At 40.8% G+C, this 72,089-nt stretch overlaps 3 protein-coding genes and 1 long non-coding RNA gene across 5 annotated transcripts in view; 3 read left to right on the top strand and 1 right to left on the bottom strand.

The window, feature by feature from the left end:
* The first annotated feature begins 497 nt into the window (after window positions 1-497).
* LOC144045083 (transmembrane emp24 domain-containing protein 1-like) lies at window positions 498-11,855 on the top strand. Its single transcript, XM_077559888.1, has 4 exons — window positions 498-841; window positions 4,520-4,617; window positions 8,975-9,158; window positions 9,480-11,855. Exons 1-4 carry the CDS (start codon window positions 668-670, stop codon window positions 9,681-9,683), a joined length of 660 nt encoding a protein of 219 aa, XP_077416014.1. The 5' UTR covers window positions 498-667; the 3' UTR covers window positions 9,684-11,855.
* A 2,479-nt stretch (window positions 11,856-14,334) lies between these two features.
* LOC144043813 (uncharacterized) lies at window positions 14,335-20,186 on the bottom strand. Of its 2 annotated transcripts, XM_077557804.1 has the most exons (7): window positions 19,885-20,186; window positions 19,665-19,782; window positions 19,424-19,566; window positions 18,419-18,472; window positions 18,187-18,322; window positions 18,040-18,103; window positions 14,335-16,358 (listed from the first exon to the last, which is right to left on the bottom strand). In XM_077557804.1, the coding sequence occupies exons 2-6, from the start codon at window positions 19,684-19,686 to the stop codon at window positions 18,072-18,074; spliced, it is 387 nt and encodes a 128-aa protein (XP_077413930.1). In that variant the 5' UTR covers window positions 19,687-19,782; window positions 19,885-20,186; the 3' UTR covers window positions 14,335-16,358; window positions 18,040-18,071. The 2 variants fall into 2 exon arrangements, with proteins under 2 accessions (XP_077413930.1, XP_077413928.1); XM_077557802.1 differs by lacking the exon at window positions 19,885-20,186 and having other exon boundaries at window positions 19,424-19,804.
* An 8,755-nt stretch (window positions 20,187-28,941) lies between these two features.
* ppap2d (phosphatidic acid phosphatase type 2D) lies at window positions 28,942-52,359 on the top strand. The gene is made up of 6 exons (XM_077557801.1): window positions 28,942-29,468; window positions 43,868-44,025; window positions 45,709-45,995; window positions 46,081-46,138; window positions 48,346-48,522; window positions 50,776-52,359. The coding sequence occupies exons 1-6, from the start codon at window positions 29,279-29,281 to the stop codon at window positions 50,878-50,880; spliced, it is 975 nt and encodes a 324-aa protein (XP_077413927.1). The 5' UTR covers window positions 28,942-29,278; the 3' UTR covers window positions 50,881-52,359.
* An 18,686-nt stretch (window positions 52,360-71,045) lies between these two features.
* LOC144042652 (uncharacterized) overlaps window positions 71,046-72,089 on the top strand; it is a 3,664-nt gene continuing 2,620 nt past the window's right edge. The window contains exon 1 of the long non-coding RNA XR_013290940.1: window positions 71,046-71,318. This is a non-coding gene — a long non-coding RNA (uncharacterized LOC144042652). The remainder of the gene's footprint in view (window positions 71,319-72,089) is intronic.

Below are 72,089 nucleotides of genomic sequence, written 5' to 3' on the forward strand. Positions count from 1 at the left end.
AAAAAAATTCTAGGTATTCATACTCTTGTTAACAAAAGTGGAAAAAAAGTTATAGAAATAGATCAAATTAATTTTTGACGTCTATTGCTGTCAATGGCAGTAAATGAGTTAATCAGAGGCACTTAAACGGTGGCAGGGGTAGCTGACTATGACTCCCATTTAAAATGTGTTTGAACGTGAACGTGAACATGGACACATCCCAAGGGTGTGCAGACTTGTGCAACTATATTATCTCATTTGCTTGAAAAGTGTTCATTTTCATATCAAGTGATTTTTAAATTATTATTATGTTTTGTTTTTTTTACAGATTTTGGATGGATCACATTAAAGGTGGAAAAAGTTTTTGAAACCGACTCATTTTTTTATATTACAAAAAAAATCTGGCTTTTAAACAGGGGTGTGTAGACTTTTTCTATCCGCCATACCTACCTTCACCTTCCTATCTAGCGAAATGTCACAGCGTAATATTCAGGTGAACGTTTCCAAGCTTGCCAGTTTCCCCCTAACACTAGCCTAGCACGACCATCCAGACAATCTGGTGCTGCCGGATGGCAGACGCTCGCTCGGCAATTAGCTGCAGGCAAACGAACAAGAATGATTCGAGCTGGGCAGGCTGAGCAGGTTTTGACGGGAGCGTCTCGTCCCTGCGCTCACTGCGATTTGGACAATGGCGCGAACGTGTTGGCTGGCTTTTGTGGCCTTTCTGGCCGTGAACGTGGCCCCGGATTTGTCGTCAGCGGCCAGTGAAGACATAGAGTTCACCTTCTTGTTACCGGCCGGAAGCAAAGAGTGCTTCTTCCAAACCCTAGACAAGGACAACAGGCTGGAGTTTGAATACCAAGTACAGTACTTTGTCTCACTTGTAGTAGCTTTGTGTGTGTTTTAGCTCCATATGTGAAAGAAGATTTGGAATCTGAAAAGTGTGGCGTTGGTCTTTGCTCATAGCTTGTGTTGAACCGCTGTGATTTCAGTGTCATATCAAGATTTATTACTGCTATAAAAACAAACAAAAAACAGTAACCGAAAGAAGTCTTATTAAAAGCAGGACATTTTTCAAAAGTTTAAACATAACACAAACAGAATTTTTAATGCTACCAACAATACAGACGGCAGCCTGCAATAGTTTGTGAAGATGAAGGTGACATCTACAGCCCTTTTGTGCTGATGCTGTATGTTGAGGTTCGGGAGCAAAAATTACATTACCAAGGTAAAATTAATATTATAACTGGCGCCTATTGTGAAAATATACAGTATGTTTCTCATTGCTAAGTCAAATAGTCCTTTTTAGTCAAGTCGACAGCTGACTGCGTGTTCGGCAGCAACTTTATTATCGTTAACGAAGGCCAACCACGTAGCAAGCTAAAATAGAAAAAAACATTTCCATTAATGAAATAGGAAAAAAAAGAAGACATTTATTTTCAAAGAAAGTGAAAACTAACTGAAACTACATTCTACATTTAGAAACTAAAACAAACTATACTTACAGCAAAAATGCCCTTGGTTTTCATATTTTTAAATTAATATTATATCTGCTCTTATGGGGTTTATTTTTTTAAATGTATTTATTACACTATTAGCTACTTGTAGGGCCATGCGGGAGTAGGAAAGTCATTTGGGAATTGCAGTTTACTTGATATTTATTATTACACAATACATAGGGACTTTTTATTTATTTTTATTTTTTTATCTTGCAATTGACAAAATGCTCCGTATAGAGAAGAAAATGAAAACTAATACGAAAACTTTTTTTTTTAAACTAAGCCAAAACTAACACTAAAACAAATTAAAAGGAAACATTATTTAAAAAAAATTATTTGTGGCTCCTGGTGTTTTCTTTTTCACTTAAAAAGATTTCTAGGGTATTTGAGGTTGCTGATCTTTGGTTCAGTGCAATAATGGCCTACATCCAAACATCAAATTTATCAGTATTTCACAAAAGATAACATTCACTTGTGATGACATGCAGATGTTCTGGCTTCTAAGATGAAAAGAAGTGCTGAGTGCAACAATTTCCCTTATAGTGTTTGTCAAAATTGGATTCAGACCAGTTTCGGTATTTTCCAAATTGAAGTTAGCCCACTCGATTCCTCAGTGGTTCCGGTCTAGTTCATCCCAAATGTACTTGACTTTTGAGACTTTGTGTTCTTTCACAGCAAACACATCATGGAGTTAGTTCGATTGAGTTTGGGCCAAGTAAGCGCCTTGTTAAAATATTCAAGTGACCATAATGCAAAGAATAAAATCCAACCAAGATAATATATTCCAAATCAGAGTAAACTATACAGAAAGATTTCTTTCTCCTATAGCCAGTTTGTGTGTTGGAGCATTTCTTCAAGCATTTTTGTCTTTAATCAAAAAAATATATATATAGGACATCATTACGTATCAATCGATATTGATTTTTAATTATTACTGGTTATGAGAAAATACGTTGTGCCATCATTCTATAGTTGTAGGTATTATAAATACGCTAGTTTTAAGGCATCTGTGTGTTTTTTAACTTAGCTATCTTGCCAAGTCAAAATGTTCTGTTCTACTGACATAATTTGCCTCAATTATGTAATACAGTCGAACGTCCTCCACCGCAGCCTATAGATTGCTTTCTGTAGGCGTAAAAAGCAGGATGGCAGAGGATTGAGACATTCCATAATCTCTTCTACAAAAATTAGGCTGGGCTTGAAAGACTTGACTTTTCTTCTTTTTCTTCTTTCAAATTTATAGTTTTAAACAAAATAGTGTGCTGCAACCTAGTGGCCAAAGTGGATTTACACCCCAAAATAAAGAACAACATTGAGATTCAACTGAATAATTTAATATCTTCTTGCTAAGATAACAAAAGAAGGGATGGAGATGTACAATTGTGAAACGTTTTCTATTTGTTCGTCAAGTTGCATTGTTACTGTGGGAAGGTGCGGCTGTTGACAGCACTTTCGTCAGATTCTGTCACTTTTAATTACCACATGATTTTAACACGCTGAGTTTGAGAGTGACATTCTCGACAGGAAGTGTGGGTGCTGGGTGATTTGCATGCGTTCTGCTTGGAACTGAGCCAAGCCACGTCATACACTTCGGCAGTGATGCTTTTGGACGGTTAAACGAGTTGTGCTACACTTGGTCACTTGAGACTTAGCCACCATAATTAAGCATCACAAAGGTAGCAGGACTGTCATCTCCAAATTCAACATTATATCAGAAAACTAGAAAATTCCCGCGGAAATTTTGAATGGGACTGCTGACTCTTGCAAGGTGGAAAGACGCATGTAGTACTTGTAGCAATAGTAGTAGTAGTAGGACTTTTAGTAGTAGCACTTGTAATAGCTAAAAAAGCAGTATTTAAATAGCAGTCCATTCCATTTAATTAAAAAAATAATAAGAATAATGTTGTGTTTTTTTTAGAAAATGTATTTAAAAAAATGTAAATGAGCTGAACAGTTTAAAATTTAAACGACTGGAATCGGTCAAGAAATGTGGAAGTTAACCATAATCAACATAAACTAAAAGTATCTTACTGTCCCTTTAAGAAACATGCACATTCACGCACACACATTGGAACTTTAACATACTGGAGACATCACGCACACACATTCCATTGATATTGTATGAGAGACACACACCTCTAACAAAAGCCTCTCACGACTTACCGGTTGAAGATGCAGATTCCAGAAATGAATGAAATGATTCTTGATAGAACGGCAAGGGTTTGGGGAACGAGAGCATGTTCTCATTTTTTTAATCGGATGAAAAATGACCAAATGAGAGCAGGTTGAAAACTTATGATTTATCCAAAATGAAGAGAAAAAGGCGGCGAAATTAACATGGAAAAGATAGGCGAGTAAGTCCGACTTCTCCTCGCTTAAAGTGTAAATAAAGGTACTAAATGACACCTTAGCCAAATAAAAGTAGGTTTGTCTGAAAGCAGACACTTGTAACTGCAAAATGTGAGAATTTGATGTCTAGTAAGCAAAGATTGTGGCCATGGTGACGAGTTGAAGTGAAACTTTTGGAAATAGATTTTTTGGTTCCCGCCACTCAAAGGTTAATTGCGCCACTGAAGCCGACCCAATACACACCAATGTTAAAAGCCTATTTGTCTCCCTTTCGCTCACTGTCTTTGAACCCACACAGGGGGGGGAGAGCTTTCATTCCTTACATTTTTTTTGACACTGAGCTAAAGATGGGAAAAATTGCAACAAAATGAGCTAAAATTCATATCGGTCGGTTAACGTATGCGGGCGCAGTCTGTCTTGGAAAAAGGTGCTTGATCTGATTTGATCACTTTGGGTTTCCTATTCATTCCAATGGGACTTTTTTTGGGAGTTTTTGGGGAATTGCGTCGCCATGGTAACTCGGAATTCCTAGAAAAATAATGCCGCACCGAGTCAGACCGAGCCGCATCGTTTGATACCTCATTTGTGCCGGTGCAAAAATAAACCCATTTCTTAGGATAGTAATATGTGCCTGCTTGCTCAGCAGTCCCATAATAATATTTTTGAGGAAAATAACTGCGTGTGTGTTTCAGGTGATTGGCCAGCCGAATCAGGATGTGAGCTTCACCATGATTTCACCCAAAGGCCGCCGAGAGTTTGAGGACCGCAGGAAAAGTGCCGCCATCCACACGTAATTTCAAACCCCTCACCTCAAACACACAAAAAAATGATTCTTCTCCCATAAGAAAGAAATCATGGAAATCAAATTGTGATCATCATTAGTTAATGTAATGTTAATGTTGATCATGTCCCGTGAATAATATGTTCCCCTAAAATTACCCTTAAAGTTTTTTTTATTTTTTACTCTCTATCTTTCTGTACTTGTGCATAGTACATACAGTCCCCTTATTTGCTGGTATCCTTTATTATCAGAGTGACTCATTGGTCAACAACAAATTTTGATGTGCTGAATCCAAAAATTACATTGTTTTGCTCAGTCAGGTCAACTTTCTGAACTGATACATTGTCATGGTTGCCGTGGATGCAGGGAGGCAGGAAAACCACGGCAGGGATGCAAGGAATACGGAACACAATTTATTTAACAGAAACACTAACAGGGGTACTGGGCAAACCTCTAAATAAACACAACCAACAAAGTTCTGAAAAGACCAAAAATCAAAGTAACAACAAAACACAAGAGTGGTGACAATGACAATGATTCATCAAAGACTGAACGCAAACCAGGAAATGAATGCCCCGTCCAGACGGAAGCAAAACCGGCTTCGTTCCTCAAACAAATCTTGTACACACAGAAGCATTTCAAGACTTGCGTGTGTCCAAAAGAAGACGTTTAACGGCTGCAATGTATATGCCAAGCCTGGACTGGCGCTGTAGCGCAGCCACAGGGAGTTAACAGAAAGCGTAGAAGAAGAATCAGCAAAGAAGACGAACACTTTTTTTTTTACTTTAATGCAATCTACAGAGCAAACATGTCTTTCCATGTATCAAAACATGAAAAACAAAACGGGAAAAGTGTCAATAGCAGGTGATTCAAGTACAACACCGCTTGTCGAACGTGGGAATAAAGAAGCAAAATATTTTGCTGCAAAAGCATAAGCAAGCTAAGGAGACCGTGCAAAACAACTACGACAAGGCTATCCGCCATTGTTGTTGACAGACTGATGGTTTGCGAGAATTGACGCATACGTCATCAATGTGCGACCATGACGTCATCGCTGGAGGAGTATCCTGCATATGGTGTCCAGACGGACACGTACGGGGCGCGTATTGAAATCTTTCCACTCTGGAACCTGGTTTAAAAAAATGATCAGTTTCAAGCTCCGAAACTGCGCCATCGTGTGGACGAACTGCCTAAAAGGTAAGAAACTTGTGACAATACATTGAAACTGGCGGTCGTGTGGACGGGCTTAAATACGAGCCAACTGACAAGACAACGAGAGACACCTGGACAAGACACAAGTGGCTGGGGGAGATGATTGGATGACACAAGGGAACAGGTTGACGAGCACAGGTGCAAACAAAACCTAACGAGCAAGACAGGACACAGCCAAAACAACAAACCTAAGCATGATACACAAATCATAGCATACATTTTTGATCACATGTACGGTATTTTCTAGAGATGGGACGTTTGACACTGAGACTCCGGAGCATGTGTCAGCCGAGTGAGACAGACTGCTCGAAACAATGTATCAAAAGCCCCGATGAAACCTCCGTGATCACGTGCTGATGACATATGCGGCTTTATGCGCGCTAATGAGATACCGGAAATGACGTAACTGATTCAAACCTTTTGGCGCGGTGTCAGCTGTGTGTTGAGTAACAGGACATCACATTGAACCATAGTACTGGTACAGTGTCAAAATATTGCAACAATTCCATGTGTACCTGATGATCATTAGACAGACACAAATGTAAGACTGAATGTACTGGTGTTATGTTGGAATATAAATCAATCAGGCGAATCACTTTGAAGATTATAGCTGCTATGACTCCAGCTGACCACCAGATGTCACCGGTACTATCTATCTTATGGGGCTTTGAAACTTCGACTCTTTTTCCAAATCAATCAGCCGAAAGCCTCAAAAGCTTCACAAGGCTTCATTGTCCCATCTCTAGTATTTTCACATCATATGATGTAAAATTCTTATATATTTCTTAGAGCAAACAAATTCTGAAGATTTTAACCAGATCTTGCAAAAATAAACCTGACATAATAGGGACACTGCTCAGCATTAGACAAAGAAGGACTGGCCTGTCATCAACAATCCTTTGGTAGGAAGAGACAAGATAGGTAGATAGCATATTTGATGGTCCTCAAATCTGTCAGCTCATCAGAGATCCTGAATGTGAAAACTCAAAAGAGCGAAGTGGAACTGGAAGCATGGAAGGCAACAAGGCCAGGATTGCCTAGCATTGACAGCCTTGGTGGGATTTTACTTTGAAGTCTTCCTACATGGCGGCACGCTTGATTTTCCATTAACATGTCGGCTTGCATTATCGATGTTTTTTATTGAAATTACATATTTGCTACCACCATTATCTTAATGCCAACCTGAAAGTATAAGGACACAAAGAAAGCACAAGTTAATTACGCCGTCATTGTATGATACGGTACAAGTCTCCGGCGTTCGTGACTAGCAGCTAGCGTTAGCATCGGCTGCCTGGCTTGCAACATTCATTTGACAGCTGTTGCTTGGCTTGCTTTTCTTTATTTTGGTTTCAATATTGTGGACCTTTGCCACTTTGTAATTCACTCTTCATGTTTCAACAAAGGGGATGTGCCTTAAATTGCACGTAGAAGTATTTTTCATTATTTAAAGAAAAGAAAAGATGAATAGAACTTCATTTATAATTATTTTTTAAAACACTATCTTAAAAAAACAAACACAACATTCAACTCAATATGGCCAATATTATATGGCAATATAACGTAAGGTAGGATACCTTGTTATTTTATGCATGGACTATGTAAAAAATAATTATATACTGTATCTTGCCTTATATTGCACTTACTGTTACTAAAGCCTAACAGCCAAATTGGACATTTTGAGTTTATATATATATATATAATTTAATGGGGAAAAGCAAGCAAGCAAATGAAGACAAAGTTTTATTTATCTGCTTTCATTTTATTTTTTTACTGATCAGAAAAACAATCCGATCCGTGACTTTTGTGATCCGTTGCACCACTAGTTGTTTGGGTATATAAAAACTATGAGGTGGTCAACAAAAAATGAATTGAAGTGTGTCCAAGATTAGAGCATTGACGGAGAGGCAACAACTTCAAACCTCGTTCTACATCTGAAGTTGTACAAATGTCAATTTATCGGCTAATTATCGTTGCTAGCTGCATAGTTAATGAGACTGTAAGCTCACTGGTAACACATTGCAAACACGGTAATCTGCTGCATCCCCACCGGGTTCACTCCCTGACTCCTACTTTGATGGTCAACCGAAATAATACAATCTACGATGTTGTTAAAATGACTCGAAAGGACTTGAAACTCAAAAGTGTAGGACTTGTGAATCAACTCAGGACTTATCAATCTTGACTCGGGACTTGAGGGCAAAGACTTGATACTTACTTGTGACTTGCAAAACAATGACTGCTATACAGTATAGTGATAAGCCCTTCCTTCTCGGTCTAGCTAAAGACACCGCTCACATGTGATTAGCGAATGTCTCAAAAAAAGAGGAAGCCCTTGAAGGTCAGTTGTTTTGTTTTTCATTAATCATGAATCACTTTCATTTAAACTGGTGATGTTTTTCACATTTCAACATCTTGTACTAGTAAGCACTTTTATTGTAAGACAACCTTGATGTTTTTCTGTCTAAACTTCTGTCTGAGGTCTTTAAGAGGAGAAAAGGTCATTAATAGTTCAATTCAGTAATATGATGACACATGTTCATTCAGGATCTAAATGAGCAACATTAACAATTACTGTATATAATAGGGGTGGGAATCTTTGAATGTCTCACGATTCGACTCGATTCCGATTTTTGGGTGTGCGATTCGATTCAGAATCGATTTTCGCCTAAGAATGATTTTTGATTCAAAATGATTTGATTGACAATGATTTTTGCTTCAATTTATAGATGTTCAAGGAATCGTAATGATTTACTCCAGTCTGACTCGCTAATGCTAATTAGTGCTCTACTCGCAGCACTTTTATAACTCAAAAGAACGGCTCCACGATGCAAAAAAACAACTTTTATTGGAATAACTTGATCGTGACTTTTTCCTTCTACTCTCTAATGTGGCTACAACTTAACAGTGTATTAGACTGCGTGGAACCACACTGCCCCTAAGTGGCCAAATCGAGTACAACATGAACAGCGCTCCCAATAAAGGCACACACAAACAAAGGGAAGACAGTATAAAAGAATTTCAATAAAATCGATTTTGAATCGATTCTGAATCGTGCTAAATGAGAATCGCAATTCTTATGAGAATCGATTTTTTTTTGGCACACCCCTAGTATATAACCTGAGCATATATATGATCAATTTCTCACACTTTGCAGGCTGGAGTCCACCGATCAAGGCGATTACCAGCTGTGCTTCGACAACAGTTTCAGTAAGATGAAAGAGAAGATGTTGTTCTTCACGCTGCTCATCAGCAGTCCCAACAACGCGGCTGAAGACAAGGGCTTTGTGGCTGACGTGGTCACAAATGAAACCTTGGAGGACAAGCTGCAGGACTTCAAGGTTAGATACACGTCAAAATCGTAGAGTTTATAACAGAGCATATAAAGGACCCAGCCTGCAAAAATTGGAAAAATAATACTACCATGGGAAAAAAAACAAGGTTTCATATTATTATTATTGCTTGACATTTTGTATTTTTGTCCACATTATTTAAAGTTGTTACAGGGAGAGAAAGTTCAAATTGGTGGGGCTGTGCTATGGATGTGCCTCTGATGCAAATGTCTTGGAATTTTTATATTCAATTCAACTACCTAATAAATGCATTCCAAAAAATTGACACCACTCATTCAGTGCATCTTTCGTTTTGGTGGCGTCCCGCAGGACCGCCTGGGCGTGTTGCACCAGAAAATCCAGAGGGGCCGCGTGATCCAGCTCATGCTGAGGACCTTCGACACCAAGGACCAGCACCTGCAGGACAATAACCTATGGAGGGTCACCTTCTGGTCGTGCTTAAGCATGGTGCTGGTCCTGACCGTGGCCGTCTCTCAGGTTCGCATTCTAGAGTCGCTCTTCCCTGAGAGCTAGAATGCCCTGAGCCATGTCGCCTTAGCCGCTGTCCGGCCAATCAAAAGCTTGTATGCATACCCTCACCTATGAGGTGAATTTGTTCCCTGAACTGCTTGTATCTCAAATCGACTTTTTTTGTGTTACAAATAGTAAAAAATACATATTAAATAAGTTGTCATTTTATTGGATGAAATATATTTTTATGTCCACATTATATAAGATCATTATGAGGAAAAAGTCAAAATTATAAGAGAATTATTGTCTGGGGGAAAAAAACTAAAGTTGTAATTAAAAGACTAAAATGTATTAAATAATTATAGTCTATAAAATAATAATTAAATAATAATAATAATAATAATAATAATATAAAGTCAATATGGTGGGAAAACAACATTCTGCTACAGTAAAATCATAACATTTTGAAGAAAAAAAATGTAATAAAAGAATTTAAGTACCGGTAGTAATAATGAGATGGGGAAAAAAACACACAAAATTGCAAGAGAAATAAATGTTGTCAGAAAAAAAAGTCAAAATTATAAGATATTAAAGTTATTTAATGAGTCAAGGAGACAGTGTGTATTATTTAGCGCCATCTAGTAAACAAATAATTCATTCATTAAAAAAAAAAATATTTCAATGATATGCAAAAAAAAAGTTCTATCACATCAACATACATTGTTTTATAGAATGGTAGGTCTAGTAATTGCTAATTGACCTTTCACGAAAGCCACGCTCCTCAGTTGACTGTCAAACATTTTTCTGGACAATTACAATGGAAATGAACTACCAGAGCATGATGTCACTGAGTGTTTTGGGAGCAATACAAGCACAATACCTTCCAGATTGAGGCAAAAGTGATAAGAAAAGCTGATGTCTGTGGATCTCACTCTGCTTCATCTATCCTTCTTTCCTTTCTTTAATCTTTCTTTTGGTCTCTTGAGGTCTCCCTAATTTGTTGGAATTTAGATGTTTCTGGGGTTGCTGAAAGACTCTGGTTGGTAACCCGGTGAGTAGTAGGTGATGTCTGGTCGGTGCTGGATTTCACTTTTCTTTCTTTTCTTTGATCCTTCCTCGGGTCTCCTGACAACTTCACGACTCTCGCGGGATTCTGTAGTATTCGTCTTAGGTGAACGGTATGGGATTTTTAATAGGTTTTAGGTGAATTAATGAGCACACACTCACACGTGCGTACATATACACACACATACTCACGCACATAAAAAAAAAGAAGAAGATAGCGCAATGATGATGACATATCAAATCGGTAAGATTACCAAATGAACAATGCTGAGCTCTCTCTCTCTCAAAAAAAGGAAATAATTGGAGTCCTCCTGACAAACTCTTGGGCAGGGTTTGTAGGGTTACTTTTAAAATGTATTCTGTTACAGTTACAAGTTACCTGCTGAAAATTTTTGTTAATAACGTACACCAAGCACCATAATATTAAAGTAATGTAACTGGATTACTCCAATACCGAGTACGCTCATGAAGACAAAATAATAAGAAATATCACCACAATATATATTCTATACAATGTGCCGCTGCTATTTGCGGGTGATGGGGACCCGGGCAGCCTACAAATAGAAAAAATCCTTGTGTAATTAAAAAGCATGTATGCGATTGATTGATTGATTGATTGATTGATTGAAGGCCATATGCTGTTTTCGAACTGTCACTGAGAGCAACCACACCTCACAGTTTAGACAGACAGACAGACAGACAGACAGACAGACAGATAGATAGATAGATAGATAGATAGATAGTGTTGACATTGTTAACATTTTTACTGTTTTATTTTACATTTTACCTGTTTTAGATTTCATTATAGATGTGTTGATGTAGGTGTAATTATGTTGACCTAATATAACCTGATGAGTAATGCTTTTGACATTCTTGCTATCTTTTCTACTGTTTTCCCAGACATGAGAAAGTTAATATGTTTCGTATGTTTATCTAAGAAGTCTAGTTCCTTTTCGTCAGAAATCCGTTTTTCAAAAGTTCAAGGACGATCTAGTATACTGGGAGAATGTAATCTGATTCTGTACCTCACGGGAGGACAGAGGGGTTTCCTGTTGTTTTGAATAAAAAGGCTGTGTGGGCAAAAGAGCACACACACATCTTGGATGACACTGCTTGGGTGATATGCAATTGTATGACCAGAGATCTCTGTAATAAATCAACCTTGCAAGGGCCCTCTTCACAAGAATCTCATCTTTGATTTATTTGAACACGCACAAGATTACAAAGATAAAGGTAATCTTTCAATAGATAGATAGATAGATAGATAGATAGATGGATGGATGGATGGATGGATAGATGGATAGTCATCCGATGAGGATGACGATGTGTGACATCAACTGCAAAATGAACTTTTATCCCATTCACAAGTTAAGCCGTGTATATGTTGTGTATGATGTTTAAATAGTGAATTGGTGAGAGGAAGATTTGTTTGGAAGGTGTAACTCACATTATGGTTGTAGGCTAGCGGGCTAGCAAGCAAGAAGCTACAGCGCGTAGCATGCCGGGGACTCTCAGCTCAAACTTTCGCTCCTTCAGCAAGACAAGTAAGTTCCGGTGAATACCGGTCGCCATTTCCTCCTCCCATCCGTGAAGCTTTTTCAAACTGCCCGCGTGTGGAGGGCGCGACTAGTCAGTTTGTTCGTTTCCACTTCCTCGACATGTAGCAACGGTCCCACTCGTGCGCGCTCTCTTTCGCTCTGTCCTCTCTGTCTGTCCGCACTCTCTCTCATCGTAGAAATTGTAATCCCTCGAAGTTGTTGTAATGAAGGATTCTTACCATTTGCGTGTTCATGCATGTGTTCATAAATATACCTGTAATCTGATTACATGTTTTTTCCTGTAACTGTAACGGAATACAGTTACATTTTTTTTGTAATCTGTATACGTAGCGGCGGTAAATCTATTCTGTTACTCCCCAAGCCTCTCTTGGGATACCTCGTGTCCAATTTACATAATCTATAGGCACATTGCTTCACCATTTTACTTGTTGGAGGTCCACAGCTTGTTGGAACTTTTTGGGCTACTCGTTGGACTGCTCACTCACTCACTCACTCACTCACTCACTCACTCACTCACTCACTCACTCACTCACTCACTCGCTGGGCTTTCTATTAGTTCAACACTAGATGGCATTAAATGATACACAAAATCTTATACAAGAATAAATATTATGGAAGAAAAAAGCTCATCTTTACGGCAATTGATAATTCCGAAATTACGGCACAAGTCAAAATGACGGTTTTATGCTGCATTCGAGGAGGGTTTGAGGTCGGATTTATCCCACTCGGAGTTCCACCCGCAAAGTGTTTGAGGAAAATGTAAACAACAAAGATGGCCGATTCGGATACATTCTTTGTTGTTCTGGTTAACGCAGTCATTCCATATCACATTGTGTCACGTGAACATATGTCTTGTATTTACATTTGCCTCTAATGCTTTGAGGGCATAACTGACACAATCCGGGTGGAAAAAAAAATCAAATTTCCCACTTTCCTCGAATGCAGCATATTTCTCCTCAGTGTAACGAAGCTCTCCGCTGATTTAAAAGCATTGGACTTACTTTGGATCGTTGCAATTTGATTTATGAGGATTATTTTGATTGAAAATGTGATAAAAAAAATATTGTTTGACTACTAGATGACTGGTTTGTATGCTAGTCACAGGAAAAAGCAATACAATACGCCATTGAAATGAAACATTGCATTGTGGAAGGATATATGTAACTATAAGAAAAGTGGTGATGTGTGTGTGTGTGTGTGTATGTGTGTGTCCCTACGACATAGTTGAACATTTTCAGGAAGTAAAAAAAAAATTAATTAAAAAAAAAAAAAACATAGCAAGCAAATTGTTTTTTTTTATTGAATTGTTAACTAGAAATGACATTGTCAATTATGCTAATAGTTTAATGTAGGCTACATGATTATTTAACGGAATAGCTTCCTTTGCTTATTTGCTTAGAGCTGAGTAAGCGATTCTCATGAAGCCTATTGTTGGAAAAGTCTTTAATTTGACAGTTGAGGTTTGATGCTCGGCAAGATTCAGCCAGAGTGGAAAGTATGCGTCTTGGGCAGGAATGATGACTAATGAGCTCCGATGAGGCCGCCATGCGGTGGGTGGGAGGAAGGAGCGCTTTCATTGTTATTGGTATTGAGTTGCCATTAGGTGCACTGAAGGGGGTTATTCCTCGACTACGGAAGGGGCTTTAATGACAAACTTTCATTTCACACCTCCTGTCTGTGCGTAAATGACACATGATTCTCATTGTAGGCAGCTAATGTGCATGTAATCCACTCACGTGCAACAACCTTCGGTACACTTGCGTAGTCAGGCTAATGAATAGCATGTTCATCACAGTAATAATACAGTGAATGTTTGAAAACAAATGATGCATCAACACATGCAGACAGACAAACTAACAATACTTCGACGTATATGTGTTCTCCTCTGAGACAGCAAATATTACTGCAGCTTCATGAAACACAGTAGACAATTTTTTTTTAAATAAATTGATTTAATCAAAACAAAATTTTATCTGAAAAAATATGTTAAAGATTGCCTCTTAGTGGGCATTTCAATAAACATCATCAAAAATCAGTAATAGCAGACCGTGGCACGGAAACTGCGATATAGTGGGAAATCACTGTGACTAAACGCACGTATCTACGTATATACAGTACTATGAAGAAGCATATGCGCTCTTCTCAAAATCATACTTTTTTGCCGTTTCCCTACTTCAGTGCTTAGGATCATCAAACAAATGTAAATATCAGACATGGTGATTTAGTGAGGACAAAAATTGCCCCGTGTGAAAAGTATTTTCACACAGGGCTAAATATGTGGTTTTCACTGACAACATCCAAGCATGATTACCACCTGTTCAATCAAGAGACCGCCTAAGTCGAACCTGTCCACCAAAATAAAGCCATCCAAAAGATCTCATGATCCACAGAAATAGATTTTTTATCAGTTCCTGAAAGTGAAACAAAGCAATTCCTAAGCTTTTGGACTCCAACGAATCATGTTGAGATCCATTATCAACAAATTGAGAAAGCATGCAACACCTGTGGTGAACCTACACAGGAGTGGCCGGCTGACACAAATGACCCCAAGAGCACAGCAACAACTCGCCAGGTCACAAAGGAACCCAGGATAACATGTAACAAAATGCTGGCCTCAACTCTGTTCAGGTCAGCGTCAAGTTCCAAGGCAAAAGCCACGACTGACCAAGCAGAACATAAAGGCTTGCCTTACTCTTGCAAGACTTTTTGGAGAATATTCTGCAGACTGACAAAGTCAAAATGGAACTTTTTGGAAGGTAGGTGTAACACAGCATTTCAGAAAAACTAGATCATAGCAACAGTCAATCATGGTAGTGCTAGTGTGATGGTCTGGGGCTACTTTGCTACTTCAGGACCCGGACGACTTGCTGTGAATGATGCAACTATGAATTCTGCTTTTTCCCATAGAATCCTGAGGGCGGATGTTCAGCCATCAGTTCATGACCTCAAGCTGAAGCGCACTTGAAATCCGCAGCAGGTCAACGATCCAAAAGACACCAGCAAGTCAACTTCTGGGTGACTTAAAAAAGAAGAAGAAGAAGACTGTTTTGGAGTTGTCAAAGTTGGAGTCCAGGACATTCATGCTCAAAAAGCCTCCAGTATTGTTGAATTAAAGCCATTCTTGAATGAGTGGACCAAATTATAGCTTTGAATATATATATTTTCCTCCCTTAATAAAGCCATCATTTAAAAATATAATTTTGTATTTACCTGGGTTCTCTTTGTCTGATATGAACATTTGTTTAATGATCTTAAACATTAAAGTGGGTAAACTATGCAAAAAAAAGTAAGAATTTGAGAAGAGGGCAAATCATTTTTCACTGCAATGTAACAAAATAATAAATAAATACAATATAAATATCTGAGGTCAATCAGCAATTAAACAATAAACACCATAATATTCTGACTCATTATTATAACACATTTTCTGTATACTAAATAAAGAAATCAAATGTCAAGTATAACCAAAAGCTGCTGGGTTTTTTGTTCCATCACAAACAGGAGCGTACAAGAAAAAAAAAAATCCCTGCATAAAGAAAATAAGAATTGTAGTGATGGTGGAAAAACTTCTTGTATTTGTTTCTTATATATATAAACCATTAGAAATAAATTACATTTTTGTTCAATTAAAAATCTGTTGCTTTGGGACAATTGGATCAGCAATGTAAGAAGGCAGTAACAGATTGAAATTTATACAATCAAGATTTTTATCGTACTTTTAGGGTGAATGTTACCATTTGGCGCAGCAGTTCCTGTGACACTTAAGGCCTGAACATGTAAATGACATCCAGGTGAGTGACAGCTTCTGCGCAGTCGACATTCACACCGGATGAGCTGATGGTGACCTGCAGCTTCTCTTCCCCGGCAGACAGCTCCTCCACCTTGGCCAGGACGCCCGTGCTGCAGGTGTCGGCGTGGACGCTGCTCTGCAGGAGGACTCGGGCGCCGCGCTTCAGGCTCACGGTTGCTTGCTGTGCGGCTTCTCTGCATGAGGACAGGGTCACCCGGAGGCTAAGGAAGTAATAGCCGTCCTTCATGACGGCCAGAGTTTCCCCCGACTCGGACATCAGGTCTGCGTTCGGACGCTTTGCCAGCCATTCAATTGCTTTGCCCGCTGCGGGAGACATGAGCGCTCTTTTAATTGTACTTCAGCAGTTACAAAATTGCCATGGCAACCATAGATCACAACATCATGATTTAGGATAACCTTTGTTAGTAGAAATAAAGGTAGAAATAACTTGAATCTGACAAAAGTATAATGAATTAAAAAATAATAATAATGAAAATAAACCAAAGAAAATCAGCCATTGCTTTCGAATTGTGGCTCAAGAGAATTATTTAAAAAAAAAAAACTCAAACAACACAGGCCTGGATAAAAATGATAGTATCCCTACAAAAGATTGAAAATAATTGGACCAGAGGGACATGTACAACCAAGGGGCACCTCCAATTAGCATTACAGCTGTCTTCAAACTTGAAATCAGTCGTTTTTTCAGATACAATCGTGGTCACGGAACAGAGCAGCACTTTACAATGCAAGCAATATACAAGGCTATGCTATGGCTAGCACTTCAACACTTCATAAGTCTTCGTGGTTTTAAGTGTGATGCTACTGCCAGGCTTGGGGAGTAACGGAATACATGTACCGGCGTTACGTAATCAGATTGCATTTTTTTTTTTAACTGTATTCCATTACAGTTACAGGAAAAAACATGTAATCAGATTATAGGTACATTTATTAAAAATGGGGATTACTTAGGGGGATTACAGTTTCTACGATGACAGAGTGCGAAAGAGGAACAGAGAGAGAGAGAGAAGGACAGAGCGAGAGAGAGCGTGTGCACGCCCACGCGAGCGGGACCGTTGCTACATGTCGGGAAGGTGGGAACGAACAAACTGACTAGTCGCGTCCGCCACACACGGGCAGTTTGAAAAAGCTTCACGGCCGGGAGGAGGAAATGGCGACCGATATTCACTGGAACTTACTCGGAGTGAAAGTTTGAGCTGAGAGTCCAGCGGCATGCTACGTGCTGTAGCTTCTTGCTAGCTAGCCCGCTAGCCTACAACCATAATGTGAGTTACACCTTCCAAACAAATCTTCCTACCATCAATTCGCTATTTAAACATCATGCATAACATATACACGGCTAAACTTGTGAATGGGATAAAAGTTCATTTTGCAGTTGATGTCACGCATCTTCATCTTCATTGGATCTATCCATCCATCCATCCATCTATCTATCTATCTATCTATCTATCTATCTATCTATCTATCTATCTATCTAACTGTGAGGTGTGATTGCTTTCAGTGACAGTTCGAAAACAGCATATGGCCTTCAATCAATAGCCTACATGCTTTTTAATTACACTAGGATTTTTGCTATTTGTCCATTTTACCCGCAAATAGCAGCGGCACATATTTATTTTTATTTTGTTTTCATGAGCATACTCAATATTGGAGTAATCCAGCTACATTACTTTAATATTAAGGTATTTGGATTACGTTACTAACTACATTTTTTAAGCAGGTAACTTGTAACTGTAATGGATTACATTTTAAAAGTAACCCTCCCAACCCTGGCTACTGCAAATGTTATACTAATATCTACATCTAAGGAGAGCCAAAGAGCAAATATGCAGTATTGTAGTAGTTGTTATTGAAGATATCAACTTTTTGTCAAACAAGTATCAGTGAAAAATGCAGAGATGATAACGACAAAAGTGGATGTCTGTGAAGGTGTTGGTACAAATTGAAATGGTTCAGGCTTTAACATTGAATTTACTTTTTCTGTTACCTCTGACAGCTGTATAGGTGAGCATTCTGCCTTCACCCCACTGAGGCGCTGCTTCCAGAGGAGACTGTCAAAAGAAGATCACATCTATTACGACCTGACACGTCTTTAAAAAAAAAAAGTGAGGCTGAGAGAGTCAAACACTTCAACCAGACAGTGAGAGCGTAGCGCTGTCATTTCCCCGAAGAAGGCGATGACGTGAGAGTTGAGCAGGGAGGGGGTTAGGCTCTTTGACATGACATAAGCACAGACAGGAAGCAGTTGAGGCGGTGCCGGGCTGCCAAAATTCAAGACAGATGGTGTGTGGGTATACATTATGTTACATCTTCAAGTTTGACATCAGCAAAATGAAAGCTGAAATAGGAGCCAACGATTATCTTACCGAATGATTACTCTTGAACGGCATCAGGTCATGTGATGCTTCATTCAGCTGCTTCTGCGAAAGCACAGAAAATCTGAATAATCAAAGCGCCTTGATTGAAACAGCAAACAGTCATGTTGATATAATAAAGCGCAAGACAATGTGGTGGCATTAATTCCACTGCGGTTTTAGGAAGTTTTCCTTTTCGTTTTTCTAGATTTCTAGTTGTGCTGGACTAGAATTACTTGGCATTGCAAATCATGCAGTTAGGACACTGACACCCATCACAACTCAACTCTTTATTTATAGAGCCCTTTGAAACAACTACCGCTGTTTTCTTAAGATGGAACCCAGGGGCAGCAGATACAATAAAAACAGCAATGGCCCCATAGTTGAACCCTGTGGAACACCATATGTTACATTATACGAATTATATCCAAATTCATGTTGCACATATTCGTCCGTTCACCTTCTTTTTTTGCTCGATATAGTTAGTATGACAGAATTCAAATAATAACGAAATCACAAATTGACTACTAAGTGCACTAAATTAGCGTAGCATTATCACCAGAAGCTAATGATGGCCAAGCGGGGCGTCATCATCAGTCAAATGAGTCGGGTGTGTGACTTCACCTCCGCAAAACTCTGAGACTGACTCACCAAACCCCTCGGGTTCGATTGAACCTAGGTTAAAAAACACTGCTTCAGAATGAATACATTTTATGATGGAGCGGATTATTTCTCTTTTCTTTATATGTGCCCTGTGATTAGCTGGTGACCAGTCCAGGGTCTATCCCACCCAAAACCCGCTGGGAGAGGCTCCATCTGACCCACAAAGCCTAATTAGGCCAAGTGCCACAGAAAATAGACTCTAAACGCCTATGCTGTACTGAAAAAAAATCTGAGCATTAGTAAAATATTCGTATCTAGACTTTTGTACAGTAGCAAATAATTCACAATCCAACCAAGGGCAGTTTTTGACATAGCAAGCTACCAGACCACAAAAAGACTGCCTGACTGTCTCACCGTGCTGTTGTGCCCCGCGGCTGAGAAGTACAAGATGATCCACGTCACCTGGCTGATGGAGAGGACGGTGGTCCACAGTAGAAGGATGTAGATGAGGGCTTGCTGGGTAGGAGGAGGCATGATGACAAGCCTCAGCCTGGGAACTAAAAGGCACAAAACTTCAACAACAAAGAAGTGCACGCAATTGCTTCCTGAGCTCACAAAGTGTGTGTTCAGGCTGTCAGCGCACAATGGAATTTACAGTAATGGTACTTTCCCTGCATTTAGTCAAAGTCGTGTCTTGGACCACAAATCTTCACTCAATAACCAGCGAAAGTCACAACTCAAAAATGAATCATCCACTTCCTTATGATGAGTGCCTAGCAAAAAACAAAACAACAATTAAAAAGAAAAAGACAACGCTGGATAGGATTTAAAATCAATTGGGTTCCCTTGAAGTTTCTTTGACAGTTGTGACCCACCTTAATCATTGAACGAAAGATGCCAAAGGCATTTTGATATCTTTTCAAATCAATAGAATTCTTACTTTGATTTGAAGATATTTGCGTGTGTGTGTGTTTTAATGCCATTCTGAGCATAACCATTATCAATACGTTGGCTAGAGAATCTGGATGTAATTCAAAATTTAGAGGATTCTTGCTCTGGATATTCATAACTAGTTGTTTGAAGACATTTGTGGGGGATTTTAGAAAAAAAGATGTACTAGCTTAAATCGAAAGAACCTAATTTTACTTCATGTCATGGACTAGCCATATGATATACTAACGACTTAGCCTAGCCGTTTACCCTGATTCCAATCAGCAGGATTGTTATCAGGCTTATGCACAGCTTGCTGATGAGCTGATCATATATCAGCTGTGTTGGAGAACGGAAACATCCAAAACCTGCAGGACTGCGGCCCTCCAGGACCGGAGTTTGACACCTATGCTTAGTGGTAGTAGGCAAAAAAAAAAAAATCTGTCTTAGCACAGTACAGTTATATTTAACTGTATAGTACAACCTTCAATCTTAAGAACAGATTTGTATTTTATTTGTTTTAATTTTGGCTACAAACTTTGAGCGCAAGAACGCCTTCCAGCTTTTCAGGAGAGGAAAGAGGAGAGCGCGGCAGCACGCCCTCCTCGAACTTCCCTTCACCACGAACTCCTAAACCGCCTGTAAATGTGTGTGTTTTTCTACATATAACCTTGTGGCGTCAGTCTTAATGTTTCTGTAGTAAACCAGTTAGCACGTTAGCTAAATTAGCATGACATGATGCATACAGTAATTTCAAACATGGTGGTTTTAATACCACAAGTAACATATATAACCACATATAACCTTGTGGTTTACAGGCGGTTTAGGAGTTCCTGGTGAACTTGTATCCATGAGTATTGCCTTTAGCCAGCAGAGGGCGTGCGCTCCTCTCTCCTCTCTTGAAAAGCTGGAAGCCCCCCACGTTAAAACACTACCAATGGAATAGATGCCACGGACTTCAGACTTCCGGGTTTTACACATCAGCGCCGTTTGCGGCCCCTGCTGGCTGCGTTCCAACACTCGCACCCCTACCCCTGCGCCCCCGAACCGCGCTCTACTGCTCATTGACGGGAGGGCGTCTCGGCTATCTGAAATGCTTCAGACACTGAGACAGACACTACACACTCGCAGCCTCGTACCCGTCGACGGGAACGCGCAACCGAGGGGCACAAAGGCGGAAGCGCAAGTACTGGGACGCAGCCCACACGTCGCAAACCGGAAACGGAAACAAAGTTGATGGGTAAAAACCCGGAAGTCGGAAGTCCCGCCTCCTCCATGGCATAAAGTCCTTAAATTGAAACTGAAAAAAGAGAAGTGAAACTGAAAACCAGGGAGTTGAAACTGAAAACCTGTGACACTCGAAAAAAAGAGTGTAAACAAAATCTGCAGATTGGCATTGAAAAAGACATCATAATACAAGAAAATTATTATTTTTTTTTTATGTCTGTATTTTATTTTTTAATACAACCTTTTACAATGCCAATGCTTGTTTCAATGTCAATGCAGCTTTTTCCAGAATGACATTTTTTTTTCAGTACCAAATCTTATTGCCAGTCTTGTGGCTCCATGACTACGGTGGTACTTGGCGTTGGTCTACTCCAGACATGTCCAAAGTCCGGCCCCCGGGCCAATTGCGGCCCGTGGACAAATTTTTACCGGCCCGCGGCCTCTATCATGAAATCAATAATATGCGGCCCGCCAGCACTGTTGACCACAGTATAAAATACATGTGTACAAAAAGCTATTTTTCATATTTTTCATTTCACCAGAAGATGGCAGTAGCCCTGTGGCCGCACTCTGGCCGCCGTGACCCTTGACCTTGCGTGATCGTTTCAGCCCAGCCCATTTCTAACATGGCGTCTGTAAACAAAAAAAGGAAAGTTGACCGCGAGGGCCGCCGCTCCCAGGACAAGTGGAAATTTGAGTATTTTTTCACTGAAATACGAAACAACTGTGTCTGCCTAATTTGCCAAGAGACTGTGGCTGTTTTCAAGGAATTCAACATCAAGAGGCACTACCAGACGAAACATGCTAGCTACGACAAGCTAACTGGGAACAAACGCGGTGAAAAAGTGAAGCAACTGGAAGCTGTTTTAACGGCACAGCAAAGCTTTTTCACAAGAGTCCGTGAGTCAAATGAAAATGCCACAAAGGCAAGCTACGAAGTGGCAACGCTGATTGCAAAGCACTGCAAACCTTTCACTGAGGGTGAATTTATTAAAGACTGTGTAATGAAAATGGTTGAGAAAATTTGTCCCGCGAAGAAGCAAGAGTTTGCCAATATTTGCCTGGCTCGTAATACTGTGGTACGGAGAATTGAAGACGTTTCATTAGATATTAAGAGACAGTTAGAGGCAAAAGGAACTGAGTTTGACTTTTTCTCGTTAGCGTGCGATGAAAGCACGGATGCGTCCGACACCGCTCAGTTACTGATCTTTTTAAGAGGAGTGGACAATGACATGAACGTGAGTGAAGAGCTTCTGGACCTCCAGAGTCTGAAGGGCCAAACAAGAGGAACGGATTTATTTGTTTCTGTTTGTTCCACCGTAGATGACATGAAACTACAGTGGAATAAAGTCACCGGGATTATTACGGACGGCGCACCTGCCATGGCTGGCGAGCGGAGTGGATTATCAAGCCTTGTCTGTAACAAAGTCAGCGAAGAAGGAGGCAGCGCTATTAAACTCCACTGTATTATTCATCAAGAAGTTCTCTGTGCCAAATATATGAAATATGATAATGTTATGAAACCGGTGATAAAGACTATTAATTATATTCGCTCCAAAGCGCTGTGCCACCGCCAGTTTCAACAGTTTCTTCTCGACATCCAGGCTGAATACGGAGATGTTTTGTATCACACCGACGTAAGGTGGCTCAGTCGGGGGTCTGCGCTGCAGCGCTTCTTCTCTCTCAGGGAGGAAATTGGACAATTCTTGACTAAAAAGGGACAACCCATGCCACAATTAAATGATCCTGTTTGGCTGGCTGATTTGGGATTTTTAGTTGACATAACGCGACATCTGAATGCGCTGAACACAAGCCTTCAAGGGCAAAATGCAGTGGTAAGCCAACTGTATTCACACATCAAAGCCTTTCGGACCAAGCTGCTACTTTTCCAAAGACACCTGTCACAGGCGCAGCCCAATACCGCACATTTCCCGTCGCTGCAGGAAATTGTGACCAGTTTCCCACAGATCAATATCAGTGCGCAAATGACAAAGTATGCAGCAGACATCTCATCTCTGGTTGAGGAGTTTCAGCAGCGCTTTCGGGACTTTGCAGCTATTGAAAAGGAGATCACGCTTTTTTCCTCTCCTTTCTCCGTGGACCCTGATGACGCTCCAGACCACCTGCAACTGGAGCTCATTGAGCTGCAGTGTGACGCCGAGCATCGCAGTCGGCACCAACAGCTCCCTCTTGTCAACTTCTACCGCCAGCTGGATGAAGGCAGGTTCCAAGCAATTCGGACATTTGCTAAGAAAATGCTGAGCTTGTTTGGCTCCACATACATGTGCGAGAAGACATTCTCCGTTATGAACATTAACAAGAGCCGCATGAGGACGAGACTGAGTGACTCTCACCTGCGTGACGTCTTGCGCATCAAAACCACTGCTCTTGAGCCAGACATGGACTACATACTGCAGTCAAGATCCCAGTATCACCCTTCACATTAGTGCAGGCAAGACCTTTGTTAAGTCCTCTGAGTTGAATAAATTCTTAAATCTCAGTTAATTAATTTTTTTGTGATGGTCAAAATCACAGTTTGAATATGCAGTGATCATTGTTTTGTTTTCAGCACTTTTCCTACAGTGAGCATATAATAGTGAATAATATGTAATGTTTCACATGAACTTAGATATCCTTTATAGTTTTCTTAATTTTTTGTGGTTTGTGATTTCGGTAAAAACCTAAATGTAAAAAAAAATGTAAAAGTAAAAGTATGCCATTTGTAATTAAAAAAAATCCCAAAAAGTTAATTTGTATTTAATGTTAATGGTTCAAAGAATGTCAGGCTAAATAGTCGGCCCCCACACATTTTCACCTTACCAAATCTGGCCCTCTTTGCAAAAAGTTTGGACACCCCTGGTCTACTCTAAAAGGGTTGGGAATCGTTGAATAAGGGATTTGGATTGCTGTATTTACCACTCTGTAACACATGACGGTGCTGCAGGACCAATAAACATCCTCAACATGAGCGGGAGAGATTTCTGCTTTTTTTTTTTTTTCCCAGAGCTCACATCAAACCACAGCTAATAAGCAGACACATATTGTCAAATGGTGTTAAAAAGTAACTCAACAAAGATTTGATGAGTTTACACCTGAGTTTACTTCAAAGGTGGATTAATTAATTAACTACTTGTCGACTAGAATTTGATATGGAGTAATTTACTGAATATCTTCCTTAACAATACTGTAACATTCCACCCTTGTATGAAGGACGACGCAGTTGATGCTCTTCAGTCACTTTACAACCACTAGCGGTAACTGAACACATATTCATTGAAGAGCTGCTATCGGACACAGCTCACGTCCAGGCACTTCGCACTCTTGACTGCCTCACTTTTAAGTCAACCTGTCAATATACAGTAGACAAAAACAAACAAACAAAAAACATGCAATTTATTTAGTCTCTTCGATGTACGTGACATGCATATTTTCAGAATTTGTGTGTGATATAGTACATGTAAAAAGTTTGGAAACAATTTCAATTGTTTTTTATTTATTTTTCCTACATTTTAATTACTACTGAAATCATCCAGACTATACAGAAACACATATGAAATCATTTACCAAACTTAAAAAAGTGTGTTGTACAGATTCCAGTTTTGCGGTATCGGCGTACCGATACCAAGTTTTGTTGTTGTTTTTTTCAACATGAAAAAGCTGCCCTGCCATTGGTTCAGAGCATTCAAGGTCCAATAGGATATCTTGGCTCGGCAAGCAGTGAGCACGTCACACATAAGTGAATGTCGTGCACAAGCGAGACACAAGATGCTGCATTCAAAGTCCTATATTAGCGTCGGAAATAATGGTATCGGCATGCTACTTTTTAGTACTTGCCGATGCCAATACTACTGATTTAACGCAACACTATTAAAAAATGCATTTAAATAAATCTAGGTTTTAGATGAGATTTCAATTGGGTTTAGATCAGGTGATTGTAGAGGCCACGTCATCTGCCGTAGCACTCCAATAGGCTACCCTCTTTGTTGGTCAAATTGACCTCACACAGAGGTGTGTTTAAGGTCATTGCCATGATGTCATGGGAGCAGAACATGCAAACCAGATGGGATGGCATGTAGTTGCAGACTGCTGCGGTAGCCATGTGGGTTAAAAGGGAAGTCACCCCAATTTTTTTTATTATTATTTTTTACAATATTTTGTATGTGCTACCACTAGTCTAAATACGGTATTCTGATAAATAGGGATGTTTGATACCACTTTTTTTTTTTAGACCAACACCGATACGATACTCAATACTTCAGTACTCACCAATACCGATACCAATTGCCTATATATTAGTATTTCCATCCATTTTTTTAACAGCTTGTCCCCAACAAGGGTCGCGTGGGGCACTGGAGCCTATCCCAGCCAGTTTCGGGCAGTAGGCGGGGTACAACCTGAACTGGTTGCCAGCCAATTGCAGGGCACACAGAAACAACCATCCACACTCACAATCACACCTATGGACATTTTGGAGTGTTCAATTAACCTGCCATGCATGTCTTTGGGATGTGTGAGGAAACCTGGAGTACTTGGATAAAACCCACGCAAGCACGGGGAGAACATGCAAACTCTACCCAGGAAGGCCGAAGCCCGGACTCGATCTCACGTCCTCTGTACTGGGAGGCGGGCATGCCACCCCTATTAGTACTTATGATACATAAAATTTCCACCAAAAAACAATCACAGATATTTTTTTAACTTACCGATACAGGTGCTCGTCAAAAAATTTGAATATTCTCAAAAAGTTTCTGTAATTTCATTCAAAAAGTCAAACTTTCATAGATTATAGATTCAAGGCCCACAATTTAACTGATTTCAAGTATTTATTTGTTTATTTTTACATTATTTTGTCATCCAGCTCATAAAACCCATGAAAACAGGATGTCAAAAAATTTGAATGTGAAGAAATCACCATGCATACTTCCCAGTCTTTTGCATGAAAAAAAAGATGTATGGATGATATTTTCAAAACGATATGTCAATCTTCAATAGTTGGTTGGATTCCCTTTGCCTTAACCACTGCCTCGATGCGGCGTGGCATTGCCTGGGGGTCCTGGAAGCCCAGGCTTTCTTGATGCTTGCTGTCAGCTCTTTGTTTTTGGGTCTGGGGGCCCTCATTTTCCTTTTGATAGTACTGCATCACCTCCGGGCAATGCCACGGCGCATCGAGGCAGTAGTTAAGGCAAAGGGAATCCAACCAACTATTGAAGATTGACATATCGTCTTGAAAATACCATCCATTCATCTCCCCTTCCCCCATGCAAAACACTGGGAAGTGTTTTCAGTTATTTCACTTTTTTTTGTTCAGTACATAACTCCACATCAGTTCATACACAGTTTTGATGCCTTCAGTGAAAATCTACAAAGTAACCAGCCATGAGAAAAAAGCAAATGCATTGAATAAGAAAGTGTGCCCAAAATTTTGGCCTGTACTGTACTTGAAATCACTTAAATTGTGAAGCCTGAATCTATAATCTATAAAAAATTGACTTTTTGGATGGAATTACGGAAATTATTCAACTTTTTGAGGACATTCTAATTTTATGACGTTCACCTGTATATCCCAATTATAGCAAATTTCTTTAAACTTGTTTGAAATGAATAACAATTATATTTTTTCAATTTGCGCACAAAAATCATTGTGCATAGAGCACACACTAAAATGAATTTAAGTTATTTAATTCCTCAAGCTGATTAGTGTGTGATGTCTAATTATATCTTGTTTTGAAATGCATGCTTTTATTTTGGAAGGCTGCTCTGTATTGCTGTTTCCTGTTTCACATTCTCCGTTCGTCATTCATTTCATAGCAGTGCAGTAGTCAATGACAATATAGTGTAACGTGCTAAGTGTGTTCCGGTGTTGCCCGTTCTCTTTTGCACTCTTATGTCCGAGTGTTAGTAAACGCAACACACGTCTTGTGGTGGAAGGAGGTACGTCACGTTCGTGTGGGCTGCTTGTGTTGATTGCTGCTACTGCTCGCCGCTCGCGAATTGTTCTTGTTTTGGCGTCGGCTACGGCTAGCCCCGTTTGTTCAAGAAGGAAGGACCTCTCTGCACTTCAGCTAATTAAATTGTTGAGTACAATTGTAGATGTGCTCTCTTACCGGAGCCCCCTGAAGCGGTCAGTAAATGCAAAAAAAAAAAAAGGCCACAAGAGCGTGGGCCGATACCAGTATCAATATCCATCATGAGTACCAATACCGGGAAATGTGTCCTGGTATCAGCCCAATACCGATAACTAGCATGGGTACTCGCCCATCCCTACTGATTAATATTGCGTTTGTGGAATATGTGCATCAAAAACCACCCGTATTTATCCATCTTAGCGGGCGGTCATTTTGCTACCTGCTGTCAAATGACAATGACATCACAATTGCTCGAATAATGACTAGTCAGCTTCAGAAAACAGCGGAGCAGTGATTGGTCGTTGCCTGAGCCCTGAGCAATTGTGATTCCATTTTCAGTTGACAGAAAGTGGCAAAATGACTGCCCCCTGAGATGGCTAACAACGAGTGGATTTCACTGCTCAACTCATATTTCACAAATACAATATTGTGTTTAGACTAGTGGGGCTCCATAGAAGATAATATTGTAAAGAAACCATTTGAAAATCCCTAATTTGGTTCCACTGTTCTAATGTCCATCGTTTGTGTTCCTTGGTCCAATCACTTCTCTTCTTCTTGTTTTTCTTCCTTTGTGGTTATTTTGCAGTACTGCAATTCGAGCATAAAGATTCCAGACTCACACACTATTGTCTGATCAGTTGATTTTGAGGTGTGTGTTGTACTTGAACTGAGTGAAGTGATGCATTTAGGTGGGCTCGTATGATTTCTGAGGCTGGTAATTTATTCACTTATCCTGTGCAACAGAGGTAACCCTGAGTCTTCCTTTCCTGGGGCAGTCCTGATGAGAGCCAGTTTCATCATGATGTTAGATGGTCTTTTTGACTCTACCTGGGGATACTTTCTATTTCAAAGTTCTTGACATTTTTGACCTTCGTTTTTTAAAGTGATATGACAAACTGTCATTTTTCTTTGCTTAGTTGAGTAGTTTGTGCCATAACATAGATTACAACAATATTCAAATAGTGTAATTCACCTGGATCCCAACTCGACCTCTTCACAACACATCTAATGGCCTCAAACACATAAGAGGTCAAGAAATTCAAGTTATTAACACTTGATAATAATGCACAGCTGTGTCATAAAGCTTCATCCACATAAGATGACTGAGAAAATACAAAGATGTGCAAAGTCATTTGGGAAAAAGTTGCCTACTTTGAAAAATTTTAATTTGTTTGAAGTCGATGACTTAAGTACTAATCTATCAGGATTCAGGACATTTTAAAAGAATGAGAACCCCCTGTGAATTAGAGGCCTGGCGGTGGGACCAAAACTTTGACTGGCATTGTATACTGTAGATATCTATATGTGTAAAAGTATTTCATCTTGAAAAATGTAGATTTGTCTGTGATTGACATGTCTTTTCATTCCACTGATTTGAAAGTACGTGTACCTAATGGAGTGTCCTCCAGTTTATTAGGCCTGGCATCCTGACAGTGGATCAGTCAATGTTGTGATGTAGGTCAGATGAAAATCGAACGGGTCAGTTCCAAATTGATCGTTGCACATTGATTTGGTCTCGGGCACTACGGGTAGAAATCAAAGTTAAGCTAACGTAAAATCTTCCGGAAACGCAGCAACATAGCCATGAAAATAAAATCGCCCGAACCGGAAAAGCGACATTACTTTGAAATCTTAAGTCCACAGAAAAAAAGTTTCCCTCTTGTGAGTTTGACACGAACGTGACTGAGGTTCGGGAGGACGGTTTGAGACTGTGTGGATGAGAACGAGGTGAAGTGTACTTCGCTAGCCCGCCCACTTCCAGCTCTCTTCACCGGCACGGTTGTCCAACGGATGCCCACAGCGCAACCACCGACGAGCTGCTTGCTTTCCCGGAGTCTCGCTCTCACAACTTTTCCTTAAAAACATGGATTTCTGGCACCGGCGGACGGACTGAAAAAGTTCTGACACTTCTCACCGGACTCTGACCTGCTGCTAATAAGCCATTTTGAGTGACTGTTTTTTGGGGAGCGAGTTGCGTGAGGGGGACATGCAAAAGTTTAATGCCCACGGGAGCAGCACGCTGCCCCGGCTGGCTGACAGTGACGGGGCCGGGGAGGGGAAGGAGAACGGAGCTGGGAAGCATTTCCTCAGCAAGCCAGAGGACGAAGAGGAGGACAGTTCCATCTGCACCAAGAGGAAGATGCTCGTCGGGTTGGATGTAATATGTCTGTGTGTCGGTAAGGCGTCAAAAATAACTAATCACAGCCATTAATTGCTCTGAGCCACACTTTGATTGCATGTAAAGTGCATGCAGTGCATTGCCTTTGGGGGGAATTGCGCAGAATTTGTTTATCCTTCCCAAACAGAACAAATGAAAGTGTTCCCTGTAGGGGGATTGGAGGGTGGGAAGAGTGGGGCCGGGTGCAGTTGTCCCAGGAATTCATCTGTTCCCATGGTAACCTCCCCTCACCCTAAAGTTCCCGGGAGAAGAACGTGGGAATTGAGATGAAAACATAGCCGTGCTCGGCTACACTGAATGTCAGCCACATAATTTACAGTGCTCAGCTGGATGGCTGGATCGTATTAGAATTACAGCAAACACAGCCCCCACACTGACAATAAAACGAAAAACAAGGAATTAGGAGTGATATAAGTGAATAATGACATCAATTTGAAGCTTTATTCAATTAATTTTTTTTAGTTATACAATGCTAAAGCCAAAGCATTAACACATGTAGGTTTTGTGAAATAACATGATATCTAATGTTTTGCTGTCTCATTTTTGTCAATTTCGAAGTGCAAAAAATGGTTTACTATGAGTCAGGAGACCATTTAATACTGAAAAGGAATGTAATAAGGAATTAAAAATAAATGTTTGCTTTGCTGATTGTTCCTTATTGACAGCCATACTCATCTTGATCATGAATGATTTACTTCAATGAAGAGTAAAAAAAAAAAGTGTGGCACGTTTTCAGTTACAATTACAACCAAACCAAAGACAAGATAAGTAGTTCATTCACTTTACGGGCGTCATGCCAGTGAGTAAAATTGGATATTTCCACAAACAGATTTAATGGCAATTTAAAACAAGTTACCTGACATGTGTGTTATGCTCTAGGGCATGCAACAAAAAAGTGGAGAACTTCACTAGAAGAAAAAACTATGAAATACAATATTATCAGTGCCATTGCCGCCACATTTAAGCGATTATTCAAATCACTAATAAACACACAGGAGAGAGTGAGTGAGTGAGAGGTGTAACCTGTCCAGGCAGATTGACTTGTCTGATGTCTTGTTTGGCGGTTAAACTAGAAAGTCATTCAGTTTATCGTTTAACCTTGAAGGTTTGCTCGTTGATGTATTTACCATACTTGGCCACTTCAGTTAAGCTCTGTGTTTGTGGCGAGTATCAGTCAACAATATGGAGGAAACTGGAAGGCTCTACCGCCTTTACTGTACATCCTCTGCGGGCCGCTTATATCCTCCCTGACCTGACACAGCACTCGGACTGAGCCGTTTTGAGTCTCAAGCTGGAAAAAACAGAACGGATGTCAGCTGTTTTTGTGATTTGAGATACAAGTGAGATGCAAGGAGTTGCTAATGACAGCAAGATAAGGCCTACTGCTCTAAACAGTTGTGAGGTTCAGGCTTCAACTCTCAGATCTGGTCTTCATGTGTGGACTTTATATTTTCTCCATGTACTACAACTTCCTCCCACATTCCACAAACATGTACAGTATGTTAGGCTCATTGGAGATTTTAAATTGTCCATAGGTGTGAATGTGAATACTATATTTATGTGCCTTGCAAATGGCAGGCGACCAGTCAAGTATTGTAGTTCTCGAGATTGGTCAAGGGTGTCGGTCTTGTCTTAGAATCAAAGGCATTTTTACTCAGTCGTGTCTAGGTCTTAGACTTGGGAATTTTGATCACGGCCGGTTAAGACCAGGCCAGTACTACTATGATCAGAAATGAAACACCAAATTTGGATACATTGGAGATTTGACAACATAGCAGAATTTGTTGCAAACAATGTGGGGGAAAAAAATTCTGGTCATTTATTTTTGTTAATTTGTTTGTTTGGGATTTTTCCTTGATATATACAGTCTCGTTCTTGTCTCGGTCTCTAGCCTTGATAACATCTTGGTCCTGGTGGGTATGGTCTTGACGACAGCCCTAGACGAGTTTCAAGGTCAGCTAGGATAGGATGTCAGCTTGCTTCTAACCCCAATGAAGACAAGTGCTTTAGAACAGAGGTCCCCAACCCTGGTCCTCAGGGACCGGTATCCAGCCTGTTTTCCATGCCTCCCACAGCCAACACAGGCGATTCATATCATCAGCTAATCAGCAATCTCTGGAGAAGGCTGATAACAATCTCCACCTGTGTTGGCTGTGGGAGACATGGAAAACAGGCTGGATACCGGTCCCTGAGGACCAGGGTTGGGGACCTCTGTTTTAGAAGATGGACAAATTCCCAATAGTCATTTTAACAATGTCATGTCATAGTGTGATTTTTAAATATTTGTAGATCAATTAATTATTAGATTAATGGAATAATGATCTTATTACAAAGTGTTTGGGGCCTCTTATGATTCCCCCTCTGTTGCCAGTTCACGAAAAATCTGAACCACCATGAACCGGTTTGTAGTGGGAAAACGGTTGGGGATCACTGCTTTAGACTGCAAGAGCAACTAGACTGTCACTCAATAGAGTACAGACCACCATCAAGGCTGAACTGTAAACAAAAGTGAAAAAAAGCAGTGGACTGCCTTATTTGCATTTGTTTGTACAACTGTTAGCCAGCAGCCTACTTCCTGGTTCACGGAGGATGACAGAAGTTGGCAGAGTGACAAATGGGAAGTTAACTACAACATTTTTTTGATGATAATATGTTCCATGCAGCCCCACTAGTCTAAATATGGTTAATATTGTGTTAGTGGAATATGAGTTAAGTAGCAAAATCCAGCCGTTTTTATCCATCTCAGGGGGCAGCCATTTTTCCTCTTGCTGTCGACTGAAGATGACATCAATGTTGCTCAGGTCCCAGGTAACAACCAATCACAGCGCAGCTTCAGAAAACAGGTGAGCTCTGATTGGTTGTTGTCTCAGCCATGAGCAACTATGAGGTCATGTTCAGCAAGTGGCAAAATGGCCGCACCCTGAGATGGACAAAAATGGCCTGATTTTGCTTCATAATTCATTCTACAAATATAATTTCAATCAGAATGTCATGTTTAGACTAGTGAGGTCACATATATCTTTTAATATTACTGTCAAGAAATATTTAAGGTTGACTTGCACTTGAAATCATGGGCACAGTTGTCATTTAAAAAAAAAAAAAGGTCTCTTTGCACTTTTGTTCTTGGTGGAGGTACTGTAAAAATCCCTGAACATGCTAATATCTTGCTCATTAACGACAACCAAAGTTGTGTTGGCCTCACAATGCGAAACCAACAACCCAAGTCTAACCTATTAGCTGCAGGATGGCATGCAGATCTCCACCAGTCTGGTGTGCATCCTGCCTGTCTGCGCTCTGCTCCCCATCACGTCGCTTATCTGCAGAGGCCTGACCTTGACTCATCTGGGGGCATCTGACAGTGAATGCCGCGACTTATTGGCAATGAATCGGCTCCTTCTTTTGGCCAAATCCTCTTATCTCTGACTAACACAATTTGCCCACGAAAAAATGCCATCGGCCGACGGTTTGACCTGGCGGGGTAATTCATGCCGTGAAGGGGCCCATTGACGAATCCGACTGTGGAATTTCACCCCCAAGCATCCCGTCCTCATTATGTTATCAGCTCGAGAGGGATCCCACAATGCTCTAAACTTTTTCCACAGCCTGGCTATTTGAAATGGTGTTTACCTCTGACAAAAAGGGGATGACGTGTCGTTTGGAATGAACTTTAATCTGTCTGCAGTGCTTCTTTTGACCGAGGCTGCTGGTTCTACGTCAGTGAGCAGGCTCTGCTGTTTTCTCTCTGACACGCTCGTGACGGATGTTCCGCGGAGACGTACTGAAAGTAAATTGCGTGTAAGCTGCAGAATGTGTTTTCCTTGGCTGTTTATTAGCGTGTGTGCATTCCTTGTAGTGGGACTATGGGGTGCTTGACCTGACAAGGCGCTGCAGCCTGTAACTAAACCTGAAATGTCCAGCCACCCAAAGGTCTCAAGAAATGGGCCGTTTGTCATGTGAGGCGAGCGTGCAGGGACAGGCTCTTGACAGCTTGCACGGCTTTTTGGCTTCTAATGCAAGGTGGTCTTTAGGCTGTCATCCCCCTAATAAAGCCACTTGCAGCTCTTCTCCCACAATTAAACATGTTGATTTACTGGAGGCCAGCCTGTAAAGCGGCCTGACCTTAACATCGCTGTCACTGTGTTTGTCCTGCTTCGAGATTTGTTTTGAACAAAGATGTTTGCTACGGTGTGTTTTTTGGCCCAGACGTGAGGTGGCATGCTAAATAGCTGTTTGGGTTTGTCCACACTTACTCTTCCAATGGCCACTTTGACATTCTTCACCTTTAATTGGCTTAGCAGGATAAGACCATCCACACAGGAGTGTAGTTAAAGATAGGTGAAGCAATTATTTATATCCCTTTCGGACCCATAGATGATTGTAGTGGACATGACATATTTGCGTGTCTAAACCAATAAAAACGCAACCTTTTGGATGATTTGGTTCATGATTGGATCTTAGCTAAACAATCACAATCTCAAATTGATTTGCATGATGTTCATTTTAAAAATGTTACATATAAGCTTGGTAAGTTCACAACACGTTACAGCCAAACTATCCTGGCAACCACTCTAACAAATAAAAATATGAGATAACACCCCAATTGCCCCCCCCCCCCCATGTTGTTCTTATGTGGAAAAAAAGATCAAAATCAGTAAAAAAAAAAATGCCCAACAGATAAAATGCGGGTCTGAAGGTGATATGTATATTCGTTTTATATATGTATTTATTAAAAAAATAAAAATAAAAACAGCTTGGTAAAAAGGAAAAAAGTCAAAATTTTCTGGATTTCAGATTCAGGGTGGTCTGTGGCCTGTATTCTACCGGAGCAGTTCTCAACATTTCAAAACACAGAAATCTGACCTTGACGCAAAGTCGAAATGTTACTATTTTAGTGATGTGTGATTGGTCAAAAACAGAGCTGCGGTCTTGCTATCCGGTGCAGAAAGTACAGTACAATGTAGGCAAACGACACGAGCATTGTCAGTGTCAACTTTGATATATGCTGCGGGCCACAAAAAAAAAAATGGACAAGAAGCCGTTTGCGGTTCCTAGTTTGGACTTACTCCACTGGTTTAATCAATATCACTTTTAATTGAAGACACTTGTTTACAACAATGGCACTTTGGAACTTGAAAAATAAATTGAGGGTGTTGGGGGGAAGTACTTCCACAAAGGAGATTTCAAAAAATGCTTTTCTCCAGCAGGACAAGTCGTTCCTGACAAAATGACATTGCCACTATATCATACAGTATTTTCATTCTGTTTAGGTAAGCCTGTGTGAGCACGGCCCATTTTTACATCATGGCCTGTACAGTACATGAAACGTTTGAAAAACGGACTGGGTGGTACAGTAAGAAAGTCCTGTCAATAAGCACTCCGTCTTTTCCTTGCTGTCACCCATTTTCCGCTTTCCTCCTCCCGTAATAAAAGTACACATTTAAGAGTGAGTTCATGCAAGTTGTGAGGTGTGTGTGTGTGTGTTTTTAATGTCAGCATGAGTTGGACGGGTGGTTGATTTATGTAAGTAGGATTCCAGTTTTTTGGCAGAGTGAGTGAGTCTGTATGCGGCCAACACGTAACAGCATGTCAAGGCGTACAGGCCCTGGAATATTAAATGGTGTGTGTGTGTGTGTGTGTATTTTGCAGAAGTGTGAATGTGTATCAGCCAAATTAGCTGCCATGTGTGTATTGTTTGTTGACAAATTTAACTTGGCGTCACTTCTGCGGCTAACAGAGGGCGTGCCATTAAAAATGTGGCAGTCCAATAATTAGCCAACGGAAAAAAGGCTTTTGCTGACTCTCCCTTTGTCGACGTATTATTGCTCCGCTGCATCCATTAGCTTCCCCCAATACAATCACATTGCTTTGCTTTTAGTACCTCACTCATTAGCCCGCAAGAGCTGGCTTGGAAATGTCTCATTTACCAGCGGTTTGAGGAGTAAGTGATATAGCCTGAATGAAGGAATGGCCCCAGGCTGGAAGAGTGCCAGGAGCTGAAGAAAGTCTTGGGGATCTACATCAGTTTCCTGTGGGATCTTATTCCTAATCGTCTCATGCTTATGTCTCTGTGGATACTGAAGGATGTAAAAGTTTTAAAGAGACAATCACTTCAGATTTACTTTTAATGAGGCATCTGTAATCTATGCCTAACTTGTAGGTTCTGTTAGTGCCCAATGTTGTCCATAGCTATTAACTGTAATGAGGAAATCGTCAGTGCTCGTTAGCTGGAATATGTGGAGGGAGCATCAGCCTGTCTACCTGAGTATGACTCAATATTTTCCTCTAGGAGCTCTATCGTTTTGGAAGAAATTCCAATATGAGTCACAAGTATGATAACATCGCTAGCACAGTAATGCTAATCACGATTGCTAACCGTTTAGCCGTTTATTGGTGTTTATTAATGCATATGTATAGAAGATAATAAATTTATACTTATATCCACTCAATTCAATTTACGTCCAACGTTAGTATATTAACAACAACAATTTTGTTTTGAAAAAAAAAAAGTGTTATTTTGGGGTGGGGTGGGGTGATTACTTGATTAATCGATCTAATAATCAATAGGATAATCATTTTTAAAAAGATTCGATAGTGACAGCACTAGCTCAGCATGAGATGCCCCTCTCCCTCTATATACAAACTTCAGTGCCTTCGTTTATGCGCTTAGCTAGCTGGCTATAGCTGCACCCTGAAAATGCATCTTCACTTTGGATAGAAAGAAAAGTAGTCAGACTTGACAGCTAGCATGTGGACTGGGACTTCAGGCTGCCGTGGCTGTTGTTGTCAGCTGTGAGTGTCCGCACATCACAGAGAGAACGTGGAAGATAGTGGAATTGAATAAAAAATCTGTTAGAGCGCCTAGTTGTTGCACTTGATATAGAAAGATGCTTGACAAAGTCACATCCATTTTTTTCAGTTTTTCTAGGGCTATTTGCTGGACAGTTAACAGTTGAAAGGGGCATGCTTAAAGCGATTTTAAAGGGTCTGATTGAATTTAAAACATATTTTAAAAAGTTTTGTTTTTGTAATCCCCAAAACAATCTGTATACTAGTTATTTCTGCATGTGAGTGTCAATGGGGATCATTTTTCATCATTGTCTGACGTCTGTATGTGAAGCTTTCCATGAACGCCAAGAACGATTGTTTTTCCCTAAGGTTGCTGTTGTGTAAGCGTACCCTTAGAAAACACCCCATGGCCCAGGGTTGCGTTGTTATCATTGTCAGTGTTCCAATCTTCACCTGAAGATTCCCTTCCTGTTTTCACCCACCTCCTCTGAAGGTGTCCCAACAAACTAAAACCTCCAAACCCAAACACGCAGATAAAACTCCCTTCAATTTGTTCCACACATTCTACCCCAATCAAGCCGCTCCAAGCCAAGCACCTCCCGTCCCAAACTCCCTTGCAGTCTCAACCACAAACCCGCCTCGCTCTCATATTGCAGCCTGTCAGACTTTACCTTACCTTTACTAAAACCACCACAGGGCTTCTTTAAAGTCTCAAAGGTACATACCACACTGACTTTTCCTGCTGAATCAGACAGGACAGGCAGACAGATACCTCATAGCTCACCACGCATGCCCTGAGCTCCATAACGGGTTTCCAGGAAGCGGGTCAGTGAAGTGTGGAGGGAACAGAAGCAGCTGCAAGAGGTATGTCTGCACTGGCACAGCTGTGACGGGTCAAGAGGCGAGGGAAGAGCTCTCCCGGTGCATTGGTGGAACACGAAGAAAATGTTCATGGACGGCTGTACGCGGTCATGTTACCTCTGACTTACTAGGAACAGTTTGGAGAAGGCCCATTTCTGTCCCAGCATGAATTGGTTTTGTTACTTGAGTGTGTAATAAAGCAATTCATTCAAACACTTCAAACAGAGGTTGGCAGCCAGGACAATACGTTGTTAGACCACGGTTGCGGTATATTTAATTTATCCCGTTATCTTATAGTGAATCATTAGATTGTCCAGATGTAACAAAGGTACATACACCATGTTCAGGAGCTTCCGATCAACCTCAATGGGAGAAGATTTTTTTGTTCCTCAGACTTTTTTTTTGTTTGTTTGACTTTGTGTGGACATCAGGGTAGACAAAACAGATGAGAGTCTCAAACCAATACAGCCAATTGTGGATTGGGTGGGGTGGAGGGGAGAAATAGCTCTCACGCTTATCTCCCCACTACCTGCCTCAGCCCACCAAGGGCAACCAGCAGGAACAAGCATCCGCAGTCTGGGGCACACTCCCGCAGTCTTCTTTTATTGTGCTTGTCTTAATCACAGACTTGGTGTGAATGACTTCACTTCCTGTAAAAGTGTTACTCCACTGCACCATTGTCTGAATGTCCCTTTTTAATCTCTCCCTGCAGTGCATCTTAAAACAAAGACTTGCTCTTACAAACCCAGACTTTTCCTTTGAAGTAACTGACTCAACTGAGCTAGATACGGGAAGAGATCAGGGCACCTTTGAGCAGTCATTAAGGAGCAGATAATTGTCCAAGCCCACCCGGACCAGCTGTAGCCTGCTATTTATGAGCTTGTAAGGCAGCCATAACGTTGCCTCTTGTAATGACGTTAGTGGGGATGATCACACTCGCAAATAACAAATTACGACACTTTACAATTCAGAAACCCCGCCTGTGTTTTTCATTCGCGAGCTTGCCTTGACACTAAACACACAACTTCAAATTTAGGTGGGAAATGTTGGCATGCTAGCAAGGGGGCCAGCGAGGGTGGACCACCCCAGAAGTGTTCTGGTAACCGCCCCGGCCGGCTCTGCAGACTTGTAAACTGCAGGTCCCATGGATTTGACAGGTCATTGATTGTGTGTCTTCTGCTTCTATCAAAGGACAAATGGAGAGCAAAGTCTGTGCAGTCAAATATTATTGGATGTGATGAAACAGCTTTGACGTAGCATGAGGCTAAATGTGGTGCTAATCTATGATGACGCACTGGCTGTTTCATAGGAAATCATTTGGGTCAATGATAATGATGAGTAAACACGTCACTATTCAGTTTGACTGTGTCTTTTTTGTGTGAGTCCGATGTGGTTTAAATAGTTATAATCATGGTTGGTTTTGTGGTTGCCATTTCGTTTTTGTGGTGTGTTTGGTTGCCACTTTGTTTAGATGGCTGTGGATTTGGTTTGTTGGCATCTCGGTGTGTTTTTATCTGCATGTGAGTGCGTTGAGTCTAAGTTGAGGAGGGGGGTATTCTTCAAGTTGAGGTAGGGTCCCGGATCCCTGACCCTCGCATTCCAGAACCACTCTAATCGCCTCCGTCTGGTGTTCTTTCTTTTGCCGCATCCCTCTTGTTTAGACCCATCTTCCCGATAGAACTCCAGCCCCACCCTCGTTTGTCAGTCTTTTGCCTGTAATGTTTCACAAATGACGGCTTTATCAACAATTCCATAAAGCATCGCCATGAATCACAATCAATTTGCCCTCTTGTTTTTGAACCGGGCCTCATTTTCTCCAGTTTTTTTTTTCTTGCTGTTGGTTGTTGTTCTCTCACAGTGAGCTCATTTGGGGCCGTGGTCATAGATGTGTAAATTAGAACCAGAAGACTTTCTCAGAGTGAGGCACACATCCCTTCTGCTCTCATTCCTCCACTCTCTCCTTTTCTCCCTCCCTCCCTCTTCTCTTCCCCCATCTTTCTTTCTGTTCAGACCCTTTTGACTATGTGAAAGCATTCCTGCCTTTGAGCGTCCAGCAAGTAGCAGATGCTAGATTGGCTCTGTAAGCCGATCCACTGTCCTTTAAGGTCCCCTCACCTGGCCCGCCTCTCTTTTGAGCAAGCCATTTGGCCAGGTGTTTTAGTTTTCTCACAGCTGCCTGACACATGATGTGAGGGCCTCTGGAGGTTTTGGGGGTCTTGTTGTGATAACTGTTTTAGAGTAGTTGTAAAAGGCTCGAGGTTGTGTGTGACACTGTCTATGGGACGTGGCAAATGCTGTGTAACCTAGCACAGCAGTGCGAGACTCGCACTGCAGAACTTTGGCCTGCTTTGCTCAAGTGATCTTTGGATCCTTGCCATCCGGGCCATTAGGACATAAACCATCAGTAATAGAAGGCCTGAGGCTATAAGGCAAGCTGCTACCCAGGTCAGCACTTCAGGGCTCCCATTAGGCATCCATATGTATCAATATCTCTCAAGAGGTCCGTGCTCCAACTGTAACTGCAGTGTTTAGATTGTGATGGAAAGTCTGTCCAATGTATTCCTATTAAAGCAGCAGAAGAGTGACCATCTGTACTGTAAAATTTGGATAGGACAAAAATACTTGCTGTTAATGTATAGAAATTGATCTGTTTGTTGCACTAACTTGATTTGCAAAGAGTGCACGTACCCTTCGTTTTTCATCATCAGTTGAGCTAACTTTAGCAACGTGACAAGGGGCCACCGTCTTAATGGAATTTTGTAAAACAAAAACAAAAAACAATGTAATGAGGACTTCAAACACCTCTTAAATCCTGAACAAATTTTTGGTCAATCAGAGAAGGGGTATCCCCAATAAACAGACGAAATGAAAGGGTCCAGACACAATTGTGAAGGTGATCAAACAAAAACATGGCAATACTTTTCCAAGGCAAAAAACTCAAATTTCTCTAGAACTCAACATCCGATTTTCAATTTGCGTTATACAGTACTCAATTTGAGGTGGTCATTGCAACCAAAGTTAGCATTTTGACAGACTGTCAATTTAGGGAAATTGTGTCACGTTGCTATTAAAAGGGCACAGTTGAGCCGGGGTGCACAACTGGGCACACACAACCCGGTTGAAAAATCCAAATTGTAGCATCAATTGTACACATTCATACCCACCTCCTGGACAGTATATGGCTGTGGAAAATCTTAAGTTAACAAGAGCACAACCTTACACTCTTCTTGTCGTTGTCCCTTGATGCACCAAAAGCAACATGTCATCGAATTCTGGGTTTTTCCTGGCTCAAATTGAGGCAGAGGTGGTACCATTGTGACTAGGGATGGGTAGTCTTATTTTAAAATATCGGTACTCGTGGCAGTGGCTGATAACAGTATCGGGCGGCCGTTCTGGAACTAGAAATGAGCAATTATATGAATAAAAAGTTGCCATTAAATTAATGCAATTTTAAGGAAAAATAAAATATTAGGATGGACAGGTATTTCTTTAAAATCAGATGTCATTTTTGGATGGGGAATTTTATCTACTAGTGGTATTGGTATTTGGCATCAGTATTGGTGACTACTCAAGAGTTGAGTGTCGGTATTTGTCGGGAAAAAAAGTGGTATCGAACATCCTTAATCTTGACCTTGCGCCATGATGTGCATGTATTCTGTAAATTCAATTGACTCACTTTCTTTAACAGGAAACATACTTTAAGTTAAGAGTTTCAGCTTCTGCCGAGCTCAATCAACAAAGCTAGAGCGCTGTGTTCAGAGATATCAGTCGCTCTGACTGGATGCAGCGTAAAAATTAGCCGGAGGCAGCCGCCTCTGAATTTTTAACGCAGGAAAAACCCTGGAATTAAGTAAATTTGGTGTATTCCTGCCCGGTAACTAACACATGGCAAAGAAAATAACCCCATTGGCGAAGGTAACCATACCAATTTTTTGTTATTATTGTGAATTCATTTACCTTTATTATAAAATAATTGTCTCTGATTTGCAATGAAATGATAACGCCCTCGTCCAACCACAATGCATGCCTGTCGTAAACTACAGGTCTCCACCTAGCTGTAATAAACACTTATCAGGAACCAGGAAATCCTCTTAGAGGATGTTTGTTTTCAGAAAACTATAACAATGTGTCTTTTATTAAAATGTATCCCCCCGAGACAATGGTAACCTATAAATACTCACTTGTTCATGATAAATGTTTGGTGAATTCTAATGTAGAGGCAACTCGTGTTAATGCACTTCTAGCCACTCCAAAATCCAAGCAGATACTGTATCAAATCATTGGAATAAAGTAATTTATAAGGATTTCTGCGGTCTGGATGTGTCTTTTCAGTTAATGGAATGTTAGCAACTTCCTGCACCTGCATGGAACTTGAACCTGTTTGTGTTAGAGATACAAGTCCCCATGCAGGTTGTAAAACCAGAATCTACATGATGTACATGAGGAGATTCCTTATTTGGGGAAGGCAAGATGCTTCCTGTCTTTCTCTGACATGTCACAGTGCCTGTACTTTCTCCGGCCCTCTCACTTTTATGTACACACAATCGAGCCTGGTCAGATCTGTGTTTGGTACTTCAGTTCGGGCAGCTGGACTTTGACGACAGTTGGACTGTTTAAAGCCAATTTAACTTGCCACGTCATCACCGAAGTGAAATATGCCCCTGCTTGTGTTTTTCCATGCAGATAACCTCAAACCTGCAGATTATTACCCTCACTTTATCAGTTCAACGATCCTGAATAAGCAAGAAAGGCGTGTTCTTGTTGCACTGGAGAATAAAAAAAGTGAACTTAGTCTGAATGTGTAGGTCTGGTGTTCATTTGTTCCTGTTTGACTGATATGGACAGGCTGTGTGTGTGTTCAGTCACGAACTGTGTGTGATTCCCTGGCAGGAAGAATGCTTTTGGCCTGGGAGCTCAGGGAGAGGCAAAGAGGTTAATCATTAGTCCCGTGGTCTTACAACACTCTGTGGAATGACATGGGCCTGAAACGTTCTACCCAACACCAGTTAAAAACAATAGAACGGAATAAAACAGTACAGCCTGGCCCTCACTTTGAGGTAGGCCTACTAACACTTGGCCACTAGTGAACTTTCACCGTTGGCCTGTGAGGTTTGTTTGTTGGGTGGCTCAGCTAGACCTTGACCTCTTTTTTAGCCTGATAACGAGAACGGCTATTATTAGCAACTTAGCAGGACGCACAGCAGGATGTGCCATAAAATGGTGGCAAATGAAACTAGAGGATGCACTAGGGAGCTGTGATTAGGTTTACAATATCAATTAGATATAGTGAAAGAGGAATAAAATATTTGTCCTCTTTGCGTGTTCCAAAACTTGAAGACAGATTTAATGTAAGAAAAAACACCTTTGCAAAAATGATTTTAATCTAACAGAGATCTCTGGACATCGTAACAGACTCCAATTTATCACTTAACAGGTGGAATTCAGAGCGCCGAATGTGCCTCTTCCGCGTGTAAAATGGCTTCTTATAGTTAAAACCGACCACCTCTCTTTCATTTGTAGACAAAACATACTCTCTGGGTACTTTTCCATGAGCGATGGCGAAAACAGTCAGGGGTGCGTGTTCAAACAGATTCTGTTCTCAAGGACCAAATGTGTCTTCCCACAGAGAAGGAACTTCTAGACCAAATAATATGTCCCAGCTTAAGGTCAAATTATACTGAGTTCAATACTACTTGCTTTACACGTCTATAAAACCTTTCAACATGGTTAATATAAAGAATTAAGATGTTAATAATGTATAGCAATGGTTAATATATGAAAATAAAGAATTTAAATGTTAATAATATCTAACAATAGTCACGTCTTTACATCATCTTTACAGTAATATGTTGTGTGCGCTCCCACTTGCGCAAATACAGCACTGTGATTACTATTGCGTTTGTGGAATATGAATTAAGCAGCAAAATCCCCTGTTTTTTATTTATCTTGTTGGGGAGCGGCCATTTCGCTCCTTGCTGTCGACTGAAAATGACATTGCTGTAACGAACAATCATGACTCAGCTGTTTTCTGGATTTGGTAATGTGTCGATTTTCAGTCGGCGGCAAGTGGCAAAATGGCCGCCCCCTGAGATGGATAAAAATGGGTGGATTTTACTGCTTAATTCATATTCCACAAAGGCAGTATTAATCAGAATGTAGTGTTTAGCCACATAGAGCGTATTAGAATATTTTTGACAGAACTTTCCCTTTAATAACAGACATAAAAGCCTTTAAATATAACCCACAACATTTTTAAACACCTCTTGCTTTCCTAGAGGTTTTGTTCTTTAGCCAAGCCAGTACAACCGAGTTTAAAAGAAACAAATTGACATGGTCTTACAGCTGTGCAGCAAGTGCAAACGTGAATGCTCCAGAGCGTGCTCAAGCTTCTTGAGTATGTAAACACCCCCAGCCATATGTGAGGACATTCAGCAGTTAGCACATCCTTTAATATGTTCTTCTTCCTTCCTTTCCTCATTCAACATGCCCATCTCCAACCCATCTTTCATCTCGCCCCCCTCCTTTTGTGAAAGCAGAAATGTGTGGAATGTCTGATCCACCTGTAATCTGGAAATCTCCAGTTGACTGACACTCCTCATGTTTAATTTTTGTGGCAGTGGGCGGCCATCTAGATGTCGTTATCACTGTGCATGCTCTCCATAATCTCGGTTTGACCCGAGACCACAAAAACCCATCAATCTTATTTATTTATTTTTGTTTTGCCTCCTTTCCTTTGACCCATCTCATCAGCCTCCATCCCATTCTTTGCGTGCGAGCTCAAGGCAGTGACGCCGTACAGACGAGGGTTCTTCTGCGGGGACAGCAGCATAACGTATCCCTATGTGGAGAGGGAAGCAATCCCAGATGGCCTGCTCATCGCTGGTGGAATTGCCATCACCGGCCTCACGGTAAGACAACATTGAAGCTATTTTAAATGTGAAATTCAGTCATCCTTACTGCCATCTAGTGGTCAAGAATAGCATTAGAAGCACATAGGAGCACGTACTCTACGGTGGCTCAGAGAGACCACATTTCGCAAGCCTACCACCAATTCTTATTTTGCGTGAGCAAACGAACATCTCGGCAAGCGACGGAGACTTGGCAGCTGTTGTGAAGCCCGGTCAGCGACAGCGAAAGACCGAGCGAGCCGGAATTAGCCGGAGCAGCTAACAAGAGCGGTTAGTGGGAGGAGCTAGTAAAAAAAACAAGCCTAGTAAAAGCTTGCAAGAGCAAAGCAGAAAGTGACAAGCGATGGGCCCAAATCATAGGAGTTAGTGGTTAGCACGTCCGCCTCCCAGTGTAGAGGACGTGAGATCGAGTCCGGGCTTCGGCCTTCCTGGGTGGAGTTTGCATGTTCTCCCCGTGCTTGCGTGGGTTTTTTCCGGGTACTCCGGTTTCCTCCCACATTCCAAAAACATGCATGGCAGGTTGATTGGACACTCCAAATTGTCCATAGGTGTGATTGTGAGTATGATTGTTCGTCCCTGTGTGCCCTGCAATTGGCTGGCAACCAGTTCAGGGTGTACCCCGCCTACTGCCCGAAGCCAGCTGGGATAGGCTCCAGCAACCCCCGCGACCCTTGCGAGGACAAGCGGTAAAGAAAATGGATGGATGGATATATATATATATATATATATATATATATATATATATATATATATATATATATATATGTATATATATATATATATATATATAAAATTCATGCGATACAACATATTTTTTTGCACACTAATGACATAAACAGTCAGTTTTAAAAATGAATGCCGATGGCCACTAGATGGCGCTAGAGATCACTAAATGTCCCTTTAAGTACAAGAACTGTTTGGATAGAAGGTTAGGTACTAGGGGTATTCGGCAATATATCGCGATATTACGGCGCGCAATTCTCAAATCGATTCAATATGCGGCCGAATCGATTTTTAAACATCAATTTTTCATGGGAAAATTCCACAAAATGTCTTACTTAGGGTTAGGATTTACACATTAAGCATAGAAGAATGTTATATTAATAGAACATTAAGCCTTAATATTTTATTTCAGTGCTGTTCAAACATGAAACAGACTGCAACCTGAATTTTCAGATAAATAATACATTTTCATACAAATCTTACAGTGTACATGTACAAGTTTACTGATGAGTATTTTCTAAATTTGAGTTTTCAAAAAATCGCAATAATCAATTTATAGATCCGTATCGGGATTAATCGGTATCGAATCGAATCGTGACCTATGAATTGTGATCCGAATCAAATCGGCAGGTAGGCAATTCACACCCCTATTAGGTAACGTTGCGTAGGTACGAAGGAGTTAGTTATCCTAGCTTCCACATTTCTGGGAACACTTTCTACAACATTTGTGCGCCTGTGGAAAATGTTTGCCCTGTCATCCAGAACATCTAACACAAACTCACGGCACAGAATATTTCATAAAAGTCTTGCTAAGATGAACAATAAAAAAAGAAATATGCCGTAAGTTTTCGTCCAAGCATAAATTATAAATGAAGGAGAGCTTGTATTCCAAGACTTTTGTCCATACATGTATTCAAACAGCCTTATTCCTCATGTTAACAGCTTTCTTTCTCCTCTTAGATCGCACTTGGAGAATGCTACCGGGTACGTTTCCGAGGTGTACGCTCAAGGGCGTTTGTTGGCAACCGCTATGTGTCGTGCCTGTACAAAGAGCTTGGTAGCTTCCTGTTTGGTTGCTGCGTGGGCCAATCGCTCACCAACATGGCCAAGCTAAGCGTGGGACGCCTGCGACCCAACTTCCTGTCCGTCTGTAATATCACTTACGCATCCATCAACTGCACGCCGGGCAGCTACGTGTCCCAGGTGGCCTGCCGGCAGCCCAACCACAAGCTGGTCGAGGAGGCAAGGTGTGTATCATGGGTGGGGTGAGCAGTATCTTGGCTAATGCAGATCACGTGTAACCTACATACATTCGTTATTGATGTCTTTCAGGAAGTCCTTTTTTTCCGGCCATGCGTCCTTCGCCATGTACACCATGCTCTATCTAGCAGTAAGTGACCTCTTGCTTACCTTGACAAACTCTCAATCTCGTTTTGGGTATTAGAAGACAAACCTTCAGAGGCCAGGAACGCCGGGCGCATCTATTATCCAGACAAGTTAATTACACATGTGCAAACACTCCGAGGCATGCACTGTTCAATATGATCAAGGATCCTGGCCATGAGGGAAGAGATGTTCGAGGGCTGCAAGTCTCCAAAGGCATGCCGCTTCCAGCTTGAAAAGCCGGCGAGGCCAAGAGACAAGGAGGGAGGGGGAGAATGAGAAATACTGTTTTCCACAGGGAACATGAATAGATGAGGAGCCTACACAGACAGAGGAGGCCTTGTTGTCGGACTCATTTAAAAAGGGGCTGGTGGTGAAGGACTGAATACTCCTGCTGAGAGATGGACAGGCTTCTTTCAGCGCAAGACACCCTCCCCAACGCAGCCTCCCCCATCTTTTCATCTTTCACTGCCCACCAATCATCGGTGCACCGTGGGAGCGATATGACAGTTACAGCAGGACAAAAGCACATCTTTATTACTCTTGAAATATAAAGATTCCCCTCCCTCCTTCATGAATTTGTGCTGACTGCGTAAAATATTGTTCAAAGATGAGTCGAGAGGGAGTTATGAGTGCACTACCCTTTGTCTTCCCAAAGAGTGTGATCAACTTTGAGGGTTCTAAAGAACAGCAGAAGCAAGTTCAAGTTGTTCTGCAGATGGGATACACTCTAAAAACAATTGGGTCAAAAGTAACAAATAATAAAGTAATACAAAACAGACTGATCCACTTTATGGGTCAATCTGACCAAACTTTCTGGGTTGTTTTATACAAAATGACCCCATTTTTTTTACCCAAGTAAAGGACCTGACCAACATTTATGAGTTGTTTTACACTAAAAGATCCATTTCATGACTCAAAGTTGGGTCAAATTGACCCAAGTAGAGAATCAGTCCATTTTTGACCCATAGTTTTTAGAGTGGACTATCAAAATTGGGGCTGGTTAGTAGACAGAGGCCAATGAAACGTTTCCAAAATGCTCTTGAGCACAGGGCAAATTCCTGGACACTAATGGATTAGTTTGCACATAAATGTACAGCTATGATCCCAAGCAGTACAAACCACATGTTAACTCATTCACTGCCAGCCATTTGAACTAAAGCAACCCTCTTCGCTCCCGGCTGTTTTACTGGATTTTGACAGATTTTGCAAGGACCACATAATATCGTGTTATATTGCTATAAAAACATGGAACCTACCAAAAGAAAGATTAGAGTCTCACTCGAGATTATAGCCATCATGGGGGTGTATTATACTTCTATCTGTTTCCGTTTTGCAGCAATTAGCATTAGAATATAGCTAAGTTTCATCATCATTCACAAATTAAAACTGTCGAAAAGAGCTTTTTTGCAACATTATAACAGAACGTATTTATAGGTTTTCGGGAGCAAATGAGTTAAGGATCCCAAAGCAGAGACTTTGAGGGTTACGACCTCATTTACAAACATGTTCTTAATTTGTGATAGTGTCAGAAATTGAGGAATGATCGGAGTCCATTCATGCTCCCTTAAATGTAGTGTACAGTCCTAAACAAGACTAATGATTGTACTCAAAGGTAACTGTGCCTTCTCCAAGACGAAAACGTCACAGGTAGAGATTCAAAACCAACCGAAAACAAAGAAACAATCATGTCCACTGTACAAGTCTCCCCCTCAAATTTGAATCAACACCTTTGTAGCCAACAGTGCTAATTATTGGACTCCAGGGTAACTGCTTGCACAAGAATGTTCCCAAGTTTATATGTCAAAGTGTAGAGTGCAAAAGCAGCACCATTGAGTGTGGCCACTCCTAAAAAGGTCAATAATGTTTTTAAGCTGCTCACGTGTAAATCGGCAAGAGTGACACCTGCTTTTACTCAGCAGGAGCAGGAATGCAGGGTACGTTCTCCACTGCGGTTGTTGAGTTTCGTTTGAACCACCAGTCGCCTCATAAAGCTCGCTCTATGTCTGCGTCACGCTGGGCCCAAAAAGTGACCCAGTTACTCACAAGCATTTTTTTTGTACAGGAGGTGAGGACGAACAAAAGGAGGAAGTGGGGTTAAAATCGTGTTAATGGACTCATGCCCAGCTTCGTGTTCCCCTCTGGCTAGCAGAAGGAAAATATGCCAACAGAAAGATTTTTTTTTTGTGACCTCATGTTGCTTCCTTCTCACAGTTTTACCTGCAGGCTCGCTTGTCATGGCGGGGAGCTCGACTGCTGCGCCCTCTCATACAGTTCATCTTGGTGATGATCGCCATCTACACCGGGCTGAGCCGCATCTCGGACTACCGCCACCACCCAACCGACGTCCTCACGGGCTTCATCCAAGGAGGGCTCACTGCATACTGGGTGGTATGTCAATGTGACAGACGTTTTCTTTTGGGTTCAATTCAATTTTTCAGTCTTGGGACATATCTGATAGATGAATAGATGTATCAGCAAAGTTCCAGGGCTGGCGTTACAAAAGACTGCTCGATTCATTACGATCAGCCAGCATGTCTACAAAGAGATCTTGCACTGCTTGCTTGGTTCAGAAAGAGATGATAGTTGTGGCAGGATGCACACAATGCACTGAGCATTGGACAGTTCCTGGCGGCGGAGAACAATGCTGTGCTGGAGCAACCTCCTACTCACCCTACTTGGCTGGGCGTGGCCTACTCTTAATTTCTTCAATTAAAGGAGTAAGGAGCAAAGAGCCATTTTGAAGACGTGGATGACATCATGATGAAGCTGTGAAGGATCCCGGATGAATCCTTCTTGGGGATGAATGAATGAATGCGTCGCGTTACGTTGAAGTGGAAGAAAACTTTGATTGAAGATCTGTGACAGCAGTCCTGGAACTTTTCTGACACACCTGGTGCATCCCAACACATTATCAATATTCATCAACCATTGAAGCTTGTACCTGTGCACACCATGGTGTGATCAGTGCACTGCCCACAGTCTTTTTGACTTTTTTCTTGTCGAGATAGCAAAAAGTACGTGTTTTGTCAAGTCTTCCCATTTAAAACATTAGTGTCTGACCAAAGCTTTGGAATATATTTTGGTTTATTTGGATGTGTACCTTCGCCGTGACCCAAGGATTAATTAATTAATTTGCTCCCCAAAACGTATAAGAACATTCAATTTTAAATATTGCCATGGTCCCAAAAAATATATTTAATAGAGGTGCACCGATCACAATTTTCTGGCCGATCTCCGATCTTTTAAAATATCTGACCTGCCAATCCCGATTTTTGCCAATCGCGATTTTTTTCATAACAAGCAGCATACACCTTCAGAGTTCCAATCTTATTTTATTCGAAAACATTGAACAATATCCATGAAATAATACAAACAGGTTGTTTTAACTGCAAATTAAGTAGTTCTCTGAAATAAAAATGAAAAGCCTATCAGCAGAAGAGGACAGTGGCTGAATTTTTCAGACTTCTGAGGAGGGAGATGAGATCGGTGAAAAAGATCGGTTTATATTTAAGGGATCGGCCGATCACCGATCCCCCAAAGCTAAGGAAATCGGGGCCGATAAATCGGCCGGTCGATCGGTGCACCCCTAGTATTTATACTTTTTTTTCTTTATGCTAGGAGCATGCAGAAAACTTTGATGCAGCCTCTGACCTGAAGAGGACGCTTAAAGCAATGGTAGTTATTAATAAAAAATTTAAATAAAACAGCCAGTAGGTGGCAGCAGAGTATAAGAGATCAACCAGGGCCCTGTTGGAAAAAAGCTCTTTTTCTCAGTGTTTTAAACAGATTTGTGAATAATGATGAAATTTAGCCATATTCTAATACTAATTGCTGCAAAAAGAAAGCAGATACCATTATACTTTTTTTCTGATGAAAGAAGATACTCTAATGTTTTGGGTTCATAATTTTATAGCAATAGAACACAATATTCTGTGGGCCTTACAAAATCAGTCAAAATCCAGTAAAACTGCCAAGAGCGAAGGGTGTTGCTTCTGTGAAAATGGCTGGGAGTGAATGAGTTAATAACCATGTTTGTTAGTCAAGATACAGATTCATAATCCAGCTCTGGATCCATGCATTTTACAAACATATGTAGTTGTGAACACATTTGGATGAATTTGGTTTGTGGCTGGTGATGACCCAAGGAAAATGTATCCAGAGAATTGAGTCTTGGCTTTGGACGAATTTGCCTTAGGAGGATACATTGTGGTCTTTTAAGACCATGCATTTCGAGTTTCATCGTTCCGGGGTTGGGCTAAACCCCTTAGTTGCTCGTGAACCGGAAAGACAGTCTGGAAAAGAATTCATGCTTCCAACTTTGTGGGAAGAAAATTGATAACCATTCCCATAGACTCAGTCCAACGTCTTGTAGAAAATCTTTTCAGAAAAAGTGCTAGCAGTTACAAGGAGAGGACCAACTCTTCCTTACATTTGTACTTCCTGTAGGTACAAAGGTCAGGTGTCCCAATTCCTGGATCTGTTTCATGTACTTCCTAAATGCCACCAAATTTCAGCTTGGATTTGTTAGTGTCTCCTCTCTATGCCTTTTTCTCTATCTGGGGTGTTTAGAAAACAGAAGATGATTGACAGTGTGTGTGGTCTTAATATGTTCGTTGACATCCTCTGTATCTGTGCCTGCAGGCCTTCTACATCTCCTCCATGTTTAAGCCCTGCACCCGTCCAGACCTGTCTCCCACTAGCATGTCCTTGGAGAGTCCTCTTTCCAGCCAGCAGACTGTGTGTTAACATGCGACGGCTCTGGAGATGCGAGGGACACGAGCCGGAATGTCATCAAGCATTTGTGACCAGCTGAGAGAAGAACGTTTCTTTTTTGTTCAAGAAAGGGAATCATTCCAAGAAGATGATCGATGTTGATGGAGTACAATCTAACACACTGACACACGCACACACACACGATCAGGCACACGGCAGCGATGTAACCTGCTCTTACACGTGAAACACAAGAAGCACATATGACTCAAAGTCAAACCCGTCCAGTGAGAACTGCGTAGTATAGTTTTTTTTATTATATTGAAATAAGAAAAGATGTTTTAAAAATATGTATATTTTTCCAGAGGATTATTAGAAGCTGCTAATATTGATAGTTAATCAGTTGTTTTAGTCTGTGGTGGAGGTCAAGTGTGATCAGTCAGCCGTCCAAGCCGAACCTTTGGTGCCGTCTTCCTCAAAGATGGCGCTCGGCTGCTGTGATCTGATGCCACGAGGCCTCCGATGTCAAGAGACAAACACTTGCTGATGAGAAACAAGCACTGGCTTTGACTTCTTTAACCTGCCTGATGCGCCACTGCTCGAGTCAGGCTGTCCCTTCCCACTAAATGACCACAAGAACTAAAAATGAATGATGTTTCTGTACTAACCACTTTGACAGTGTCTCAGAGGCGGAGGTTTGACTGAATTTTTGCAACTTGCGCCCCCAGACTCAGCCTCTGAGCTGCACCTTGATTTGTGTGAATCCCTCTTATTAGGAGCACTTGAACGTACATAACGGAACCTTATAATTATTAGAATCCATATTCGATATTTTATGACAAGTTAAAGAAAAAGAAAGAATAATCAGTGTTTATTTTTTTGTCAGGCTCACTTTGGTTTGTACGAAGATGTTTCAGGGCCACACTGAAAATAGTCACAAGTTACAAGATTAAAGTTATAACATTACAAGTATAAATAAATTGTACTTGTGTAAAGCTGAGGACTGCTGAGGATGTCAAATTACACTTTAGTATAAGTTTCATAATGAAATCGTAAATGTTTTGGGCACATTACAATGATCATTTCATTTGGGAAAATTAAGTTATTAATAAAAACATTTTTTGTAATAGTGAAACTTTATTCTTGTAATTTTCTCCTCCCTGCACCCTTTTTCGTTGTGGCCCTATGACTCATTTGTAGTTTTGTGTTTTGGTTCTCCCGTGAAATGATAATTATTCCAATTGAATGTAAATAGTCGCTGTCATTTTATAAACCACACAATTTCACGAGTGTTAGTTTGTGTGATAATGTTTTCTTGACATGTATGTACGTTGATCAGGTACGGAGATACTTGTATGTGTTGTAACAACTAGACTGAGCCATAGATGATCAGAAAGCTATTATTGTTGTGTTCCCACATATTGTCGTTTATTTTGTCTGTGAAGGCCAGAAAGGCACAAATAACCACTGTACTCGGAAAAAAAACCAAACCAATAAAATGAATGTTGAACATTACCGTTTTATGGCCTCTCTCGTCAGTTGTCAATGTTTGTGGAAATTTGATCAGAAAGCACTTAATAACATTAAAATGATAATTGACTTAACCTCATGTTGTGTTCCGAAGCTTGCACTTTTCCTCCATTCTTTCTTTCCTTCCCTGCTTTTCCCCTTTCAGTCCTTTTGGAGTGCACTGGAGCATGATGGACCCTTTTAGAGGGGTCACGCTGCCATGGAGATGCCTGGCCTGATAGAAATTGGGGCTTGTGAGGGCATTTTCTTTCAGCTCTCTCTACCCCCCCATCCCTCGCTCCGATCCACTTTCAGGCAGCGGAAGGAGAATAAAGGGCAGATCCGATGCAGAGAGGGAAAGGGAGGGAGGCCTTTAGTAAGCTGGGCGACATACAAGATGGAAAAGTAGTCCACTCATGAAGGGAAGGGAGTTGGCAGCGCGAGATGAGGCGGGGCATCGGGAAAGAGTGACGGTGATGGGTGCGGGGAGGGGGCAGTCAGGGTAGGCGCCTATTTTGTTTTAATACTGTAACTAGGGAGACATGTTTCATTCTACAGCAATGTCAATATGCCCGTGCTTGTGTGACAGACCCTTGTCTGCCTGCCTCACTGGTTCATCAACCGTATGCTCTCGTCAAGTGTGTGTGCGTGAACAAGTCTTAAGTCTGCTGCACGCCGAGCGACACGTCCGAACGCGACAACTATGAACCATCTAAAAAAATATATAAAACAAATTGGCATTGCTTCGCTGCACACAGAGCGATTGAGCACTGTACAGTGTCAGATATTTTCATTGTAAAGCAACAGGTGGCAAAATGCAGATCGTGACAGGCTACCTCATGAGACCACTTCAGCCATTAAAAAGCTATTTTAAATGCGCAGTAACAGAAATGGCTAATCAAAGAAATGAAAAAAAACAACAACCCAAAAAAGAAAAGATAGAAGTGGAAAATACTGTTGCTGTGCTGAATGGTTTGTCACATGCTCTTCTAAAATACTTCAAACACATTGCCTCATACTTTGCTTTTGGGAATTCCATGATAAGATTTGGAATGAACTCGGGCAGGTGCAAAAAATAGACTCTGCTGTGCCAGAAAGTGTTGATTCATTCCGGTGTGCAGATAAGCATACTGCTGGAGGCACGTAGCTCACCTGGGAGGGACACCTATGTCGTACTTGTTTTGTGCCCCCCCCCCCCCCCCACCTATTTGAATGATAGCATCACTGAGGCATTGGGAACACTGCCAAATTCCATTTACTCGAGTCTCATTTTGAAGTGATGAAAGGCAAACAGATATGGGAAAAAGTATGAGGACAATTTACTGTTACATTGACAGGAAAAGAAAATGGAATATGGAGTTAATCCCTCCAAATTTTGGAGAATATTGGATTTCAGCTAATTCATCCCAGCGTTGGTCCACACCTAAGCACATCTTTATAGACTTTATAGATTCAAGACCTCAAACTGTTGCCGCAATTCTAAACCGGATGCATAGAGTTGGCTAAAAAGTCTAACTAGCTAACCTAATTATTGATAAGGAAGTATAAGTACAACCTAAACATGACTGTCAAATGCCAAGCCAAAAACACGAGCACCGCTGCTTATGAATCAGACATGAGGAATCCTGGAGCTATGCCGGCTTTTCATCCAGCTGTAGTGCAAGCCATAATAGAATTAAACCAGATTAAGAGGCTCTGTGCTATGCTCAAGTCGAGGCCTGCTCCCCTCGCCTCACTTGCCGCTTTGCATAATTCTCTGCCCAAATCATGGCGGTGTCAGTGAATGTATTGGCTGTAGCTATTAGCATTGCAGGCCGGAACACTGGCTTGGCACAAGTCAATGAAAAGAATCAGCCAGCGAAGTCCAGGGCAGACAAAATGTGGTCTTCGCTCTCTCTTTGCTCTTTGTGGATTTCAGGAATTGGGACACTCCAGAATCAACACATCCTCTCCATTTATTTATTTATTTTAATGTCCCTGAGAGATGTCCCTGTCACATGCTCAACGGCAAATGCCCTGTATGGCCAGTTAACTAGCGTGTGCATAGCTGCAACACAATACTATCTGATTAGGACAGTGTTGCGCTATCTGATCAGGATCCTATCGCTATGCTGCTGCACAGGCCTGTCGATTTGTTTTCTTCTTTTTAAAGCAACAAAAAATAGAGAATCACATTATGTTAGTAAAACCAGAAAAGTAAGCATGTCTTTCTTGACACTTTGGGAGCAAATGTAAAGCATTAAACGTTTCACATTAACTGCAAACATAATCTCAGTTTGTTATGAGGCATGGAGCATCAAATGGAGCAAACAACTATACACTCTAAAAAAATAATTGTTGAACCACTTTAAGATTATAAATTAAATTGTTGATTTAAAAAAAAAATCACTTCAAGTGGTAGATTCTTCCTAAGTGAATATATTAAATTTAAGTTATCATTAAACGAGATATATTCACCTGAATTAAATTAACCCAAAGTGACTCCAATCCAAAGTATTAAAGTTTAATGAATTCCTAATCACTGAAATTTTATATATACACTTTGGACTAACTTAATTAAATTGTGTGTTATCATTTGATTTTTAAAGTTGGTCAACAATTCAATTTGTAATCTTAAATTGGTTCAACAATTCTCTTTTTAGAGTGTACTTGGAGGTCAAATTATTTGTCTTCACAAGAAGCTATCTGATAAAGACAAAGGCGCCCAAAAGTGTTCAGGCTGACCTGCAGCATCTCTTTGAAGCAAGTTCGGGTGTTTTCCCACCAACCATCCTTCCCTTGTGCCATTTCGTGTAGCTCTGAAAACAAGCCACTATAAATATGTTGAAAATACCTCTCCAGGAAACAGGATGAAACGCATTTCATTCAGAATGGCAGCAACGCAGCTGCATTTTGACTTGACAAGCTTTTAATAAAACACGCTTATCTAGGAGGACGTAGACAAGACATGCTGGAGGAGATACACCAGTACTTTGTTTATACTGCACGTCTCGAGAATGAGCGATGTCTGCTGCTGTGTGTGTTTATGCTTGTCCCGTAACCCTCAGGCTGCAGGGGATAGACTGGAATGCAAAAACACCGTCATGTGAATAAAAACAATAGCTAGGATCTGGGAGGTGTCAGCGACGACGGCAGCGGAGGAGATGTAGGCGGATGATTTGGGTCTTCAAGGTCAGCCAGCCGAAGCTCCCCCTGCAAACAGTGAGCACGTGTCGCGAGACGCTTTAGTTGACACAAGCTGGCCGTTCATCAAAAGTCACGTGAACAAACTTTAATTAGTCAGTAAATTGTTGAAATGTTGGATCTAAGACGACTTTTCATATATAACAAATAACTATTTAACACCTAGGTTTGCGCCACAATCATACTTTTATACAATTGTGCTCAGGGCTGGACTGGCCATCTGGCGTACAGGGCAGATGCCCGGTGGGCTTTTGTCCTTTGGGGCCGATGTGGTGCTATTCAATGACTATTTTCCTCCATTTTACCATAGAGACCGGCCCACAATTTAGAAGGAGCAGCCCATTCAACCATTTACAATATGGAGATCAAATCGAACTAATAAACATCAGCGGTAGAGCTACGTGGTAGCCAAGGGTGGTCAAGAATCGGGCTGGGCCAGCGAGCCTAAGTCAAAATGCCAGAGCCGATTTATTTGTGCCAGTCCAATCCTGGTTGTGCTTGAACGTTTACATACCCTAGAGGTGTGTCAACTTTTAAGAGCACTGTATGGTGAGACAAAAGGCTTCATGCCCATAAAATCCCAAATACAATGGCAATTGTTTGATATTTTCAGACGGTGAAGTTGACAAGTGAAGAGGTGTGTGCATGTGAATTTTGGTGACGATTCATAGCATTTTTGTATCATTAAGCGACCTATAGCTTGTGTACATTTACCATAAATTTACATACCCCAAAGGTATGGCTTTCAAGCACAACTGTACTAAGAAAGGAGAGATATCAGCAAACCTGGGAAAGGGTTTATGTTCAATGGCCGTATCGTTTTTAAAATGGATGCATAAGATGGGCCAATTCAATCATACAGAGTTATTTATTTATTTATTTAGTTATGGCTTATGGATTTCTTTTTTCAAGTTCTATGAAAGTAAACTAACAGTGTAGTTTAGTAATAAAATTCAATAACAATAAATCTAAATGGTGTTATTTTTTACTTAATTAAAATTAAACATTTGTTTAATGAAATTTACTACTTGTGTATGTATTTTTTAATTGTATTTTTTATTTTATTCATTACAATCAATTATTCAATTAGATTAATTAATTTCACACATTTATAAATACATTTTATGAAACAGCTTTTGAGGGATAACATATCGGGTATACATTAAAAGTAAGCATAACATTTTGATGAAAAATAATAATTCTATATTTCAGCAATACCTTTAAAACAGCAGTAGCTAATTATCACTCTGATGTCAAGGTGAATAGATTTACTTTATTTTTGTTTGATTAAACAGTGGTTTACAGTGAACACCTGGAACTAACAGGGAATAAGGGCCAACCTTTGCCATGAAAAAAATCCCAAACTTAATTGATAACTGATGTTTTTTATGCACGAGAGGACACAGCGTGCGTTGAAGCGTTAATGTTTGTGTTGGACTTCCTGTGAATCAGAGGACGATCGCGTGTGAGAAAAGAATGCATGCGGCACGGAAGTGCAGTGAGTGTTGGAAAAAAAGAGGGGGAAAAACAACAAATGAGGGATATTCTACAGCCAGGCATCTCCTTGGCAACAGTAACACAACAATCAAGTGCTTCAAACACAACGTTTAGATATACGTTGTAGGGAGCGTGATGGAGGTTGAATTTATCAGCGCAGTCCTGCTTGCGACTATCACTGATTTACGGAACTGTATTGCTGCCACACCAAGAAAAAAAAGAGAGCCATATCACGTTTTAACATAATAAATGTATTAAAACATGAAACGTATGTAAAAATGTGAAAATTATGTAAAAACATGAAACTTATCATGTAAAAACGTAAAAATTATGTAAAAACGTGAAACATCGCTTTGAAGCCGTAGTAGCAGAGGAACGGCGCGTCTGCAGAATTGATAACGCAGTTCATTTAAACAATTTGATTAAGTTCTATTTCATGCTTGGTTTAAGGCATGGTGAGATTTTACAATTGCTAAGCACAGCTGATGGCGTTGTAATAAGTATGCGATGCATACTCTCAGACGGAATTTAAAGTGCATGGGACTGTACAGGAGGAAGAATCAGTCGGACCCGCGTCATTTATCCTGGATCAGCTGGAGGAGCACGGACGGCTCCACGACCCAGAGTACTGTGAGACATCTGTTGAATTTTTTTAGACCCCTTTTGAGCAAAGGTGGAGAAATCGTCTGATCCGACATGTTTACGTTAACCTGGGGCCTAATTTTATGTGGCATGTCAAATCGTACGACAAATTAAAGCCTTTCGGTATTTGCATCAATGATAATTTTACATGATAATTTTCATGTTTTTACATGATAAGTTTCATGTTTTAACATAATATTTATCACGTTAAAACATGAAATGATCATGTTAAAACATGAAACTTATCATGTAAAAACGTGATAATGTTATCATGTTAAAACGTGACATGGCTCTTGGTTTTTTTTCTTCTTGGTTTGGCAGCAATACGCTTCCGTACTGACTCGTGACTATCTGAAATGCAATTCCCTCAAAGATAAAGTAGCTGAGCTGAAGTGAAAGAAAAAGTAGGTCCTAAGGTCTGAAAAATATAAATCATCATAATAAATCTATACCAATCAAAAAGTGAGTGAGTGAAGCAACTCAGTGAGCAGGAGCTAGCAGGAGATAGCGTGAGTGGCAATCGAGAGTGGCTATAGCAAGAACTTGCTGGAGCGGCTAACAAGAGCAGTTAGCAAGAACTAGCTGAAGTGGCTAACAAGAATAGCTAGCAGGAGAAGCTAGCAAAAGCTAGCAAGAACAAGGCATAGGGAGACAAGATGCGGGAACCCAAATCACGGGACTCAGTGACGTCACTTGCAAGCCTCTGCTGTGGAAGGTAAGTGGTGGTCGACCCACTGGGTCCGACATGAGTAACTTCGCACGTGAAGTTCCTCTCCTTCGGGCATCTGTAATAGAAAGATGACAGGGAAACAAGCCAGCCTTCTGTAAGTCAAGTCAAGTCAGCCGCAACCAATGCAATATTAGTGATTACTTAGACCTACGATTATATATATACAGTATATATATATATATATATATATATATATAGATATATATTTTTTTAAAAAGGATGATGATGATGTGATAGAATACTGTCCCTTAAAAAAAAAAATACTTGAAAAAGCCCTCCTCGACCCCAATCTGAGAACCATGTCATGGATGCCAAATGGAAGAACAGATAAGCGGGTTCAATCGTTTTGGCTAATTAAGTGCTACTTGTCAGAGGTTATTCTGATTTTATTCCTGCAGTCCAAGTCTTGAATGATGTGCTTTTATGTAATATATCTCTTAGTACGAAAATCCAAAGTGGTTCCCAGTGATTAGCAGTTGTTAGTTTAGTGGCAGTAATATTATTTTCTTTGTCATCACGTGATCTTCCATCTTCTTCTCATCCCTCTCTTAAAATAAACAGTTCCTTTCCTGAGGCGTAGAGGCAGCAGGTGGACCGCAGCCGCTTTTTTATGACGGATTGTTTACAGTCGTTTGGTGTAGTTGTGAAACAATGTCATGGCTGCTGATTACCATTGTTATTCGTGTTAACCTTAGATGGTAGTGACTTATGGTTGCCTCGGTCCTGTAATTATGTTTTCTCTTGCTCTCGCTTGTGGAGAGAGATGATGACGGCAGTGGAAAAGCCTGTGAATGTGAGCTCCACTTGGGAAGATGAGGACGGATGGCAGTGACAAGGAGACAATTCCAGGCCTGGATGCCCAGAAGTGCTCCTCTTGTCTGTCTAGATGGCCAGCAGCTGTCTTCGACAAGAGCCGGCATGCGTACAAAATGTTTATGAAGACGGCAATCCGTAAAGCAACTAATTTTGTGTAACCAAAGTGTTTTGGTATTAAACCCTTGCACAAACTCCCCCAGCTTTATAGCAATGATTAGGTCATAAGTAACTTTGTGAAAAGAAAATTGTAGAGTTGTGAAAGTTAATAATATTTAAGACAACAAGACAATAAAACATGTTATCATGACTGAACTAATTTTGCTATGACTATGCCTCTCATCCAATGGTGAACCAGTAAGTTTGGGGTTAATTTAGCCATAACAAATTGTAAGTTACAATACCTATAGTTATATTTTATGGCTCCAACTACTGTATCCTTCCATCCATTTCTCTCATGTTAGCGAGATTGCTATCTAGCTGCTGATAGAGGCAGCTGAGGTTTCTATCTTGATTTTTTACTACCTACCTACCTACCTACCTAACTAACTAACTAAATTAAAGCTACATTAGCACCACATCTAGTACATCTAATACAAATGGTCCTATAGGTCTGTAGTTAACAAAGTAACTGCACTAGCTGATGTTAGCTACAAGTGCTAACGTTTTTATTCACCCATCCATTCTCTGTACGACTTATCCTCACAATCGTCGTGAGGCTAACATGAGAGTGCTAATTATGCACTTTAAAAGGGCTGTTTAGCGTAACTACGTTGAAACGATATCCATCCATCCATCCATCCATCCATCCATCCATTTATCTCATCCTAATGCTAACTTGATGAGCTGTATTTTAAGATAAATGATATGCAAAACATGCTGTGTGAAACTAGTCAATTGAGAACATCTCTTTATGTGGATGGCGTCCAAGACATTTAAAAAAAACAAACATAAAACAATGTTCTGTTTAATGGAATATACCCATCATTATTTTCCATCAACTTTATCTCTTCCATCTTTGTTTTAATCATCTCGTGCCAAGTTTGAAAATCTTCTGTGCAAAGTATGATCTTGGCCTTGGACTTACTGACCAAGCAAGCCATAGCAGAGACTTAACAGATGGATCAAATAACATTATGAGTGGATTATGGTATCCCAGTTAAAAAAAAGAGTTGCTTGTAAGGCCTTTTCCTGAAATGCATTTAAATGCAGTGTGATGCTCTCACTCTGTTTTCCGTTTTTGCTCTCCAGTTTTCCAGGTGAGTGCCCGATTGCTGCGCTGATCCGTGGCAAAACCAAACACAAAGCTTTGTTTATTTAACCACAGGGCTCAGCCGAGTGTGAAGAGCTACACAAGGTGCTGCCCTAACCAAACATGACAGTGATAGACGTTCCGACCATTTTTTACATCATCGCATTGGCTTGCTATTTTAGTCCCTGACGCTCTCTACCTGCCGTCATGTCAATCGTAATTTTGATTTGAAGTAGGTGAATTGGAGTGGGTGAACGTGCACATGTGTGCAGTGCGTGCCAGTTTCTCTATGTACAGTGTGGATGTGTGTCAAAGCATATTTAGTGTGACGCAAGGGAGGCAACAGAAGACCTTAATAAAAAATAACTAATCACTGGGCTGTGGGGGCAGCGGGGGCTGTGGGCCGGTGGGGTGCCTGGTGGGCCTGCCGTACCCCATTCTGCTGCGTTGGGCCGGGTGTTGGGGTGGGGGGGCGCTCCGGGCTCCTGGGTTTACTCTCCGGCCGGTGGCCCACGCAAGACCCGGGGGTTGTGCCCTGGCGCTGCCGAGGCCTGGGGCGCCCTGGGTGTCACGGTGCGGCCACGGAACGGGGTGGTGACTGTCGACGTAAGGCGTAGAGGACCCAAAATGCAGGGAGGCAGGAGAACCACGGCAGGAGTGCGGGTTAGACTGTTGTATTTTATTGTACAACACAAAATCAAAACGACAGAACAAACTACGGTGGTGACCGTAACAAATGGCAATGATCCCACAAGGGACTGATCACCACCCGGGAATTAAATGCACTCACACAAATTAGGGGATTAGTCACACCTGGGGCCAGGCACAAGTGGCTGAGAGCCCGGATTGGTCAGCCTGCGGAAGGGCAGGCATCCACTCAGGACCAATCGGGACCCTCAACCAAAGCCAGCTCTACCCAGACATGACACTGGGGGGTTGTGCTTGTCCTGTCCTGGCCGGGGTCGACGGCTCCCCTCTTTGGTGGAGGTTTTTCATGCATGCCAGATCCACCACACCAGCATCTATCGAAATTCAAACACAATCTGCTTCTTCCGTGGAGGCTGATGTCTGTGGATCTAGCTCTGCTTCGTCTGTCTTTCCTTCCTTTCTTTAGTCTTTCCTTTAGTCTTGAGGTCTCCCTAATTTGTTGGAATTTAGATGTTTCTGGGGTTGGTGAAAGATTCTGGTTTGTAACCCAGTGGGTAGTAAGTGATGTCTGGTTTGTGCTGGATTTCACTTTTCTCTATTTTCTTTGATCCTTCCTCGGGTCTCCTGACAACTTCACGACTCTATCGGGATTCTGAAGTATTCAGTTTAGAATAGCACCTACTCACGCACAAAAGAAAAAGAGAAAGAGAGAGCAATGATGATGACATGTTAAATCTGTAAGATTACCGAATGAACAATACTGAGCTCTCCCCCAAAAAAATCTAAAAAAAATCTCAATTGTTTCCAAGGGGATTTGCTTGCACAATGCTGGCCTTTATCAAGGACCGGAGGGTTGTAACAAGACACGCTCACATGAACTTTAGCCTACCAAATAGTGAGACTTCGGCCTGTCCTGAATCACAAGTGGCAGAATACAGTAAAGAACATGGGTGCCCCTGATGTCATACAGTTCCGATTTTGCTCGCACAGGGCTTAGTGGGCCTAGTCGATAGCATAGCTGCTCACAGTTCGGATCACGGCTCAGGCCTCCAGTGTGGAAGTTTCATGTTGTCCCTGTGCTTGTCTTTCTCGGGTTGTTCCAGCTTTCTTCAATATCAAAAAACAATAATGCACAGAGAGAAACGTGCGGTCATCATAGTGGAAGGACTCGCTGGAGACCATGCTAAACATTGACACGTGCTAACTGTGTTTATAGTAAAATGCAAGTGCCTCCCATCCTCCCCATTTGTTGTGAGTACATTCATGGGGGTAGTATGAAAATATTTTTAAGATGATAATGATAATAATTTGTTCAATAAATTGGTTTATTCTACAGTGATTCGTATGGATTGTGTGAAGAGGAACAAATACATTAAAAAGTATAAAATAATCAATTGCTTAAAAACATTGTATTTAATGGGAAAGTATAATCTCGATCTATGGCTGGGCGATTTTGCCAAAAAATAAAATCTCAGATTTTTTAACAAAAAAATAGATTCACGATTTTTCCTGATTTTATATTATTGTTATTATTATTGTTTTTATTATTATTACTAAAATATATTTTTTTTAACATAAACCAAGAAGTTAAAAAGTTTTGCTTTTATTTTATCAGTAAACAAAAGTACCCATATTTCTCATCTTGGAATTAATGTGCAAAACTTCTACCTTAAATCAAATAGTTCTGGAAATGTAAATCTATGTGTTGATAAAGTGGAAAAGTAAAACTTTTTTTGGGCACAGTTTGGCTGAGGTCTGAACTTGTCATCCCCTCCAACTGCCTGTACAAATATTGTAAATTGAGGTGGCTATTTTGCCATGACTGGCAACTTTCCTGTTAGCGTTATTTGATTGACCAGTAAGAAACTCTTGGCCTGCCGTAAATCAGCTACTTTACCGTGATTAGACCACGTCACCCCCTTCTTTAGATCTCCTTTCCCTTTTCAATTGGTTTCAGCCCACTATACTACATTTCATAAGGATTTTACGTTGCAGATGATGCAAAGGCTCAGAGCGTCACGGTAACGGCAAGTGAAAGAAAGTAAGCTAGTATTTCGTACCGACTAAGTAGACATGAGTTTAAAGTAAGTGCTTGAGGGGTGAGTTTGTCTTGACGAGATAGCGTAGGCTACATGTTGTGATCACAAAGCGACATAAACGTGCACATTTGTGCTATTCACATAAGCTTGTAAATGTCTATAAGCAATCACGGTAATATATCCAATTTACAGCAGGCTAAAGATTTCTTCACGGCAAAATAACCACTGCCTAAACAAATGGCGTGGGGCAACTTGAGCAATACTAGCGGCTAGGTAGCAGTAGCACATACCTGGGTTCTCCCTTTTTCAGCAAGTGGTGAAATCGAGTCTTCCTCACTGTGTACATGGGTGCCATATCATTAGCGAGGTGCAACGTGTCCGCTTTGGTGATCGCTCTCATTGTGCCCCTTTATTGTCATACGTGCTTCCTTGTGTAAATGACTCCTCCACGGTAACATAGTAAACTGTTTTTTGTTTTTTAGCTGGAGTTTGTTTACTGTTGTTGAGTTCCTCCCGTATGGAGTGTGTAACACGGCTGGTAGAGAGAAAGCTACGGAATCCCATGGGGGCGAAAGCCGCAGGCGCGGCGAAACGAAGGAGGGAAAAAAACCAAAACACCAAAACACTCAAATTAATTTAAAAAATCTGTATATTGCCCAGCCCTATCTCGATCTGAATGTTCTTAACAACTGTTTGAATGGCAGCCAGTGTCATGTGGGTGTAGCACAAGTTGCAAATGATTCTGTACATCTTAAACGGCAAACGAGTCAAAACACCACCAATTAGTTTCCCCACAAAGACAACAGGGTGATCAATTATCCATCCATTTTCCGAACCGCTTATCCACACGAGGGCTGTGGGCGTGCTGGTGCCTCTTCCAGCTGTCTACGGACAGTAGGTGGGGGACACCCTAAACTGGTCGCTAGACAATTTCAGGGAATGATCAATTATACAATTCCTATTTAGTATGAAAAATCTACTTACAATATACTTAGGTCAGAGAGCAAATTTGACATATAAACGTTAATTTGCATCAACTTTATAATGTTATTAAGAGGAAAAGAACTACTAAAGAGAAGACAGGCCCCGAGGAGTAGAGCAAAAAGCCAGAACAAGTTGAACTGGAGGCCACACTTCAAACAGAGACATTTGTTTTTGGACAACGATCCCTCTCAGGAGACTGCGCTGGAAAGTGCATACAGAGCCGAACCTCTGTGCTCTCATTGAGCAACATGTGCCTCTGGACAGCCCCCCTCCCACCCCAAAAATTGTATTATAAAAAATTACGTTCCCAGGGTTAGTGAAAGGGCAAATGAGGAAATCAGATGACAGGTTGCAGTGGGTGCTTGATTCAATAGCTGTTGTGAGCAGGAAGGAAGCAGGAAGCGGTTTCATTTTTGTTTTCCAACTTCAACTCAAGGGGGTATTTTAAGAAACTGTTCTTATTAGAACGGTAAAGTCATCAATTTATATCGGCACAAACCATGCATATTCACAGTTTTTTTGGGGGGAAGCTATCCTCTGTTACTGACTGAACTGCTGACTGACTGCATCATTTAAAATTAACAGGCGTATTATGCTTACAACAAACCTTTGCTACTCTGCAGTTTGCCGCTATGTGACTGGCAATGTTGTGACCGTGATCCAATGAAGGGAGCTTTTTTCATTCCTTTCTCGTTGCCCAGGAGGAATCCAGGGGAATGTCTACGCTGGGTTCAAGCATGTAAGCGGCAGGGATTTAGGTGAAAAATGTTACCAAAGACACCTATATGTGCTCTCTACATTTCGTCGGTGGAAATGGGCCAGCAGCTGAAAATCCAGGCCCAATACGAGCGACTGCAGCGTTTGTGCGGGTCTGTTTATCGACTTCTTTCTCAGCACTAGCTTAGCGACTATACGCTACATCATGGTGAATTGTAAATGCACCAAAAAGACCTCGAGTTGCTGCTGAAAATAATATAAGATATCAGCGCTATAGAACCTGATTGGATGTTTTAAAAGCTAACCTATGACCAGAAGTTGACTGTACACAGGTACATAAATGTACTTGAGTAACTTTTTGAACAAATTGTACATATCAGAGTAGCTTTATCATACCGTATGTTTTTTTCCCTTGTACTTGAGTAACATATTGCAGTATCTGTAGGTTACTCTTACTATCATAAAAAAAAATAAAAACAACTTTTACTGTGAGTAAATCCTTAAGTGGCTACAGGTATTTTAACTTGAACCTTTATACTCTATATCAGTGGTCCTCAACCCTGATCCCCAGGGACCGGTATCCAGCCTGTTTTCCATGTCTCCCACAGCCAACACAGGTGGAAATCGTTATCAGCCTTCTCCAGAGATTGCTGATTAGCTGATGATATGAATCACCTGTGTTGGCTGTGGGAGGCATGGAAAAGAGGCTGGATACCGGTCCCTGAGGACCAGGGTTGGGGACCTCTGCTCTATATTACCATGTATTATTCATCCATCCATCTATCATCTACTGCTTATCTGGGGTCGGGTCGCGGGGACAGTAGCTTTAGCAGGGAAGTCCAGACTTCCCTCTCCCCAGCCACTTCAGCCAGCTCCTCCGGCGGGATTCAAAGGTGTTCCATCCCAAACCCAGAGAGGGCACTCCACCCTTTTCCATTATTATGATTATTTTTTGAAAAATGCAATTTCTTGCTAAATTTCAGCCTTTTTACAATCATGTATGCTTTGTAAACAGGCGCTTATGCTCTTACAGTTCGTTACTTTACTCATCAATCAGAGTACTCAAATAGTTATGCAAGTACTTTTTTACTCTTACTACACTTTTAACTTCTACTTGAGTATAATTTTCCAATGTAACATTACTTATTTAAGTATAAATATTGACTACTCTGGCATTAACATGCTAGTTTATCAGTGTACTAAGATGTGAGCGGTCACTGTGTCACCATTGAAGCCACTTTAACAAAAGTAACTAGGCCAAATGTTATGGGTTTTTTTTGTGATGAGCATAATGTAACAACTTTCAATATCTTACTCACATGTGGAGAAAATGGCCCGCAAAAGGAAAGCCCCAAGTGAAGAGAGGACACGCCATCTTCAAGCAGATCCAGCAGCCAAGGAACAGGATGAGGCACCGACCTCATCTTCAAATCAGTGTTGACACAACCACAGCAATGGATGCAATAACAGCCCTTCTGGACCTTCCATCAAATAAAATCCATCAAATGTTGTTTCTTGAATGATACGTCTTATTTGCTCTGAATATTTCAAATAACTCTAATATGGGTTAAATTGTACTCTTTTACTATTTCAAACTCAAAATTGGAAGATAGCTAGGATACATAATTTCTTCATATTCCGGGCAAAGGTAATTGCAGTGAAATCCTCTCAGATCAAAAAAATAAATAAAATAAATAAAAACACAGTCATTGTCATTATATTTCATAGGTTCATAGCTTTGCCTTGGTAGCCAGGAATAATAATACATTTTATTTAATATGTTTTTAACATTAGAAATACTGGCAAGTAATACTGAGAGACAAAGATAGCAAAGACATTGTTCATAAATGTTTCCATTTGTATTATTATTTTTTTTTTATTATTTGACTTCACTATTAAATTGAAGTCTAATGTGTATGTTTATAATTGGTAAAAAAAAAAGAGATCATTTCAGAATTTGACTGCAAAACAGGTTTTGACAACACATGGGTATACATGATTTTAACCTGGGATACAAAATAATTGTAAATAAATAAACACTGCAGATACAGAATTATGAACTAACATTTTATGAAAGGGTGTCGAGTTTAATTATATCTCAGTTCAAGTACTATCGTTTTTGAATACATAAATAGAAGGGGCTGCCTCAACTATGACAACACAATGGCCCAGGTCATAGGAAATAGGCCTACAGTAAATTCTGCACAGAAAGTAACCGCCCAAAGGTGGGCTTCACATCTTCAAATGAAAATCGTGACTTCAATGTGTTTTGTTTTTGTTAAGATTAGCAACCAACACAAGATTAGCAGCTAGCTGGGCCGCACCGGAGTTTGAGCTATGATCGTACAATAAATCTTACTTTTCTACTAAAACTGCTTTCTTTCTGCCCACTTTGAGGTCTCTGCATGTCAACCACCGTTGAAGCTGTTCCACACTGTGTTTGTCGATTGAACCATGTTGAAATTTCCCGCCCGGGACGTCGTTCTCTTCCAAAATGATGTGTACGCTTGTGTCACTACTCACTTTGTCCGATGGTCCAGACATGTGCATAATAAGAAATGAACATGAGAAAACGTGACGTCATTTGAGATCAACCCTATAGCGCTATACTCTGGAATGATGCCCCCCCCCCACCCCCCAAACGGGCCACATTCAAGGCACCAGGTTATGATCTCACAGTCACTTATTTCGACTACAAGTCATAAAAATCGAAGTAGTTCGCCTATGCTCAAGGGGGCCCGCCAACACTCAGCGTTCACAGGTCCCAAGGTGTAGATGTCAAAGTCGAACCCTGTCGAAACCTAGATTTTAACTTGGATCTGGGTCTACGGATTTTGGTATACAGTGGTACCTCGGCTCACGAACGCTTCAGCTCACGAACTTTTCGCCTCACGAACATTAAATTCGCGAGCATTTTGTCTCGGCTGACGAACTAGTTTTCGGCGGACGAACCAAATCTCGCGACACGAGAAATCACGAGAAGCTGACGCACGCTCACGGCGTCCTAGTTCGTCGCCCCCTTTGTTTGAGTGCGGACGTGGTTTGTGTTCGGTAGACATTTTGGAGTACTTTTGGAGTGTACTTTTGCTACCATGGGACCGAAAAAGACCCCACAAAAGGCTAGTGTTAAGCCTAAGAAGACATTGAAGAAAATTACGGTCGAGCAGAAGAAGGAGATCATCGACAAACACGAACGAGGTGCGCGTTTGTCAGCATCAAGTGAGAGCATCAAGACCATGTTAGCAAAGTGGAGTGATGTGCAGGATTTTGTCGAACAGTACCATTCAGAAAAGACTGTGGCTATGAGAATCATCAACATGCTGAATGATAATGTGATGCCTCAGTTTCGTAAGACCTTACAACTCAGAAAGCAACAGGTGTCAATTAAGAGGTTTTTAGTCAGCAACAAGGATAAAGAGTCTCCTAAGAAGCAAAGAAGAGAAGCCACACCGGAGGACTCTCCTTCCAAACAGTAACTCCCTCCCTCCCTCCTCCTCCCACTCCATTCCATCAAGCCTTCAACTACTGTACCATCACAAAGGCAAGTTGCAAGTTTTGCAAATAAAAACACTTTATTATACAGTACAGTGTATTTCTTTAATTACAATACAATAGCACATTTATTATACATAAAATAAGGTATATTTTGTGTAGTTTTAAGGCTTTTTTAGTAGAAAATTGTGTTTTATGGGGACCTGGGAACGGATTATTCTCATTTCAATGGTTTCCTATGGGAAATACTTGTTTGGAAGACAAACTTTTCGGCTCACATACTCTCTGTGGGAACCAATTAAGTTCGTGAGCCAAGGTACCACTGTACATGGTATAAAGAATGCATATACAGTACAAGCCTTATTCTCTGGACCAGCATGACCTCATCGCTGTCTGTTCAGAATTCACACACATATAGGATGCAGTATATCAGTCTGAATGCAACAAGTGCTTGACATGTGATCCTGAAAGCTTGAAACTTGGAGAACATTTGATGAAATTGTTTCAGGTCAAATAAAAGGCAAAACTATAGCGCAGTATCCAAGCCTGTGACACATCTCTAACATTTCCACAAGGGGGCGACACTTCACCCGATTTGCCTTTATGAAAGAAATCCTAATGTTTTGTATTCAGTGTGGAACACAAATGCACAGCTCAAAGGCACCATTAAAAATCAGGCTTTTAATTAGTAACGTATACATAACCTGATTAGGCATATGGGCTAAATAAACACGAGTTGAGAGTACATGCAAAATGTCAACATAGTTTGAGGCTTCAAAGTAGAATCCAGGTTTAAAGTAGAATTCGTTTTGTAAAATTCCATGAAGAATGCTCTTTCTTTAGATGTTTACCAGTACCTAGGCGGTACCTAGGGCTGGGGTTTATAAAAAAAAAAGGAGAAAAAAACAAACAGAATCACTACTGTATAGCGTATTTCATACACAATGTAACACAATTTATGTTACGTAGTTCGTACCAGTGGTAGAGATTTAAAAGCACTTACACTTTATTGTTGTGTTTGGAATCTTTATTCCCATTTAATGTATTTATTTTTTGTTCTTCCTCAGGCACAGCTGATGAGTTCAAATCAGTTCATGTCGGGTCCTCCTGGTCGGCATGTTCAAGGTTGCGGACCATGTGGGCCTGGTCTGGTTAGCCATTTTGGACACAACCTCTGGTTAGCCATTTTGGACACAACCTCTGTCTGCACATTCGTCAGTTAGAGGATTAGACGTGTGAAGCACTCATACTTCAGTCCGTATTCTTCTTTGATGTATGGTACAAATGTTGTGTAAATGACAAGAAAACAAATAAAAAGTTATTGGGGTTGGTGGTGGGTGGGTTGTGAGGCTGTTATGCTCCATATCACATAGCTTTTAAATGACAAATGGACTATTTCACAGGAATCTGTGCCGTTTGCGTCCCCAAGAAATATAAACGCACAATAACATCCACGTGCCCTGCGATTGGCTGGCAACCAGTTCAGGGTGGTTCCTACTGCCCGAAGCCAGCTGGGATAGGCTCCAGCGCCCCCACCCCCGCGACCCTTGTGAGGAAAAAGCGGTTAAGAAAATGGATGGATGAATGGAATAACATCCACATTGAAATAGATTTTTGGATTCAGTAGTATCTTACATGCACATTGGTGTTATTGGTGCCTGGACTTTGGGCCATCATCAGCACTGAGATTGTTAATAATAATAATAATTCTTCTTATTATATAACAAGAATAATAATAATATTTGTATTATTATTATAATGATGATGATGCGTTACATTTAGAGGCACTTTTCTTGGCACTCAAAGATTAAATGATGTTAAAATTTAAGGTACAATTTGTTGCCTGTCCCACCTCCCAAAAATAATTGAAATCCAGACAACCCAGAGCAAAGATCCAGTCAGAAGAAAGTCTTGAATCTAAAGGTCTTTTTATTTTTTAATGTTCTCCAACAGGTGTGCCAAAGCGGCAGGAGAGTTTTAAGTCTAAATGCATCAAGGCTCTTCTTGCCTCAGTATGTCCTAAGTTGGCTTGCTTAAAAAGAAGGAGAAAAAAATGGAGTCTTTTTGTTGTTGTTGGGATTAAATAATATTTTGAGGAATGAAATTGCCTTTTATATAATATTGTTCCTGTTTATGATACTCTGTAAAAGTGTACACCACAAAAAAAAACTACCAACCTCAATTAAAAAAAAAAAAAACTGTTACTGGCCGAGTCAAGCTAATGTTTGAATTTCAAATCACAACTTTAAGCAAGGGTTGGGGTTTTAATAAACACTAGACAAAGTGCAATTTCTGGAGAAATTGTGTGTGAATGCTGAAAGCTGAATGTGAATAAAAGCTGAATGCCAATATTCGAATATATGTGGAATGCTTAGGGAATGCTTACAAAGTAAATTGAAGGATAAATTATGTGAAAATGACCAATTATAAAAAATTATGCGAAAATGACTAATTATTAATTGTAGTTGAATGATAAATGGAGAAAAAAGAAGAAAACTGTCATGTCTGGGTAGAGCTGGCTTTGGTTGAGGGCCCCGATTGGTCCTGAGTGGATGCCTGCCCTTTCGCAGGCTGACCAATCCGGGCCCTCAGCCACTTGTGCCTGGCCCCAGGTGTGACTAATCCCCTAATTAGTGTGGGTGCATTTAATTCCCGGGTGGTGATCAGTCCCTTGTGGGATCATTGCCATTGTCACGGTCACCCCCGGAGTTTGTGCTGTCGTTTTTGATTTTGAGTTTGTACAATAAAACATAACAGTCTAACCCGCACTCCTGCCTTCCTGCATTTTGGGTCCTCTACTCCACACGCCGGCGGACTCAACTCCGCTCCTTGGCCGGACCGTGACAAAAACTCTCAAAATGAGCACCAGAGTTTGTTGTTTGGTGCTCATTTTTTCCCACCTGGTGCTCGTTTCCCCCCCATCCACCTACCTCATGGATGAACAAGATTTACGGCTCATCTGGTTAAGGTCTCTTGTTAATATGTTATTTTAACATAACTTAATATAACTGAATCATCTTTTTTGAGGCATCATGTGATGGAACTAATTTCGCCCATGGGCAACCTAGTTTAGTTTGTAGTGTGTTTTAACTCTAAAACTTCCACATACGGCTCATCTGGTTAAGGTCTCTTATTAATATGTTATTTTAACATAACTTAATATAACTGAATCATCTTTTTTGAGGCATCATGTGATGGAACTAATTTCGCCCATGGGCAACCTAGTTTAGTTTGTAGTGTGTTTTAACTCTAAAACTTCCACATACGGCTCATCTGGTTAAGGTCTCTTATTAATATGTTATTTTAACATAACTTAATATAACTGAATCATCTTTTTTGAGGCATCATGTGATGGAACTAATTTCGCCCATGGGCAACCTAGTTTAGTTTGTAGTGTGTTTTAACTCTAAAACTTCCACATACACAATTATCACCATTTCTCTCAAATATTGTTCACAAAACAGTCTAGATCTGTGATACTGAGCACTTCTCCTTTGCCGAGATAATCCATCCCACCTCACAGGTGTGCCATATTAAGATGCTGATTAGACACCATGATTAGTGCAAAGTGGTGTCTTAGACTCTCTGACAGGTGCAGTTTTGTTAATTTTTTTAGGTTTCTGGCGACTCAAAAACCCAGTCAGTATTGAATGTTTTTCTGAGTACAGACGCTCCCCTACTTACGAACATTCGAGTTACGAACAACGGTACATACGAACATTTCTGCGTGTACAGTATG

The sequence above is a fragment of the Vanacampus margaritifer genome, chromosome 2, assembly GCF_051991255.1.
Source record: "Vanacampus margaritifer isolate UIUO_Vmar chromosome 2, RoL_Vmar_1.0, whole genome shotgun sequence".
NCBI classification, from domain to species: Eukaryota; Metazoa; Chordata; class Actinopteri; order Syngnathiformes; family Syngnathidae; genus Vanacampus; species Vanacampus margaritifer.

Bases quoted from the DNA above. Each gene is read 5' to 3' on its own strand.
- LOC144045083 (XM_077559888.1), top strand. From the start codon at position 668: ATGGCGCGAACGTGTTGGCTGGCTTTTGTGGCCTTTCTGGCCGTGAAC. The intron at 4,618-8,974 runs GTAATTTCAAAC...CACACTTTGCAG, and splicing joins AAAAGTGCCGCCATCCACAC to GCTGGAGTCCACCGATCAAG. The intron at 9,159-9,479 runs GTTAGATACACG...GGCGTCCCGCAG, and splicing joins ACAAGCTGCAGGACTTCAAG to GACCGCCTGGGCGTGTTGCA.
- LOC144043813 (XM_077557802.1), bottom strand. From the start codon at position 18,273: ATGTCAAAGAGCCTAACCCCCTCCCTGCTCAACTCTCACGTCATCGCC. The intron at 18,104-18,186 runs GTTGAAGTGTTT...TTCTTTTGACAG, and splicing joins CGCTACGCTCTCACTGTCTG to TCTCCTCTGGAAGCAGCGCC. The intron at 16,359-18,039 runs GTAACAGAAAAA...TGTCTCCCGCAG, and splicing joins CACCTATACAGCTGTCAGAG to CGGGCAAAGCAATTGAATGG.
- ppap2d (XM_077557801.1), top strand. From the start codon at position 29,279: ATGCAAAAGTTTAATGCCCACGGGAGCAGCACGCTGCCCCGGCTGGCT. The intron at 45,996-46,080 runs GTGTGTATCATG...GATGTCTTTCAG, and splicing joins AAGCTGGTCGAGGAGGCAAG to GAAGTCCTTTTTTTCCGGCC. The intron at 48,523-50,775 runs GTATGTCAATGT...CTGTGCCTGCAG, and splicing joins GGCTCACTGCATACTGGGTG to GCCTTCTACATCTCCTCCAT.